Here is a 60,948-nt window from a genome sequence, read left to right as displayed (position 1 = left end):
ACAACGTTTGCATCTTCCACAATATAGCTACTGCTGATAGAACTGACATTACATAATGGTGCAACATGGAGAAAACAAGTTATGCACATGCAAAGATCCTGACCTAAATTAAGCTTTTCAGGTACAGTGAAGTCCCTTCAGTGCGGAGACAGTTAGGAAATGAAATACACAAAGTGCATTGGGCAGCCCTGTTCTTTTATCGGCTCGGATCCAAGTGTCCAGGTTTTACAAGGAGTATTTGTCTGCACAATCCATAAGTTCAGGCAATTCTTAAAGCAGGTAGATTCAACTTTGGATTCATTTTTGGAGTAAGTAGAGAGTGGAAATTGAGGTAAAACATTTTTCCAGTTTCTTTGTTCAATTCTAGATTTCAAACATATCTGGCATAAATACCTGAATGGAAAACACAGACAGCATGGCTAATAAGACTGAACACCTTCCTTCTTAGTGGCAAGGTGCCTCTACTTAAAACATTCAGCTTTCCTATGTAAAGGACTAAATCATTGCTGCATTTTCTAAATACAAAATAAGCCAGCCATAAATAGTAGTTCCTTAATATAAACATGGGGAAAAAAAAAGTGTTCAAACAAGTTACAGCACTAATATAACAGCTTATAACACAACTTTTATTAGAAAAGTTATACATAACAGCATCAACTATTTTCAAGAATATTAACCCTGAAAAGCAACAAAAAACAGACTAACAAAATGTGTAACAAGAAAAACTAATGACCTTTTCTATAATTAAACATTCAAGTTATCTACAATGTCTCTTTTTACAAAGGGGAAAAATCATGGTTTTACAGGCACATCATGTTGAAAATAAAGCTGCAATAACTATTTTATACAATTAACTTTCTCAAGATTTATTAAAACATGGTCATTATGTAGTCTCAATTTTTAAAACATTCACATAATTTTACACTTGATTATACACTGAAACTTCAGTCCCAAAAAAGAATAATTTCACAAAAGTGCCAACATTAAAACCAGAACTTTCAGTGTTAATTTTGCCCTAAAAAAAAAAGTTAAGACGTGTTTCCATAATCAACATATTCACATAATTTGTTGTGCTATCTGGTCCTAACAGTAAAGCTGCATTCTTTATAGTAAAACCAAATAGGACTTCTGCAAAGCTGTTAAATACATTTTGAACAGAGGAGTGTGCATTATTGGAAAACTGATACTAAAACCATAAATATATCTGAAGAGCCATTAGTACACTTTACGCAATATTAGTTTTATTAAATGGAACTATGCCTGCTTGTATGGTATATTTAGTTTGCTGCCATTTCAATATAGGTGGTGTCTAAATTAAGCATTTTTACAAAGGCAACTTGTCCAACTTCTCTTACGTTCATATCTTTGTTTAATAAAAAAGAATAAAAAAAGATCAGATAATTTACAATCTAGAAGTCTGTTTTTAAAAGTATGGACTTTGTACACAGCTCTACAACATTGATATTTTAAAATTTAAATGAAATTACTAAAATGTTTATTGCCTGCCTATTAACAGTAATTAGCCATTACCAGTAGTGGACCGCAGTGAAAGTGATAAGTAAAAAGGAATGTTTTGTCTTAAAACGTTCAATATGTGGTCTGTCCTTTCTGTAAGCAATAGGATCAATTAGAAGAAGTGTTTTCCAGAGACACCCGTTTCCCTTTAGCATCAAAAGGCTATGAGGTCCTACTGCAAAAAATTGCAGTGACAACAAGCCAATATATGAGGCACTACCATTCATACTGGCAGCTGTAACACCACCCATGGTACAAAGGAAGATACTGACAAAGATCTAGGGAAGGAAAAAAAATCACTAGTATGGAAAGCAGACTGACATTTTTGGACAAATTTGGCAAAATTTTTAATCAGACAATAGATTGGCCATTCAGGTTTACTTGTGCAGGTTAAAATATCATTGCTGAATAAAGCAAGTCAAATTATAGCAAGTCAATTTCCATTGTTACTCAATATGACATGCACCAATATTGCACACATCTGCTCTTAATCTTTAAAACAATCTTCATCTTTGGGTCCTTGAGTTGCTTGTCTTGCTTCTGCAATTGAAACTCAAGTCACCCACCCCAGCAGTGTCACTAAAATCAGAAGTGGTAAAATACAAAAACCAAAAAGAAAAAAGACTTTGTACAGACAATAAAATCCAAAATTTTCTAAATCTATAGGCCCTACACATGGGGCAATATGTACGCACTAGTGAAATTAACACTAGCTCTGCTGTATCTCACCACTCAAATAATATGGAATCTGGGACCAGGTGTTGCAATGATGTCACTGTAAGGCTCTTCCTGTGTCAGCTCTATAGCTTGTTGTTTTTTAAGTACCAAGAAACTGTAGAATTTTGCTGCTGCTTGTTTTCTATTTGTATTTCTGCACAGCTCCAGCAAACTGATAGATTCTGCTCCAGTCTTAGCAAGAGCTCTCTGGAAAACAAAACACAAACAGGAACACAAAGTTAGTCAATATGCCAAACAAAAGTAAAAGTTCTATATATACACCAAGAATGGCCAATGTTGACAAGTCATTCAAACAGTCAGAGATTTAGCAGCTTTAGCCTTGAGTGCATAGGCAACAACCAGTCTAGAATAATGGTTTCCAAGCTTTGAGGCTCCACCATTCAGTATTATGGGAAAAATAAGTCTCTATCCCAGTACTCAGTGGTTCTGAGGTGGTCTTTTTTACTGCAGATCTGAGTGCTACTTTTCTGCAGGAAGACAAATTAGGTTCACATGCAAGAACAAGGATTTTGTATCAAGAGAAGGAAAACAAAAGACAATTTCTTTTTCTTCTTGAAGGTGTATCAAGCAGTTCAAGCCTCAACTACTAGTACTATCAGACCACTGCGTACTAAATGACTGTGATCAAGGTTCCCTCTAAGGTGCGCACAGCCATGCACAACTGAGAGTGGCCGTGCAGTCTTTTCAAGGCTGCACACCAAAAGAGGCTGGGGTGGGGGGCTGGTGTGGGCTCCGCTGGCTCTGGGGAGTGCTCCGCTCCCCCGCATCAGGGCCGGGGAGCGGAGCACTTCCCTGGAGCCAGCGGAGCCCGTGCCAGCCTCCATCCCTGCCTTGCCTCACCTCGGGGAGGAGCCGCTGCCTGCCCCAGTGAGGCTCCGGAACACTGCTCCGCTCCCCTGCATTGCCTCAGGGAGCAAGGAGGCACGTGGTGTTAGGGCCGGGGAGGGGAGCAGTGTCCCGGAGCTGGTGGAGCCTCACCTCAGGACAGGCAATGGCTCCTCCCCGGAAGTAAGGCAAGGCAGGGATGGAGGCTGGCTCCGCCGGCTCCAGGGAAGTGCTTCACGCCCCGGGCCTGACGCAGGGGAGTGGAGCACTTCCCTGGAGCTGGGGAGCCCGCACCAGGCTCTAGCTGCCACCCCTGGCCCCTGCTTCCCAGCTCCAGCCTCTGGCTCCAGCCCCCAGTCCCCTTTGGTAAGTGTCCCACACCGGACCGAGGCGGCACGCTCATGGACCACTGCTTCTTAGGGGAAACGTTGCCTGTGATCCAACTGTTAAGTGTTACCACCATAACTATCAATGGATCAGAACCTATATTTCTATTATTTAAGAGGAACAGGAGTCAAATTTCAGACACAGACTTAGTAGCAAGGTTTGATTGTGCATGATCAAAGGTGACCAAACTAATCAACTATGCTTCCCAATGGCAGGGGAGAGGCTGTATTTAATCTCAGTCAACAAAACTCAGTCCATGCAGTCTTCCAAAATGGATCAGAAATTCTGCACTGAGAAGTCTGAATTCCTTGTGATCTTTCATCCGAACTTATAAAAGATACTTTACTTGCCTGTACAATAATTTTCCTAGTGCCTCATGTGGAGCCTGCATTTTGCTGGCCAGAGGTACAAACAGAACTGCTATACTTGACTCTAGATGAATCAGATTAATTGGCTCCAGATTCACACAGTATTATTAGCATTTTGCAAATATTACCATTTTTTGGATCAGGGAAATTATGATAGAGGTCTATAAAATCATTAAGAATATGGACAAAGTAAATAGGGAACTGCTGTTCAAGTCTGAAAAATACTAGAATTAGTGGGCACCCACTCTTATTAGCTGGAGAGGATTTTAAAACTAACCTGCATATAATTAACAAATTACCATAGGAGGCTGTAGAGGCAGATGGTATAACCAGGTTCAAAAAGCGGTCTAGACAACATTCATGGACCCATTAATACACAGGCTGGCAATGTTTTTGGGTTGAGTGCCAAAAACTATACATCCTCAACTTGGAAGATGTTGACATGCCAGGGGTAGATGTCAAGGGAGCTGCAAAGGGCCTGATCCTTGCTGTGGCAGCACATCCCCGATCCCTTCCCTGCTGTCTGCCCAGAGGCCCACATGCAGCCGCCACCAGCAATGAATGGGGGAGAGCAAGGCTCCTGTTTGGGAGCGATACACGTGGTTTCTCTTTCCTTCCCCATACTGTTGCTCTCGGGTCTGTCTTGCCAAAAAAGCTCCAGGCTTCTCCCATTCCTTTGTACTAGAGCTTGGGGGTGGGGGGAGGAATTGAGGGGAGCCAGGAAGGGAGGAAGGAGTGGCACTAAAACCTGGAGCAGGGCAGGGGACACCCAGGGGAAGCAGCTGCCCTTGTACTCAGGGGCTGGGGAAGGGAGGGCACAAAGCAGGACAGGGGAAGGCTCCTGCTGCCCTCACCACCACGTGCAGTGTGTGCGTGGCAGTTGGGATTGGGGCGCACACATCCCTCCTTGCCCCCCTTATGGGGGTACTGTACTAGGGACAGAGCCTGATGGGACATGCCTCCCACCTGCCCCCCCCTGCACACATGCTTCCCACTGCTGCATGAATAAGCAACGTCTCCTCCTCCCTCCCCAGCAGCAGCAGGGTAGGCATGGGGTGACAGTGCAGTAGGGCACGCAATGGCAACAGGCGGCAGGGAGAAGGCAGCTGCCAGGGCAGCACAGCGTAGGGGAAGAGCTGCTGGTGCTCGAGTGCTGCTGCTGCCACCACCATCGCTGCTACTCCCTCCTGTACTGCCCCCAGCCCAGGGCCTGTGGGGCCCTACTCAGCCAGCACTGCCCCTCAGGACTGTGGCAGATCTATTACTACCTGTACTGCCTCTGCACTGCTGCCATGTGCATGGGCAGCACTCATGCCACAGAAAGGGAGGGGGGGGAGAGAGAAGGTGTCCAGGGCAAAGCAGCACCTGCAGCAGGAGCTGGGCCCTCCCTAGCCCCATAAGCACTAACCCTACTACACGCCTCAGTGGCTGCAGTCCTGGGAGCCAGAGCTGCTGCTGCAGCTGGCACCTTCCACACAGGGAGCATGGAGGAAGAAGAGTAGGGGAGTACCAGATGTGATGCCCCTGGCCCCTTTCCCACTGTCAGCCCCGAGGTACATGTGCAGCTGCCACCACCACAGAGCCAGGCAAGGGTTGCAGACCTCAGTGCACCAGTTGCAGCCTCCCAGCTGCAGCCTCCCAGCTGCCCATCACATCCAATCCAGGCTCTGGGCAGCTGCTGCCTGCCACAGAGCCTGAGCTGCTTGGAGCAGGGCTTGCAGCCTCCCCATCGCTTGCTGTGAGCAGCCCGGCAGCAGCTGCCCACAGTTCAGGCCAGCCGTAGTGCACTGAACAAAATGGCCTTGCATGCTACGGGTTGCTGACTCCTTCATTTATACCTCAAATCTGGTCTGTTTGATAGCTATCCTCACAGGCACCTCTAAACCAGCGATGGTAGATGCCAGGGATAACAGGGTATATGGGGTAACAGGATATGACAGGGATAAAAATCACTTTAGATATATTTTGTTCATATGCTCCTCCCTCAAAAGCATCCACTCCTGCCAGTGAGGGAGAAGATACTGGGCTAGATGGACATTGGTCTGGCCCAGTATGGCACTAATTGTATTCTTATAAAGTGTATCATCATATATACCTGAAGACCATGAAGCATCTGCTGAGTTCTTTTATTCCATCTTCTTTCTTCTTGATCTTGATCACCCCCCGTACCATCTTCTTCCTGCAACCAACAAAAGAAAAAAGCCACATTCATTAGCTATGCGAAATGTAAATATCAAGCCTGTAGGTGCCTCAATGTGGAATCTGTATTTCTCAGCATCCCTACAGCACTGCTGTCCTCAAGGTAGTGAAGAATTTGTGAGGCTAAGATATTTCAACTTAGAGATTACATTAGAAGAAATATATGGATTTCTTATATTTCAAGGAAGATATCCTGCAGGTATTAAAAACTGACAAAAAAAGGCTATTGCTTGCTCTTACAGTTGCCAAGCTGGCACTCAAAGAATGACAAGAAATGGGAATCTGTCAAGTAAGCATTCCATAATCTAAGTGGGAAGTAAAGAATGGCTTTGGACGCACTGTGGAGTTTTTAGCATTGATCAATGCCCTTAACATTTTTGTAGGACCTTTCAGAGTGGGCTTTCCAAACATACGTGCTTATTCAGGATTTCTATTTTTATGACTCACAAAATGAGACATGGAGAAATACAGTTTCTTTAAGAGACAGAAGTCTTACAAGTGCCAAAACCAGAACAGAATCTCTGTCCAATTTCCAATTTTGGACTGCAGTTACAGAAGCATCCTGCCTCTTCTCATGGAAAAGAAGCTCAGCCGTCAAAAGTGAAGCTCTACATTCCAAAGAAGCACTTTGTACAATATGAGAAAAATGCTGGATTGCCTTGGGAGAGGCAGGAGAAGGTGACAGAAGAAAAAGAGACCAATTATAGACTGATACATGGGTGCACCTCTATTTAAAATTCTAGTGAAGAGCTTATATTCAGATTCATAAGACATAACTTGTGCTTCTGCTTGATAAAAGCTTGCTTTTACAAAGTTTAAATCTTAAAACCTTACGCCTTAAAAGAGAACAATAGACACAGCCGAACTCAAAATATACACAATGCAAGAAATGTTCTCCAGTTCTCAAACTATAAAGCTTATGCAATTAAGTTTGCACAAACTGTACAAATGAAGGTTAAAAAAAAAATTTAAAAAATGGACTTTTCAGTTTCAATTGCAATTTTCACGCACTGTTTCCATACTCTCTCAAGTGGACAAATATAACTCCATTTATTAGTGGTCTGAAACAGAAGAGAAAAAAGAGTTTAAAAACAGATTTAGCCTGCATTAGTTTTAAAGAGTTCAATTCCTACCTCTTCCTCCTCCTCCTCCTCCTTCTCTTTCTCCTTTTCCTTCTCCGGCAAGAGCTCCAGCTCTGGTATTAGCTGACATATGTTTTGAGGCTCTTCTGGAGGCATTTCTACTTGCGGCATTTCCAGCTGTGGCATTGGTTGAGGCTTTTGAAAATATATAAAGGAGATATCAAATTAAATGGGATTTGGGGATCTTTATATTTAATATAAACTTCAGTGACTTATACTTTTAGTATTGAAAGTCGATTAATAAAATGCTGTTTGGCACAGAACTAAAACAATCTAGCCTTCAATCATTTTCCAAAGATCCAAGTATTTTTGCTTTGCTCTCCATAAATCCCCTAAGATTCCATTAAGCCTCGAAATCAATAAAACAGAAGTAGATTTCCCAGCTTAGTACTTTAGATGAGTACAGGCCAACTTAGTTTGTGGCACACTTGCCAAAAAGCCCCATGCCCTTCCGTGTCCTATCGGCTGTTCTGCCTTCTGCTCCCTCCCTGATCTGCTACGTGCCACACACTGGTCATGCCACTTGTGCCACAAATGCTGCAGGCTAACCACTGCTGATTGTTATCAACCCATACTACTGATCATATTCCAAAACATAGTATTTCAGGCATTCACACATTGGCTTTAAAATCCTAGATGCACTGCAGCATTAAACTCCTGGTTAACTGACTGGGGAATGCCTCTCGGGTACATCAGAACCACCATGGCACCCTTTGTAAAACATGGGACAATTGATATTAGCCAACAGTAGTTTCCAAAAGTGCGAGTGGATTTAGGAGTTAATGTACCAATTTTAAAAACTCAGAATTCTCTTCCCCCCCCAAAGTCTCCTCATCCCTGAACTACAGTGACACACTCATTTTCTCAGTCTTGCCCCATGAAACTTGCCATCATGGCTTCACGCCACTACAGATTCAAATAGGAGACAGTAACAGTACACTAGCTGTTAGAGCTCATGAAAGTGAAATTTGTGATCAATTCCTCTGGTTTGAAGAGGATCTAGAATCTAGGTCTTCCACTTCCAAAACTAGTGCTCTAACTACTAAGCCATCATAAGATGTGGGCAACACCACTACCTTCTGCTATTCTTTGAAAGAAGAGAGCAAACTATATCCAAAAGATCAAATTAAGTATGTGAGAGGAAAAGCAAGCTTTGGGCTCTGCCCGATTTGCTCTTCAGATATTTCCTGGACAAAGCAGAGCTAAAACAACCCACCAAACCCTCTTTATATCCAAACAGGGGCATACCAGTCCTATGTCTGCAGGTATTTGGTTTTACTTTAGCTTACTTCATAAGCATGTAGTCATTAGAGAAGCCTCTCTCATGGAATGAGTCCAAACATCTTTCATTTAAAAGATAAGAGCTTGTCTGTTTAGCATAGTAACAGCTTTTCCCTTAACAGAAGAGTGTTTGCACATTATTTCCCATGATGAAAAGGCTTCACAATTTCCTGAGTAACAGATTTTATCTTCTGCAGATTGTTTCCTGAATAAACTAGGCTTTTTGCCATTTCATTTTTAAGGGAAAGAAGGTGTTGGTTTTACTGAACATTTTGAAAAATGTTACCCAAGCCAGTTCAAAACAAAGTGATACAAACACCACTCATCTTTCCTCTTTCACTATGCAATAGGACCAGGATATTCCCATCAAAAGATACCATTCATTTCTAAGTAAGGAGAGCCATGCATGGGATGATGCATGCTCTTTTGGGGGGGACACGTTTAAAAACAGCCACCTGTGGAACAAACAGGGGCACTGTAACCCGACTCACAGGTAACACAGGTTCTGGTTCCACTTGCTGAGCCTTGCGCTTCACTCCTGTTTGTGGTGGTGGGGGTGGCATTACAGATTCATCCAAATTTGTTCTGCTGCCTTCCATCACAGATTCTTGTAGGCGGCTTGGCTCTTCCAAGATAGGCTCATCTATGAATTATGACAAGTTAAAAAAAGGTTTTTATAGATATTTTGATCTTCCTGGGGTATAAAAAATGATCACACTGTTGTTTCTAAAGCCTAAGCAGACTGGAGCTCAGCAGCACATTTACAATTTACAACAGCTAGGTCCAAATTTTCAATTGTAGTGTTTGCACTGACTTAATTAAAAAAGAGTCAACGTATGCATGTTGACCAGCCCTTAGAATCCATTTAGTTCACTGGACACAGTTGGATCAAACTGAACTTCTGTTTTTAGAGAAACAGATTCTAACAGAAAATGATTATTGACTGTGTAACAGGCTACACAGTAATTCCAGGACCCAGTGCTTCACAACTTTGTTCTTGTTTTAGCAGTTTAATGTAAAGCACAACGCCAAGTGAAAAATTAATCTCTTTGAAACAAAGTGCATGTTTAATGAATCACAAACCAATGACATCCCGTTGTTGCTGCTGCTGCTGCTGTTGCTGTTCTTCTCTGGGTACCTCTGGATTTTCAAAATCTTTAAGGAACTCATCCAGGTTATCAGCTTCTCCACCTTTCCTTCTCTTTCTAAGGTCTTCAGGTACAAGAGGCGTTAGACACCGAGTAAAAAGCTGTAAGAAAACAAGTTAAATCACTACTGTAGATCATTCTCCGATGCTGCAACTACCAGCTTATTTTTAAATCGTAATTATTATTATTATTATTTTTTTTTTTTTTTTTTTAAGAGATGGAGTTACTTATGAGACTCTCCCCTCCAGTCTTTCTTTAAAGAAGAGCTTGTCAAAGATTTAATCTGCGATTGAAATGCAATGAAATACATTTTGGGTTTTTTTGCTTTTTTAATGCCTGGGCAACTAAGTAGTTTGTTTTCAGTCATGGCAAGCTCTCAAAAATACATAATTGACCAGATGCTGTTATTGCATCATGTTGTTCACTATAGAGAGTATTCATTTAATTGACTTTAGTCTTCCATTATGGTATTTCATGTTTTAAGATAATCTTTCATAAGTACTGGTTACCTTCAATAATCTATTGTTCCACAAAGGCTGAGCAGGCAGAGAGAAAAGCTTTTCAACTCCCCCAGTTTCTTTCCACATCATCAGTTTCTTGGTGGGAGGTGCCAAGTCCAAAGTGGTGACAATATCAGAATAGTCACTTAATTGGGCTCGGATAGTCTTGCTATCCAGCTCCTTCACACTGTCTACGATCAATTTTCTCTTCCTCTTTGCTTTAGTTTCCTTGACTGTTGAGACAAGAGAAATAAAAGATTCAGGCTCAAAATCCCAGTTACTACATCAGACTTTAAAAAAAACAGATAAAAAAAAAATCTTACAAGTTCCCATATTTTGTTTTAAAATAGAAATTGAAGGGATTCTTATTCAGGAAAAGGCAGTAAATCATTGTTATTATTTATAAGCAAAGTAAAATATACAAACAGTGCTTTGAAACTGAAATCTACTGCCATTTGATTTTTAATGATTCACACACTGAAAGCAAACATAAGTGAATAGTTCCATTGATTACTCATGGACTTTACTATAAGCTATACTCCTGTTCGGTGTGATTAGGAAATCTGAAGTATTTTGTTACTAACTAAACTAGTAGAGAATAATATCAATGTTTTTCAAGGATTATCTGAACAAAAAAATCCATAGAGATGGTTTTTAAATTCATAACAGTGTTGTGTATACTGTAAACAGTTTTCTCCTACATATAAATTATAATATTCTTATTTTATTTTATTTAGGTTATCTTGGTTCGAGACATCAAGCTGGTAATATTTCCAACATGTAATTAATAGCATTTGTACAAGCAGACAAATTTATGTTCTTTTTTAACAAGGGACTGAGCAAGGACAAGATGGTCCAACTATTGCAATCCACTACATGGTACTGTACTGCATATTTTCCAAGGAATGCAGCAGATAAAAGTTATTGGAGATTAAGACAATTTCACATTCTGAAGGGAAAGCACGACTAAGTTAAACTAAGTTAGTGGTATCACAAGCAGACTCATTTCCATTCTACTGAGCCAAGATTTTCGTAGTTAAGATCTCAGATATTTCAAGCAAAGGGCTTCCAAGTGGCTTACTCACCAGTGATGTCAATTGGCTCCAAAGCAAAAGCTTCCTCTTCATTTGGAACCAGTGTTGTTTGATCCGTCATAGTAGGTAATGGTTCTACTGGATCTACTGAATCTGGGCTGTCTGGTCCACCCACTACAAAATAAAAGCAGGAATTACATGCATCGGATTGTAAATTGGAACATTTAGATCCTCGAGCCCTCCACCTCATCTCCAAACAAAATCAAAAGGCTCACCTCAGAATTTTTTACACCATGAGCACAAATGCTTTACTACGAAACAACATTCCGAGTAATCTTGAACTAGAAGTAGTCCTAGATTAAAACACTTACTTGATACATTATCATCATCATCCATATCATCATGGGCAGGCTGTTCTGGCATCATTACTCCACCTTCTGAGAGAGCAGGTGGATCATCAAAGATACCGCCATCATTATTACTGAGAAGTTTATCATCTGAAATAGTGATGTAAGAGAATCAATTACAAATATAGATTAACAAAACTCTGGTAACGCTTATAAAATCTGTATCATTTATACTTATGCTGTTAAACCTACAGTTTGTATATGCTTTACATAGTTTTTATGCTTCAAAAAATAAAGGAAGAGACTGTTGGGATATTTTACAAAACGTGAACTCTGGCAGAGCTTTTAATTAATAAACAGTATTAAGACAAATTATCTGTCACAAATTTATGTCAGCTTTATTAGTCCTCTCATTCTTATTATTCAATCACTTATAATCTTTGTATGGTACATAAAAAGTTTAAGTCCAGTGTGGAAAGGTTTCACAGCAATTGTGAATTTGAGGGAAGGAAAGGTTCAGTAATATTCCCAACATATAAATTAAAATCACTGCTAAGCATCCAAGAGGGCTTACATGTGCCAGGAGAATCACATACTAGCTTCTCTTTCAAACTATACATGAACATAATGGAGTATTTTGAATATGAGAAGTGACATTTATCCAGATCTCTTTAAAAAGAGAGTCAGTGCTTACCTTAGGGTATTAACGAGGTTACAGTAGCACCCAGGGGCCATGGGTCCATTTTACTAAACATGATGCAAATGTTCAAAAAAAGCCCGCACCCCAAAAATTCTTATAATTCAAGTACAAGTCAAGGCAATATAGAATAAAAACAAGTTACTACACTATGACAAACATACCCAATATTCCTCCATCATTCCCTTCTCCAAAGTTGTCATCCTTGTATTGGTCTTCATATTCTAGGTGGTTAGCTTTCTCATTAAGATGACTAGTGCTCTGCTCAGGTTCCAGCAAGAGATTGGAAGCACCAGTACTCACTAACATGTCATCTTCAAATGCACTACCTTCTCTCATCATCTCACGATCATCCATTCCAAAGTCACCTGTAAAAACATTTATTATTATTGTTATAGATGAAGAGATTATTTTATCTACCTAGGAATAACTATCCAAATGTTTAGCTTTACACATTCAGTCCTATTATTGCAATTTATCATCATGTAGGTCAATTCTACAAGTGTTTCTATTCACACAAATGAATTGTTCGTACTGCCTCTTAGTCTTTTCTAATTTACCTACTACTTTAAGTGACTTTTCAGTTAGTCTACCTCTACATTCTCTTCATATTTAGTTCTTATTTATAGAAGCAGCTTCCTCCTTTCTCTTCTGAACAGTCATTTTTCTCATGCAGAATATATATTCTAAATATCTCACTTAAGTTGGCTTCACTACAGCATCAATATATTTAAAATGCAACCAGGTCCTCTGTCTTGGAAGAGGTTTTCATATTAGAACTTCCTCGCACCAAATGTGTTTAATGAAAAAGGGAAAGAACAATATTACAGAGGTCTACCAATTCTATGAGTAGGCTACTGATTACTACTAACAGAGCTCTATTAAACTCTGCACAGAATTCATTTTTGGATATTTTTCCAAATATATTATTTTTCCTGTTTTGATTCAGTTAAGACACTTTATAATTATACACCAACAGACAAGTTTCAGTTAGTTACATACACCATTATAATTGTTCAGCTGCCTAAGTATTTCTCAGCCACTGCTTCATGGTTTCATAGTTGGTAGGGTCGGAACGGACCTACGCAGATCATCTAGTCCGACCTCCTTCCATGTGTACGAAAGGATGCTGGGGTCAAATGACCCCAGCTAGGTGGCTGTCTGGCCTCCTTCTGAAGACCCCCAGGGTAGGGGCGAGAACCACTTGCACATCCTAGCTGCCCTGACTGTGAAGTAGTGCCTCCTGATATCTAGCCTGAATCTACTCTCAGTCATCTTATGGACGCTGTTCCTTGTTATCCCCGGTATACCTGGGGGAACAGGGACTCTCCCATTGCCTGCTGGTCCCCCTTGGCAAGTTTATAGACGGCCACCAAATCCCCTCTCAGCTTTCTCTTGTGGAGGCTGAGCAGGTTCAGGTCCCATAGCCTGTCCTAGTAGGGCCTGCCCTGCTGCCCTCTAATTATGTGACTGGCCCTCCTCTGGACCCTCTTGATGCTGTCCACATCTCTCCTGAAGTGCAGCACCCAGAACTGGATGCAGTACTCCAACTGAGGCCTGACTAATGTCGCATGCAGGTGGAGGATCACCTCCTTGGACCTGCTCGTGATGCATCTATGGATGCCTGACAAAGTGCGGTTAGCCTTCCTGACCACGTCCTCACATTGGCGGCCCATGTTCATCCTGGAATCAACAGCCATTCCAAGATCCTTCTCTGCCTCTGTGCTGACGAGAACGGAGTTCCCCAGCCTGTAGGTATGCTGCTGGTTCTTCCTCCCCAGGTGCAACACCTTGCACTTGTCCATATTGAAACCCATCCTATTTTCATCCGCCCACCTCTGTAACCTGTCGAGATCTAGTTGTAGCCTATCCCTCTCTTCTAGCATGCTCACTTCTCCCCACATCTTAGTGTCACCTGCAAACTTGAACAAGGTGCTTTTCACCCCGTCGTCCACATCACCAATGAAGATATTGAACAGTGCGGGCCCGAGGACCGAGCCCTGGGGAACTCCACTGCTCACATCTCTCCCGGTGGAAAATGACCCATTCACCACCACCCTTTGGGTGCAGTCCTCCAGCCAATTTGCGACCCACCCGACTGTGTAGGCATCAACACCACACACCCCTAATTTTTTAATGAGGATGGGGTGAGAGACAGTGTTGAAGGACTTCCTAAAGTCCAGAAAGACTACATCCACTGCGACACCCGCATCCAAGGCTTTTAAGACCTGGTCATAGAACGCCATCAGGTTGGTCTGACAGGACCAGCCTCTAATGAACCCATGTTGATTGCTAATTAATATATTTTTAATACCAAGAAGTTATTAATGCAATGAAAATAGATAGAAAAACACAGTTGTTAATAGTTTGGATAGTCATGCTTAAATAGCAAAGGGAATATAAGCAATATTAAATAATCATTAATCCTTCAAATGAATACTGCTACTACTATAAAGACAGTTGCATCTTTTTTGGCTGTTAGGTAAGATTTTTATTAAAAAAACCTTCTCCAATAAAGTCAAGTGAAAGTTTAACATTCTCTCCCATAGGAATATTTGACTAATATTTAGCTAGCAATATTTCATGTGCAGTTATCACAGAATTAACTTCAACTGTTCAGTTAGAAGTAGGGCTGCAACAATATTTGTAAAATTTAATTTTAGCACAAGAGCTAGTGAAAACTTAGCTTCACGCACTATTAAACAGAAAAGCATTTACCAAAGTCATTATCTTGAAGGATGCTGATATTTCCCACTTCTTCTCTCATTGTAATTTCTTCAACTCTACTCTGGTTCAAACTGAACTGCTGGGCCACATCAATATCGCTTAAATAAAACAGAAGATATAATTTCAAAGTTGTCTATTACAGATAAACTACAATGCTTTAAAATCAGCAGACATTCTTTTATGAGGTCTGTTTCTATCAATATATGTTGTACATTTGTACAAATGCATTAGTTTAACATTTAAAATAAAAGATAGGCTCAGTATGACTGAACCACATACAACTTTAGGATTTTCCATGAGTGCTACCTTAAACTGTAATCAGTGTCCAGAGAAGAACAAATAAACAAACAAGAAAGAGCTGTCAGCATCACAAAAGAGATCTTCAATTCAGGAATAAATCAGCAATACCCAAAGTTAGCTTCAAAAAAAGATTTACGAGATTCAGCAATTTAATATATTCAGCAAGCTTTAGTATGCAGCTATGAACTTAAGTTACATTTTTAGAAAATATTAAGTATTTTTTTTAATGGAATTAATTTTTTAAGTTAAAAGCATGTCAAGTTTAAACTAACTGTAAACTAAGAAGATAGTGGCAAAGCAATTTACATTCAAGGACAGGGGTTGGCAACCCCTGGCATGATGCTAGAGCATGGCACAAGGCTGTTTTGCTGGGCACACCACAGCCAGCTTGGGCTCTGGGCAGCCGCAACCAATTACAGAGCCTGGGCTGCTCACAGCAGGCAGCCAGGATGCTGCAAGCAGCCTGGATTCCATGGCTGGCAGCAGCTGCCCAGAGGCCAGGCCGGCTGCAGCCAGGAGGCTTTAAACAAGCATGCCAGGCTCTGTGGCAACAGTGGTTGCACACATGCTTCAGGGCGCAGGGTGGGGAAGGGGCTAGGGCAGTGCAACCCCAACCCCTCCTCCACCACACACCCAGAGAAGTGCATGCAACTGCCACCACAGAGCCTGGCCAGAGCTCTGGAGCCAGGCACAACTGTTTGCAGCCTCCTGGCAGCTGCAGCATGTGGCAGGCAGGCTGTCAACAGATATGCCAGGCTCCACAGCCCTGGCACAAGCCCCATGCCAGCAGCAACTGCAGTGCACCTCAGGGAGGCAGGGCAGGGACAGGCCAAGGAAGTGCAACCCTGACACCCACCCCTGCCATCTGCCCAGAGGCATGAGTGCACCTGCCACTGGCAAAGAAGATTGCACCCCTCACAGTCTGCCCCTGGCACACCAAATAAAGGTGTGGGTCAGGGTTGGGGTGTTTTTGGCACTCCAGCCAAAAATGTTGCTGACCCCTGTTCTAGGACTTCCAATACAGAATAATCTAGGCCAAAAAAATACCCCAATGTAAATATTTTAAAAGAGGTAACCCACAATTTCCAAATTGGATACTTAATTTGTCATCATGTCCGTTATAAAAAGTTTTGATACTGAGTGATTAAGAATTGAAAACGGCCATCAACTAAAAGATAGCATTAGTTTTGTGTGCCTTGACAGTTCCGAAAGTAATTTCCTTCCTACAGAAGAAAACTTATGCTCAAAGATATACACGTTAAGTATATATCACATCTTCACCATATTTCCTTGCAAAATATTTTTTTCTTCTATCACAATTAAACAGTAGTTTAGATTCAAGTAATTATAAAAATGCGACTGCTTGTCTACGTATTTGAATTCTAGCACATCCCAGGTTAGAATATTAGAATTTGAATCAACTGCCACATGAAATGCTTAGTCTTTAAGTCCTGGTATTCTTTAAAAGGTTAATTATTAAATTTATTAAATTATTCAAGCAAATAAATAAGGGAAAGTAAGCTTACTCTAGATCAGGCAGTGGCTGGTCAAAATCATGAAATTCCTCAGGTAAGGTGATAGCATTGTACGCAGCCTCTCTATTTTCCTCAGGCAGATCAACAACACCTGAAAAGGATCCCACTCAGTAAGTTCCTGTATCTACACCAATGCTGGATTTTAGCAAACTTTGTGTTGACCTCTGCGCAACAGTATTTCCACCATCCTCACTGGTTTCAACAGGCAGGAAGTCAAGTCAACATTCAGTGCTTCTGAGCATGCTAATTAAGGTACAGATCTACAAGAGTATTAGGTGCGTTAAAAGGTCAAAATCTAGATCTTTAAAACACCCTGGTCAGCTGCTGTATAATGCCATAAGTACTAAGGCTGTGTGAAATAGCACTGTTCTGATTTGACTTCTGTTTCAACGGAAGTATTTTACTTCAAGTTTCATTTAGTTTCAAAAGCACTGTTACTTTAATTTTGTCAAAATTGTTTTGTTGTTTTGACACTGTTTCAATGGTTCGCCCATAGGTTATGAGGAAACAAAATGCAGCAGGCAGGCAGATCGGGGGCTTGCCCGCACCCCCGGGAGGGCTGCCGGGGCTCTGCGCTGCAGATCTGCCTGCCAGATGAAAGAAGCCGGGTGCTGCTGCTGCCTGGGACTGGCACTGGCAAAATGGGTGCTGCTGCCAGTCCCAGGTGGTAGCACCCAGCTCCTCTCATCCAGCAGGCATATCAGGGGCTTGCCTGCACACCCGGAGGGCTGTGGGAACTGCGCCGGAGCCCTCCTGGGCGTGTGGGCCCTGATCTGCCTGCGAGATGACAGACCAGCGCTGGGCACAGCTCACACCCAGTGCCAGGAAGATTGCTGCTGCCACTGGCCCCAGGCAGCAGCACCCAGCTCCTGTCACCTGGCAGGCAGATTGGGGGCATGCAGCCCCAGGGGGACTCCGGCACAGCCCCTGCAGCCCTCTCGGAGGTGCTGGCAGGCCCCAATCTGCATGCTGGCTGACATGAGCTGGATACTGCCATGTGGGGCCAGGGGAGATCAGCTCGTGCAGGGACCACCAGCCCCAATCCCAGGATGGGGGAGGGTCCCCACATGAGCTGATCTGCCCTGGACCCTGCACCCTCCTCAAACCCAGCTCCAGTACAGGGCTGGGGCAGATAAGCTTGTATGGGGACCCGCTGCCCTGATCCCCGTACCTGAGCTGGCTTGAGGAGTGTGTGGGACCTGGGGCAGATCAGCTCGTGCAGGGACCCTCCCCCACCCCAGGATTGGGGTGGTGGGTCCCTGCACAAGCTGATCTGCCCTGGCCCCACTGGCCCTAGGCAGCAGCACCTGGTTCCTGTCAGCTAGGAGGCAGACTGGGGGCCCGCCAGCACCCCCAGGAGGGCTGTGGGGGCTGTGCAGAGTCCCCCCGGGGCTGCGTGCCCCTGATCTGCCTGATGGATGACAGGTGCTGCCGGCTGGGACTGGCACTGAAGTCAGTAAGCCTGGCTTTGAAACTCTAAATGTTTCGAAATTTTCCAAACTTTGAGTTTCCTTGTTTTGTTTTGAAGTTGTTTCAAAGGCTTTTGTTTCGTTTGATTTTGCTGTTGTTTCGAGCTTGAAAACGCAAGAAGTGGGAGTGGCACAGAAAGGGTGGGTGCTAGGCCCATCAGTGCCAACATTCCCAAGATGTTCCTCTTCTCCAACCTAGTCCATGCGACCTGTTTTTCTGCAGTCTACTGCTGCCTTAGCCCTCTCTCCTGCCACTGAATTCATTGTTGGTAACAGTAAGTGATGATGGCAACCAGCCATGAGAGTAAAGAGCAGCTGGAGTAGGAAGTCACAAGACAGGACTGGGGTATCAGCAGGTGGCTTGGACACTGCAGAGTTTTGCTACTGGAGTGGCGCGAAAAGGAACAGCTGCTGGTTTGGAAGTGACAGCCCCAATGCGCCTTTCAGACAGTCCAACAGCTGATCTTGTGCCAGCCCGCTAGTTCCAATTCCCTGCAATGCTTCTCCCAATGAGCATAATTTTTATACCACCAGAGAGGCATCAACTATGCAGTATCATTACATGTCCACCTCACCTGGTGTGTTGTCTGTATTGACAACAGCTGAAGCCATAGGGCATAATTTGACTGATGGAATGCAGGAAAGGAAGAAGCATTTTAGCAAATTTTGGCTCAGCACAAATCATAGCCACCCAAATGCAAGACAGCATTTAAGGTGAACTGTTCATTTCCCCACAATAGAGGCAACTTAAAGCCACACTAAAAAGAACCAAGCATTTCTCATGGTGCTCTTATCAGAATGACACAGGATGGCATGCCCGCTTATTAAAAGCACTATTTATAGTAACATAACTTTTGGAGGGGAGCATTTAGGTAAAGCCAAGTACCTGGACGAAAAGCCATCTTGATCTTAATGAAGGCTTCATTACAGTCTGCAAGAAGATATTTAGCTTTTCTGTGGTAAATTCTAACAACTCCCAATAAAAGATGTCCTGAAGTTCGAAGTGCCATTTTCACCTGAAAATATATTACAATCAGTAAGTAAGAACAGATGTATACAATTTACAAACATTAATTTTACTGGGCAAAAAACCTCATTGAAAGTCAGCCATACTGGAGTTTTCTATGATGGATACTAAGCACATTTAAAATCATTGTAGGATAGCTTGCAAGGCACAGTATAGAGAGATGTGCATTATTTCCAAAATAGCTGATATGAAGTGTTCTACACTTTCAAAAAGAATCTCAAAATTGCTAAAAATAGTAGCAAAGGGTGCTGACAGATTGGGGAAGGGAGGTAGTACACTTTATCGAAAGCAAGCAGCACATTAGTTTGACCAAGCTCCGCAGCATCTGTATAGATCAGGTGTTTTGGCAGGGTGCTTTTATCTAATAATGGATTGAATCAGCCTTAGAAGTGGCAAAAAAGAAGTGCCCGATTTAGAGAGACAATGAGCGAGCTGGGTCCAACTAATGTGATGCCACTTCTGGGCATGTGCAGGGCTCAGTGCACGGGCATGAGGAGTCTGAAGTAAAGCACGGGGGGGGGGGGGGGGGGGGGGGGGGGGTTATGTTTGTAAGTAGCCAAATATTTTTATTATCTACTTAATATAGCATGCACTCTTCAAAATGCTTAAAAAAAAAAAATAAACAGCCTGCATTCCACTTAAGGTTTATAACATATGGCAATATTATCCTGTATTAACAGGATTGGAGCAAATGCTTTTTCTTTAATTTTAGTTCATTTAGTGAAGGCTTCATTTGAAGTGTCCAGGTCATTTTCAAGTAAGTTAGCAAACAGTACACAGTCAAATGCAGCTGTAATGAAGGAAAGGTTCACAGAATTGAAAACATGATGTGGAACAACATTAGACTAAAACAGGGGTGTCCAATTTGGATTGTGGACCCATGTCATTCAGCTTGTAAGTCTGGAAATTTGGTGGTGGGATGAATAGTAGCAGCCTCAACTGAAAACAGAAATCTCCCAGAGCTGCACCGCTCATCCTGCAGCTTAGATTCTAACCCTGTGGAGAGTCCTACGGGCTGGATCTGGAGTACATAGCTGTGGGGCCAGAAATCTGGAAGTAGGCAGTGGCAGCTGCCCTGGGCTCTAGGAGCTCTGGTAGCCCTGCAGGCAAGTGACATGGCTCCATGCTCTGAATCCAGCCCACAGGGCTGGCATCCATGAGCTAAAATAAATGTTATTTGGATTTTAAGCAAATAAGCCTTTCACTAAACTTATATGACTCAACACCAAAAAATGACTGACTGTCAGAAAAGCTGAGAGCAATAATCAGGACAAGTGATTCAAGGACTGGATTCTACAAATGCCTTGTATATACAAGTACACTCCTCTGTCTTAAACACTCTCTCAGTGCTACTTTTACACTTAATCAGGCACCTTATACAGTGTGGGGAAAGCATGAATTTCATAATACATGATCCAGGAAAAACTCTCCACCCAAGTGTCTTTTAGGCTGAAGGCAGCTTGAGTACTAAGGGATAAGTGGAACTATTTCCCAAGATGAATATGTGAAAACATCCTAATTAAAAAAAAAAAAAAACCAAAAACAACCAAGTTACAGAAACTTAGGTTTCTATTATGCACAATAATAAAAGCTGTCCTAAACCTCCACAAGTCTTACAAGAATCTTACTTAAAAAAAAAAAAAATAGATTACAAATGTCTGGTTCCTCAAGGCTTACAGCAAACCTTATCAGCACCAAGGTACAAGAAGCACAAGACTCTAGTGACCCCGTAACTGCTTCCTTTGAATTGGTTGTTTTCTGACATTTTCAGGAACTCTTGCAAGCAAAGAATCAGTCACTTCTGTAAAGTACCACGCAGATATGCAGTGCCATTATATCTATTATGTGTTTGTATTCAGAGCTTTTATAAGGTTCATATTGGCTGCAACGAAACAGTCAAGAACATCTATCCCAGCTGGAGACAGCATTATAGCTATTATAATACTAAGCAGAGAAGCAAGCTTCAGGGCCTTTTGAAAAAAAATCATTTTTCCTTTAAGGCATTCAAGTGTCTGTACAGTGACATGTTTTTATATTTGTACGTGTTCTGACATGAAGATGGAGACAAGGTGAATGCACAAGGGCTGAAAAGCTTTCCCTCTGATATGTAGGTATTCAGCAAGAAGAAAACATTCTGTTCTCTCTCAGAGTTGACATACTTTGTCATTTGGCATGTTTCGCACTTGCTCTGCTAGCTGTACTTTAATATTAGGCAAAGCAGCCAAGGCCACAAAAAAGCAAGGCTCCTATATCACAATGTAGGACCTATCTTGAAGGAAGAGAATTTTACTTACTTGCTATTAATAATAATACATTGCTACTACATATATTCATTGACCCTTTTTAATACGAGAAGGAATCTACTTTGTAGTTACCCTACAAAGCGGAGGCAAGTATTTTTCAGGTACAATCTGTTTCAATAGTTTTCAACGAGGACAGTGAGAAATGGTCAACCATTAGCATGTAGCTGCGTTTTTCCCTTTTGCTCTTCCACTTAAAACATTTCAGCTGCATAAGCAGTACATTAAGATAATTCACAGATGTTAAACCCTGCTTTGGTTAAAGTGTATTAAAGCTGGCCATACCTTGAAAAACCCTAACAAAATTGAGTGACAAGCCCAAGCCTCTCTTTACAGCAGAACGATTCATGTATTATTTCATACTTAAAACATGTCTTTCCATTACCAACATCTTAAAAGAATTGCACAGGTTAAGCAATCAGAATATTAACTTGATTTTCAGTCATGCTTGGTCTTTGTTTCCAAAGAACCAGCAACATCATCAATAGCATTGTAAAACAGTTACCTTAGGTGAAATGATACTTTCCACACTGCTTTCTAGATTACACTCGAATACATGAGCTTTAGTTAGTTTTTTATCCCAATGGGCCGCTAGCCAGATTTTAGCCAGCGGCCCACGCTTGCTCAGTACAAAATGGGCGTAGAACATTGTCCCAGCTGCCTACAAGACAAGATATGAACCTGCAAAGAAAAAAAAAAAAATGTGATGTGGCAATATTTCATACCAGAAATTGGTCTCAACTCTACATGACCCTTTTCTTTTCCACAAACCAAAGAAAGTAAAATGACACTGTATAAGCAGAACAGAAAATATTTAAGAGGCTTCTTCTTTGCATCTCTTATGTCTGCAAGAATTGTCTTTATGATTTTCGAGTGTTGCTATTTTTCACTGGAGGCTGCCAAAGAGCCCTAATCCTTGAAGAACTTGGATTTCCATCTGCTTCCATTGCTTAAGTTGGCATCATCTTTGACCACAAATGGTGCTCTCTCTTAATACACCCAGGTCTGTAATTCTACCAAGGATCTGTTTACCAACACCACCGAACTCTACTGCTGTAGAAATCCTCATCCATTCTTCCACTTTTTTTCACTTCAGCTACCTTAGCCTTGTAGCAGCTCTTACGGTCTACCTCTTTATACTCTGACACACAGACTACTGCTGACCCAGCTTTTCACAGATGGAAAGCAGGGCCATAGCCTCATTTCAGAATCCATGTAATGACTTATTTAAGAACAGAACTAGAACTCTCCATACATTCAACACGTGTGTGTAAACCTTCAGGGGGAAGGCATGTTCAATTCTCATCCTTTAATCAAGGACAGAGGTTCTCAGGACTATGGACCGCGAGCTCTATTCAGGTGGTACGCAGAAGGGTTGCGGAACAAATGGAGAATATCTGAACTTGTAAGGTAAGACTACTGTTATTAAAATATGGTTGCTGTGCTTTGATCTGTAGAACAGAAAAAGTTTAAGTGGCCCGCCAAGACCCTCAGCAATCGTCAAGTGGTCCACAAAAAAAAGTTTGAGAACCACTGGTCTAGAATACAGGTTTCCCTTGCTTTATGCGGGTTCTGTATGTGGAAATTTGCTCTTACGCAATGACCCTTTTTATACCAAAAAAATCGTTATATGCAAGGTAAATTCACTCTTATTAGACTGGTGGGGTAGAAGCCTGCAGTCGGCTACTTTGTACAGTGCATTGTGGGAGTGACACGCACCAAAATAGTCTCCTACGTGGATCTGTGCTCCTTGCTTGTTGTCTGCAACATGCATTTCTTCAGTTGCCACCCCCATTATGGTAACATTCACCACCACCCTGTGCTTGTGTACTGTTTGCTGTTGGTGAGTACCAGAACTCGTAAAAGTGGTAGAAATGGGTCTGGGGATCAAGACAGCCAAGGTCTTGGAACATATCCCTATTTGTTACATTGCAAAGTGGGTTCCCTTAACTCAAATTCGCATAATGCACCATTTTCCAGGAACACACATGCAACACAAAGCACGGGAAACCTGTACTGATTTTTTTTTTTTGTTCAGGAACAGCTTTCCTACTGCTAATGCAAAAACCTAGTCCTAACAACTGGGAACAAAAGAAAAAATATGATATCTGGTCCCCTACATAAACAGTTTATTAGGTAGATTTTTGACTGCAGTTGAACCACAAACTTAGGAGAAACCCTTACGCACCCAATTAAATAAGTACCTTGAGAAGGCAGAAAACAAAACAAAACAAAAAAATAGGCATGTCCCCTCTAGCTGTACCTATTACCAGACAATAGGAAATGAGCCAACGCAGAGTAGGTTACCATCTTCAAGAGATAGATCAAGCACCCTTTCTTTCTTCTTCTCCATCTCACTTCAGCAGCAGAGACCCAGCTTTTGCCTCTACTACTCCTAACCAAAGCACTTTCCCCAGCAGGCATGGCCAAGTGACATTAGAACCAGGGCAGTTTAATTCAATACCTCCTGAATGAGTTCAACCAAAAGAGCATCAGGCTCCAGTAACTGACAATGATGTCCCATTGGCAACTTTCTGAAATGTGGTAGAATGTAAGATGCAGACTAGCTGTGATCCTAGACCAAACTTCAACTTCAGTGGCTTTGCAAAACTTGAACATGCACTACCTTTCACTATGTATTTACTCAAGAACCATGATCTCTCAGTTTGACCGTTAATGTAATTAAGCTTATACTAATCTGAATGTGTTTTGTTACTTACTGTATTATGGTAGTACTCAAGAACACTAGCTCAGGGTTAAGATTAAGGGCTTCACAAACAATCAAAAATAGTTCCTGTCCAAGAATTACTATCTACGCATCAGAAAAAGAGGCGCAGATGGATGCAAAGAAGCAACATCTCAGCTCAAAAACTGCCTATCCATAATCAGACACCAGGGGAAACAAAGATCCTAAGAAGGTAATAAGGTAGCTTTGTGAATGCTTAAGGAACTCGTTCAAGAGTGAAGGAGCTGCATAGGAAATAAAACATATGGAATTTACTTGAAAATTCAACAAGTGGAAAATGTAATCTAGTATTATTAATTGATTGGAGGCTGGTGTCAGCTCCTCAATATTGACTAAATGAAGAATGATAGAATAGGATATGGCCTTAAAGGGAAAAAAAAAAAAAAAAAGGAACAAGCAGCAAATTTGATGTGATGAAAGGAGAGCCAATGGAAAGATGCAAAACGATAAGCTAAAAAAGCAGCCTTTGAAGTGGCATTCTAATGAATTCAAGCAAAACAAAGCTAATTACCAAGAATGAAAAGAAGAATGTTGCAGTACTCAAGAGTAGTGCAAGAGTGATATTGTAGCTGTAATGGTCTAGAAGTTATGAGGGAGACATGGATTTTTAAGAGCGATATCTTTTATTGGATCAACTGTGTAGTTGGGATAAAGTTAGACAAGCTTTCAAATGCAAGACCTGACGAAGTGTCTTGCATTCAAAACTTTATCTACAGTTTGTCCAGTAAGAGATATCACCCTAAGAAATTCCTGTCTCTCGCAGTAATCAAGAGGCAAGATGAAAGTCTTGAGTTTAAGCTGTGTCAATGGACAGGAAAAGCTGCATCTTACAAGTGCTATGTAAAAAGCATAACATGGATAGGAGGACCTAGAGAAGCCTATGTTGAAAATTATACCAAGATGAGGATCCTGCATGACTGATGCTTTCCATAGTGTTAAGTAAGGAGAAAGGGGTTAACAGTGGAAAGGATGGAGTAAGAATCACGTTGAGCCTGAATAGAAGGGTAAACACCTGCAAGGGCAGTCTGACACTTTTGCATGAGCTCCAATTAGATTGTCTTGGAGCAATTTGATTAATCGAGCCTGCTGGTGCATCTTATGCATTCAGTGTCCCCACGCTTCAAATGGCAGTGGGGGAGCTTTAACTAAAGCATATCAAACAAGCCTTAGTTAAATTGCTCCTGCCTGAAATGCAGGACACTTAATACACAAGACACTGCAGGCGTTTTAATTAGAGCAGCTCCTGAGAACCACTCTAATTAAAATGCTCCCCTGCCCCTGAGCATGTGTATAGGTGCCCCAAAATTCTAGTTTGGACAGACACAGCTGGACCTAGAGGACATTCAAGTCTTTAACATGGAAGTGGTATTTACAATCTATTTGAGAATGACATTAGCTACAAAGAAAATTGCAGAGGACAAAGGACAAGGCACTGGAAAGTTGAGACCTGGATATGGAAGAGCCTCTTAAAAGCACAGCAAAGGAGTTATTTTATCAAAAAGGCAACCAGGCCATCAACTGAAGGAGCAAAAAGTAAATCATTCATCAGCTATGGGTTTTGGTGAAAGGGCTTTAGGGATTTAAAAAAATTGGTGGTTTGCTTGGTATTTAACCCAATGGTGCCCATAACCGTTAAGAATGGAGAAAAATCAGAGTGACCAGGTAACAAATCCTCTAGTATTACTCTTCTTTCACAACCTTCTAAATTTAGTTGCAAGAAACTGTACTGTTATTCCTGTAGTTTGGCATAATTATTCAGTTTGACACTTTCACAATGAGTTCAAATATATATCTTGAGATTCATGAAGAAACATTTCAGACTTAAGAAACATAAGCTTGAAAATATGCTGAAAGGCCCCCATGTAAACATGAAAACCATTATATAGACCAATATGAAACAGATACAAATATCACTTTTTTGGTTGAGTGCATGTACTAGCACAGTTATGCTACCCATACTATCTTTTGAAGATATTACTGTATTCTTCCTAAAAGCTTCTAGAAGGAGATTTACAAAAGGAAGTAGGGTTCTTAAGGAACTCAGCTGCCAATGTAAGAGGTAACAGCCTGCCAATTAAAGCTTTCACTTTTTTCCCCTTCTGCTCCAAGGAGTATGAACATTTGGGTGTAAAACACTTTCCCTAGTGCAGTTAAATAATATGGAGGAAGGGAATTTGTATCTTACCTATATCTACACCTCAATTTATTAAAGAATAAATAGAAACTGGGAGCCTCTTGCATTTTTTGTGAGGATGATCCAGGAAACAGAAATTACAAGTGGTTGCTGTGCACTGATATTTCTCAATGCAGGGTTATGGATAAAGCCTAAAATTCAGTAGCAGTATTAGTGAAGAGATTAAGTTACTTGTTCAGTGTTCTGAAAAGCTTCAGAAGAAATAAAAATGAAGAAGTAATTGGCTTGTGGCAGAGGTTAGCCATTTCTCTCCACACACTAATGAAGTACTGCCAAAAGTTATACACAGGTGGAAAAAACTAGTGACACTACCAGACTAAAAATAATTTAAGAGATGTACACGTTAAGCACTTGGATTAAAACAAAAAGAATTAAAGCTCAACATAACTTGTAGTGCTTACTTTTTGCATTTCTGTCTGCTTGATCTAATATAAAAGTCAATATCATTTAAATATTCTCATGCGCTTTCCCCACTACAGCAGTGCCTGAATTATGTCAACTATATGAAAACACCAACTTAAACATTCTCTTTTGTAGCTGTTATCACTTTTTAACTCTTTGGGCTGGAGCTCTCACTAGGGTCTTAGGGATGGGCACCGCTGTTTCAAGATTCCTTGTAGCATGTCCCAATAGTCATTGACATCTCTTTGTGTCCTCTTTCAAATGCTTTTCTCTTCAGAGAATTTGTTTACTTGTTTCTTTTTTCCTTTAGTTTTATTTTGGATAACTTCTCACCAAAGGGAAAGGAACAGAGATTTTTTTTGGCACAGTCCAAGACTGGGTTGACTGCTAAAGGTAGAAGAAAGTCTGGAGAGGCAGGTTGCTCCTTAACTGTACATAGTGCACAGTGAATTGCTCTTGCAGCTAACAGTATTGAGTGTTACAACAGAAGCTGAATGGGGACCCGATTACTTTCAAGAAACCACCTAGAATTATACCCATGGAAGCAACAGCTCATTCGTTGCATGTGGGAACAAGTAAATCAGAACTGAGAATTCAACCATTATGTTATGGGGTCCAACAGCATTGTGGGGCAACACCACCCTCTCTACTGCAGATTATGGTAGGTTCAAATCTTGGCCTTGCCATGCTGCACATTTTGAAAAAGGGACATCAAGTTAATTTAAGCAAGTTAAAATTAGTTCTAAATGCTACAGTTGTTATGAAGTCCCCTACTTTTGTGGTCTGACAACTACCTATTCTTATTTTCATTTAGGTTGTATTTCCTACACTACAGTGGAAAAAACAAATGGGAAATGCCTATATACACAGTGCAGTCAAAAAGCAAACTAAAACTGAGGGTAGTGGAGAGAGAGACACAGAGATACAACTAGTATGGCAACTCCTGATCAGACCCCTGGTACATCTGGTCCAGGCACCCTGTCTCAGAGAGCTGGAACCAAAGGCTATTAAGCAAAGAACAAGAAACTTTGTACCATGAAAGGATCATCTCAGTTCCATACAAGTGAAGATTTAAACCGCCATACATAGTTTCATGGTTGGTAGGGCCAGAAGGGACCTGAGCAGATCATCAAGTCTGACCCCCTCCCATGGGCAGGAAAGAATGCTGAGGTCAAATGACCCCAGCAAGGTGTCTATCTAGCCTCCTTTTAAAGACCCCCAGGGTAGGAGCGAGCACCACTTCCCTTGGAAGTTCGTTCCAGATCCTAGCCACCCTGACTGTGAAGCAGTGTTTCCTGAAGTAGTGTCTCACACGAGATGTTCTATACTGCCTAACATTTGTTAAATGTCATCTATTACTTCTGGTCATGCTTCTTACCTGCATTCCATCATACTTTGAATACCAGTAAGATTTTAGCCTCAGTAGCATTGAGCAGTAGCATTTTTAAGTTTAATCAGCCATTGTAAGAAAAACAGTATTTAGCTTTATCAGTTTTGAATTTGCTACCTGTTAATGCCTTTGGATAGTTCCTTGTTCTTTTTAAGACTGAGAACAGAAGTTCCTGATTGACCTTCACTACGTGTTAGATTGTGATTTTAAAAATGCACACTCTCATTTGTCACTTGAAGTTAACAATTCCTACCTTCCCGGTCCTCCAGTTATTCCATATTACACATTTCACATATTCTATGTTTCACTCACCGCCCCTTAATTTGCATTATTCTTTTTGTGATACTAACTAGTGTTGCATGATATTCCGGATGAAAGCATAACTACTAATTCATATAAAGAACTTTTGCATTACCCTCTATCCTGCTATTTGTTAACCCTAATGTCCTGCTTGCCTTTTTTAAGCCATGGTACAATTCAGCACAATTACCATGGCTACAGTGAGAAATAAGGGCATTTCCTGAGCTGATATAATTAAATTTAGAACACTGAAAAGCATAGGGCTAGTTATTCTTCCCACACCCCCTTCACTCCTGTCTGTAGTAGTTGGGTTTTAACAATACTGATTCATCCAGCTAACTTGATTAGGTACCTCAAGTTGCTCACAACCATCTCTATATTTAAGTAACCTAAGTAAACATTATCTACAAATTCTACTAGTATAAGACTGATGCTGTAGCTGTGATGGCGACCTGAAGAACGCCTTGCATCTGACATGCCACAAGAACAGCTCACTCTCTCCAACCTCAAACCCCAGGCTTTCAAAAACAGTTGTGTGCAGATTCAGGTGTTCACCTATAAAAAGCTTGTTGGAGAATCAAACGCTCGGCTGTTTGCAGACAAGACAAACATATTTTGAGACAAGCATGATCTAATGTGACAGATTTCCACTGAAATTAACTAAAATTATCTGATGCAACTGCATCTGCCGGTACCTTTCAAGTTTTTAGTTTTACACAGGACTGGCAAAGACCTCAAGTCACAAAGTTCATCCCCTTGCTACTGCAAGTAGCAGTGTCCTATAAATCACTTTCATAAAATGATCAAGCTTTAACTCCAAACTGTTTTTTCTTCCTCCTTCCAGACACCATTATTAGGCTGTTCCAGAAATTTACTGTTCTGATGGTTAGAAAGTTTCTCCTAATTTCCAGCCCAAATTAATTCCCACACAGTATTTACCCATTTGTTCTTGGGCCAACACTGTCCTTTTACCTTAAATAGCTTGTATTCCTCTCAGTTTACTCCAATGCATTTATAACAATCAATGATATCCTCTCTGGACATGTTCAGACAAGTGCACACATGCGTTTCCTGGGGGATAAATAGCCCATGTGCGCTGCCTGTTTTTTGGGGGTTTTTTTAATTAAAAAAAAATACTGGGATTTCCCAGGATCTGATTTTGGGCCTGCACTAAGAACTTTTTCACATGTACTGCGTGCCTCAATAACCTTTGAGGTGCCACAAAGCACACACGTGCACTCATCTGGATGCACCCTGTATTCTTTCTGCCATGAGTTGCTCTCAACCTCTTTAGATTCAAGGCAACCTTCAGACTTAAGGCACCCCTGTGAAAATGTCAGCTCTTAATTTTCACTCAATTTTTGAGTGCAGAAAAATAAAAGAACTATTCAGAAAAGCACAACGGGTCAGAATGTTTTTAACACTACAGATTCTTCTTTGAAACCTCCAAGTTTATCTTGTGGATCACATTTACATGCCTAACAGTGCTAATACTGCACAGCACACCCTCACAGTAGCCTGGAAAGTATCACAGGACAGCTCAAGATGTCTCTAGGCATCCTGATTTCAGTTGCCTCTTAAAAGATAAGCTTTTCTTTCCTTTGATCATCCTGCTCTGCACACGCTCCATTCCATATCTTATAAATATGGGTAATCAGAATTGTACACAGTATCTCAGATGACATCTCAACTTTGTACAATGGCATCGATATTTCTCTCTCATGAAAATACCTCATTTGGTACCTTCTTGGTTTGCATTTGCTTTTTTCAATGCTGCATCATACAGACAGCTCAGTCATTCTGTGTGATCTATCCTAGTTTAGCCGGTGAACTATCCTAGCTTTCTTCTTAACTTTACCTTACAGCACACTTTTTATAACCTGGAAACCAGAAATAACCTTGCACTTTGTATTATTACATTTCCTTCTGTTACAGTTCCTTCTACTTGGCCTTTTCTCAAGGCCATCCAATTCTTTCTACGTGATATCTCAATCTAAGTTTGTAATGACAATGCTATCAACTTTTGTTAACTCAACAAAATTTCATCAACATGCTCCTATTTTGTGCGTCAAGATCACTAATAAAAACCTTAAGCTAGAACAACCTCAAGCCTGATCTTCAAGGAATGGTAACCATCCTTGAGTCCAATACTTCTTTCCAGGAAGCTCCTCATCCCCTCCCCATTAGTCAGGTTCATACTCCCCTTACCACTTTTATCAATCCCCATCTTTCACAGTTTAACTACTAACATACCATGTGGCACCATACCACATGCTTTCACTAAATCTGAACTGATAAGATGTATTGCTTTTCCATTGTTTAAGCAATCATTTATCTTATCAAAAAGACGTCACAGTAGTCTAGTCCAATCTCTCTTTGGTAGCCCCATACCGCATTTTATCTTACTTGCCAATTATTTTAATTTCTGTAGGTATCTTCAGAATCTCCTGAAGCCTTGCATACTATTGGGGTCAGACTAACAAACCAGTATTCCCCAAATCACGTTCTCCCTTGTTGCTTGTATATAGCCCCTACATTCATTATTCTTCTGCCACCAGATAGCACCCCAGACTTAAATTTATTTAAATTTATCAAAAAATACTGCTATTGGATTTGCCAATTCAAATGGCAGTTCTTTTGGAATTGAAGGACGGAGATTATCCGTGCGCTATGTTCTACAAGTTTTATTTCTACCTTGGCTACAACAGCTTCAGGTCCTATACCCAAATACCTATTTGACATTCTGCCTTTGAACTGACACTCAATATCGTCGTCCTTATTGAAAACTAAAGCAAAATTCAGTGTTAGGGTCATATGTTCATCCTTATTAATCTCTACACCAAATCATGTTTGAACTAAAAGCTAAGTAACAAGCCAAACTATTGAAGATCCACTTCCACATGTGCCAATATATTACAGCCCATTTACAGATGCTTCCTCAGCCTGACAACGGGTGTTTGTCCCCCAAAGCTTGCTAAAAAGTTTTTCCATTGAGTTAAGTTGGTCTAATAAAAGACACATTTACCCCAAGAACCTTGTCCGCTCATGCCCTTAGACCAACATGGTTACAACCGACACCCCTGCATATATTACTTGAAACTTCTGTATGTTACTGAATAGCTAAAAATATTTCAACATATTACTCCTCACTTAGCAGCACAATTCCCCTATTCCTGCAGGGATCCAAAAAGCACATCGTACAATCTGCATTCCTCACGTTAAGCCTTACTAAAAAAAAAAACAACAAAAGGGCAGAAATATTAGTTAAGTCACCAGACTATTTACAGAAACCCTTTGCCTTACAACTCAAGGGTTTCCAGGAAGAGATTTCGAGCTAAGCAGCAAGCAATAACTGTGAAGGCAAAACCTCATTTCTGTGACAATTGAGATCCGGGTGCTGGGCCTCACCCCTTTTAAGGCACTTTCTCCGAGGCTTTTAAACGCCAATTTCAATTTTTCTTCACTGGCCACCCGGACAGCCGACGTCCTACTCGTTATGACTTACTGTTTACGTTACAGCACATGAAGCACCTTTTAAAACATTTCACAGTGTGACCGTAAGCCCCCCCACCCGCGGGCGTGCAAGGAGCCTCCCCGAGGATAGCCAGCTGCGCCCACCGGCCGAGCGCAAGCAGACGAAAGAAGCTGCCCAAACCTTGCATTTCTCCTCCCCCCCAGTATTAAAATCCAAGCTAGGTTCACGGTGGTGGAGAGCCGCATTCCTCCCAATCTCACCCTGCTTCCCCCCTGCAGTGGAGAGAAGCCCCTGCTGCCCACAGCCCGGCCCGCTTCCAGCAGCAGATTTCCAGGAGCCGAAAGCGGGCGGGCTCCGACCCGGCGGAGAGACAACGCGTCCCTTCTCCCGGCCGGCGTCCCCCCGCCGCGCCCGGGCCTAGGCCTAGGCCTCCGCGCCCCGCCCGCTCCGCCCCGCCCCGTCCCGCCGCGGCCCCGGCGGCGCCAGCCCCTTACCCGGGATCCCGCTGGGCGGCAGCGGGGCAGGCGGAGCCGGAGGCGGCGGCGGGGGAGGCCGGGCTGGGTAACGGCTCCGCTCCTCCCCGAGCCGAGCCACTCGCTCACTCAAACAAACAAGATGGCGGCCGCGGCCCTTCCTGCCGCCCAAACCCGCCGTTCAAATCGGCAGGATGTTTACTGTTAAAATGCCCCCTCCCCGCGGCGGCCGCGACCCAACGGCGCATGCGCGAAAACCGCTCGTCCAATGGGACGAGGGAAAGCGTTAAAAAAAAGTGAGGGAACTGCGCATGCGTAAGACTTCTGTCCGCGGAGCACGGGCAAGGAAAGGGGCGGGGCTTAAAACGAGGCGGGCTAGCCTATGAGTGACAACGAGGCTGGGGAGGGACGGAGCTAGTAAGGCTTGGCAGAGGGGACTGCGCATGCGTAGGTCCCTAGCCGGGCGGCGTGGTTAAAATGGCCCCTTGGGGGTGGTGCTCCGTGCGGGCGGAGATAGCGTAGTTGCCATGGCGGTGTGCGGCGAGCTGTGCTTTGTGGCCCGCAGACTTTTGCGCAATGTTGCCAGAGTCGCTCTGCTGCCCCCGGGGCGGTGCTGGCCTTAAAGTGCGCGAGGTTGACACGCAGCAGGCCTTAGCGCGGGTGCCCTTGCCACTAGACCTGCCGACCCTCCAGGATTGCCCTGCACACTCCGGGGATTAGGTGTGAAAAAGAAGTAAAAAAAATAAGAAAAAATTACCTGGAGACTCTGGAGATCAGTGATAGGATTCATTCATTCAAATAAATACTAAATGTTGAATCTGATGTATACAGTAGTCCAGCGGGGTTTTAAAATGTGGTAGTAATAGTAGTAATGTGCACTGGCCTTTCTGATGGCGAGTCATTAATGTTGTTGCATGATGTGACCAAACCTCCCGGAATAGAGTTGAACAATTGGCAGCCCTGCTTGCCACACCTGTGCCCTGTGAGGGGCAAACTGAGGGGCAGGAAGGCAGCGCCCAGCTCCACCCGTCTCCCTGCCGCAGAGTTTGGGAGGGTCTCCATGCACCGCCTGCCAAAAGCACCGCCAACACCGCCGTCAGCACCTGCAGGCGGTTGCAGCTCATCATCCCCCTGCTGCTGACACCGCTGGCGGCCTCTGCAGGTGGTTAGTGACCGCTGGTCTGCGCTCGCCACTCCCACACTGCTGACACTGCGGTGGCTGCCTGCAGGTGCTCCTCGGTCACAGCCGCCATGCCGCTGCCATGGACACTGCCGCCTGTGGGCAGTCGCCATGCACTCCCAGCCTCTGGGGGCACGCGGCACTCATGTCTGTGACTCCCACTGCTCCTGCCCTGCCTGGGGTGTGGAGCAGGTCTGCTGCCCGTCCCTCTCGCTGTCAGGTTCACTGGGTCAGGCACGTCTCCTGTAACACTGACATGCTTGAGCCCCCCTGAAGTTAGGGGCTGCAGTGGAGCTGCAGCAGCTGGGAGCTCGGCTGAGGGTAGCTGCTGTCTGGGCTGACCCTGCAGCAAGCACGCAGCTCTGCACTGCCTGCTCCCATTGGCACTTGTACTTGCTGGCTTGAGGCGACTTGGTCATGGCCGCGCTACACTGCAAAGTGCAGTGGTGTCTGTGGTGACTGGTGAAGGCCTTGCGCCCCCACTCAGGGTCAGAATGATGGCAATATTTGGGGTCAGGAGGGACTTGAACCTCATGGTCAATTTGGTATGGGGCAGGGGGGAGGTTGCCTTCCTCTGGGGCAGTGGTTCTCAAACTTTTTTTCACAGACCACTTGAAAATTGCTGAGGGTCGCGGCAGACCACTTAATAAACTTCATTTTGTTCTACAAATCAAAGCAAACAACTCATATTTTAATATCAGTAGTCTTACCTTTCGAATGCAATGGATATGCCTGTTTTTTTGAGCAACGTTCTGGGAAGTTGGGTGTAATGTTGGTCAGCTTTAGCTTTAGGTCACCTTTCTGCAGACCACCTGAATGGAGCTCGTGGACCAGTGGTGGTCCACGGACCACAGTTTGAGAACCTCTGCTCTTGGGTATGGCCTCTGTGGCAGGATGCCACCTCTGTCGCTCCCCAAAAACTCTGCTATGTAACAATTTGGTTAACAGTCCCTGCAGAGGGAAGACTCCCATGGACTCCTTAGGTAACCCTGAGTTGTAACCTGAACTGGATACATCCTGAGGGAGAGGGGAAACCTGCTCCCCCTGCCTACGTGACTGGCATCACACACCTGGGTGAGGGGCTTATGCTCCCTATTGTTCTAATGCCAACTTGGCTGGGAGGGGGCTAGAGACCCTGCCAGTCTACCTGGCAACCAGTGATGCATTTCAAATTGTCTGGCTGGCAGCCAACAGGTGCTGGTCTCCATTGGACCAGGTAAATGAGGTCATAAGGCCTATATAAGTTAAGGACTGCCCAAGGGGAGGTGTAGTAGCCATGATGAAAACTCAGAGAGAGAAAAGCTGGAGGGTTCAGAGGAGGGCCACCCGCTTGGTGAGAGAGCAGCAAGACAGGCCCTACGAGGAGAGACTGAAGGACCTGAACCTGTTCAGCCTCAACAAGAGGAGGCTGAGGGGGGACCTGGTGGCTGCCTACAAGCTCATCGGGGGGGATCAACAGCAAATGGGTAGAGCCCTTTTCTCCCCAGCACCACCTGGGGTGACGAGGAACAATGGTCATAAACTGATGGAGAATAGGTTTAGGTTAGAGATCAGAAGGCAATTTTTTACAGTTAGGGTGGCCAAAATCTGGAACCAACTTCCCAGAGAAGTGGTCCTCGCCCCTACCTTGGGCAAATTCAAGAGGAGGTTGGACGATCACCTGCCTGGGGTCTTGTGAACCCAGCATTCATTCCTGCCTGTGGCAGGGGGTCAGGCTAGATGATCTGTTCAGGTCCCTCCTGTGCCTAGCTACTATGAAACTATGGACCATCTGAAACTTGCTCTCTCTTGAAACTCATGATCAATGAACTGCCTGCCTTCAGAGGGAATCTCCACCTGCCCCTGAATGATACTTGTGAGTAAACTACCTGAGATGTAACTAGATATATAGCTTTCAGTAACTCAGATTAATGCGTTTGCCTCATTATGCGTGATCAAAGGCTACCCAGCCACCCTGTTTGCTCTATGGGATTTCTCTGATAGTGCTCAACCCTATACCCTATTCCAGACCTACTCCTTGTAACCAATAAAGTTCCCCTTTGTACCTAGCATGGGAGACTTATTAGGAGTGGGTCTAGATTATGCCTTGGGGTCCCCTTGGTTCAGCTGATTAAGGGAGACCACTATTTGTGCTTCAGACTGAGGGAAGCACCCCAAGTTCTTAAAGTGGGTCCAGTACCCTCAAGGGCTACAAGGCCTGTGTTTCCCAGGGGGCACAGAGCCAGGATCAGCTCAGACCCTGGGTGGTGGCGGTGTTACCCCCAGGCTAGCAGGTGTGCTCCAGGAAGAGAGTCGGCCAGACTTGAGGCGCACCCAGGGAGGCACTTGGAGCCTGGAAGGTGGCCGGGTGCAGTGAGGTGGGTGGCTCAGCACAGAAGCACCCCCTACTGGCCTGCCACAGCCTCTAAGAGGGATCTCTTCACTGTATTTCAGAGAACATTTCAGAGAAGCAGGACGTTGGCTGCTGGCATTCCCCTGCTTTACCTGTGGCAAGTTAGGGTGTTAGGTCTGTGTTGTGTTGGGGCTGATGGTAGGCTTATGTAGAGTTTAGCTTATAGTTTTTATGGGATGTTTATGATCGTGCCTCAGGCAGGGGTTGGATTAGATGACCCCCAGAGGTCCCTTCCAGCCCTGCATCTTTGATTTCATTAATCTTTTTTGGCTCAAGTCTCCCTCCATAACTTGTGAATACAGCATCCTTCCATCCCCCAGTTTTGAAAACTCCAGTATTTACTACAGAGCTGGATGCAGGCATGGATGAACCACGTGGTTGCCCAGGGCCCAGACAGAAAATGGTAATTTTAATCATTATTATTATCATTATCTATGGCGAAGGGGGGATGATAGTAAAAGTTCGCCCATGACCACCAAGAGTCTAGTATGGTGCTGACAGTACTCACTTCCTTCAGAGGGATCAGGCAGGGGGGAGCCTGACCCTGGTTTTATCTGCTTTTCTTCTCACTCTTGGAACCTAATCCTGCCCTTACTTGCTTATCTCCTCACACCTGACTTATGTCCTCATACTTCTTGCTTCACTCGTCACAGGATCTCCTGGCACCCTGGTTAGGAATTGCTGTTCTAGGGGAAATAGACCACTAGGGAAGTTGTGGACTCTCCATCACTGGAGGTGTTCAGGAATAGATTGGACAATCACTGATCCAGGATGATCAAGGTGTAGCTAATAGCCATGCCTATGTTCTACTATGGGTATTTTGTACTTCTGTGCTTTGCTAGTTGCTACATGGGGCTGGTAGGGAACCCCCCTTCTCTCCTCCACCCCTTCTGCTACATATTGAGGCGGGGGTTGCCTGCCTCAGAGGCATTGCGTGTTGGCTGCAGCCAAGACTTCTGACTGGGGTGTGCCAGTGCTCCTGCTGGGACTTGAACTTAGAGGTTCCTGGCTAGAGGATCTTGCCCCTCCATTCAGGGTCAGACTAATCACCACATTTGGGGTCAGGTGGAAATTTGCTGATGGTAGTTTTAAATCAGTTAGATTACAGTCAATTAGATATAACATCTATAATCTTAAATGGTTAGATTATGGATTGTATAGAATCATTTGGAAAGGGATGATCCTGCCTCAGGCAGGGGGATGGACTAGATGGCCTATGGAGGCCCTTTGTCATGATTTCTATGAAAGAAAAGAATTCTGTTATTAGCTGACAAGCCAAGAATTCAACCCCCTTTCTTCAGGTTTATTTAGCTATGAATGCAGTAAACTGATTTCATCTGCCTGAAATAGCGTTTCTCTAGCAGAAATAAAATATCCCGTTTTACAGCTGCTTTCTTAAGGCAGTTGAATTATCTGGCCTTCCTTCCAAAGTTCACAGTTTGTTCTAATTCTCTGAAACACTACAGGTATTTCTGCCTTTCCTCAGGGAAACTGAAAACACTCTTGGGTTTGGCACCTACATATCCTGTGCTTTTAGTCTGCATGACATAATTTGGTTTTGAAACAACATAAGTTGGGAAGTTTGGAAATAGAATGTCCACAGCAACCACCAGTGATATCACAAAGAGAGGATTATGATTCCAGGTGGAATATAAACAGCAGCAGCAGATGACAAGTAAACAAAGAATCTTTTTCCATGTTAAATGCCCTTAATATTTTTAAAGAGGAAAGAAAAGAAATACCAAAAAGAGGAAAGTATATTTCTCTCTGACTCTGAAATAGTTTTTTCTGTGAGGCAGCAGCAAGACTTTGAAACCATGACCGCACAAAAGTCAAACATATTGGATCAAGCATAAAAGAAAATGCAGTAAATCGTCTTTGGCCTAACGAGACCTTAAAAATACACGCGGTATGAAAACTCCCTTAGACAACGTTTTACATTTTTTTAATAGATCAGCAGTCTATAAACAAGCTGGAGAACTGAAACACCAAGAAACTGTGCTCACTGTTAAGAGTTCCAAGAGTAATTTAGCAAATCTATCATATTGGAGGACAATCTATCTTAGGAGATGATAACATAGACATATGTAAACTATGCAGTCTTAGGTTTCTGATTCCTTTTCCTCAGACTCAGTTTTCAGTTGTTAGCATTCATTTTCCTTAATAGTGTCTCGTTAGAATCTTTATTCAAAGAAAACATTGATTCGCCTTATGCCCCACATGGAGCTTTGCTGAGTCTAGTAATGTTGCCAGGATGCCTTCTGTCAGAAAATGTCTGCTGTAACACCACATCTCCATTTTTGGGGTTTTTTTTCCCTAATATGGCCCATGCATCAGGAGGGGAAGCATCCAGGTTAGAACCCCTGGAACTAGAAATTCAAGGTTTTGTCTACACTGGGAATACTTTGCTGATACAGGTAGTCCTCAGACACAATTGGTTCCTGAAAACCGCATCTTTAGTCAAAAAGTTGTAACTCAGAACTGAAAGCAATATTATAAATGAGGGATTGGTTCCTGAATCAAGACCCGATACCCTATTTTCATAAAAAATTACCCAGAATTTTGTACTCAATCAATTATAGATGAGTAATATAACTACATAATGTATTTATATTGTAAATAGCAATCATATTGATTCAGAAGGACTTCTTTAAGGTGATTTTCCTGGACTTTTTGAAGGGCTCTTGGCAGGGGTCTTCTAAGGAGTCTTGGCTGCAGGTTTTTCTGGAGTCTTGTCTGCTTTCTTAAAGAAAGTATCCAAGGAAGTTTCTGCAGGGAATTGGGCGACGCAGCGAACTTGTTCACTGGTGTGGCGTGGCATTGGATCAAGCATCGTAACATCGAAACTGACATCAGGGTGTCAATTTATAAACGTTGCAAGCACCTTTTGTTGTAACTCGAAATGTCGTAAGTCAAAGACTGCCTGTACAGCAAGACGCTCGCTGTAGTGTGGGTGCAGTGATATCAGCAAAGCAACACTTCAAGCCAATATAGCTTGAACTCTACTTACCAGTCACAAGTTAAACTACCACTGAAAACACAGGTTTCAGTTTGTTTTTGCTATAACAGCATCTACACAAGGGGTTTCTGCCAGCAGAGCAGTGTCAGTTAGGGATCTTGCTTTTCAGATCTCTGACAGCTACACCAGCAGAAATCTGTAGAGTAGACCTGGCTAGGCCACATCTGTGTTAGAAAGTTTGATGGCAGATTTTTATCAGAATTCATATATAGCACCTAAATGGTGTTGTAGGTATGCTGTCACTTTGTGTCCTTACAGTGCACTTAGTTTAGTGTGGACACCTGCCAACTTACATTAACATTTTATGGACTATACCAGGCTTGAGTTCCAGCAAAACTGCCACCATATACTCAGAGATGGATCTAGTGATAGTACAGTGGCATGGTTGCACCCCACCTTTGACTGTGGACTACATGCCTAAATTGATGCTTTGCCCAGAGTCCCTGCTTTCAAGCAACTCTGGAGCCTTCTGCTCTTCACTCTTCCCTCGTCTTCTCTCCTCCCTTTTCTCCCCTTCCTTCATATAACAAATTATTAAAGCTTTCATATATTCTGAATATTGTCCACCTCTCAGTCTTACACACGAATCTAAAATAATTATACTCCTTGTCTTACTTCATTTGGGTAGACCTGTGCTAAGTTCTGGCAACAGCAGTTCTTATAAAAGAAATCTTACAAATCAGGTCTAGGTTGCTTGAAATTAACTTGTCCTTAACATTTCTTGGTCAGTTGAAATCATGAGGCCATTAAGGAAATGATTAATGCTTTCCTGATGTTTCTGCATAGCCAGTTTCACATTTTTCAGGTTTTTAATGTCTGTTTTTTCTATGTTTATTAATAGCTTTTAGCTATGAAGGATGTGGGCACACCTTGCTGAATGCAAATAGGAAAGTACAGCTCAAATCCTAAATGGTTTACTATTTAAATTTAATTTACTTTATATCTAAATGGTCTGAATTGGTTTCTCTTGTGTTCCCTACTGGCTATCAAGATCAGCTTATTCTGTAGGTTTCTTCTCCAGCTGAGTCTTGTCCATAGTTTCAGTTTAATTTAGGGTTACTTAGTTTAGACAAGACATTCAGAATGATGCCTTGCAGCTGCATCTCATGAGACTGAGTCTCTCTACCAAAGTTAAATAAGAAAGCCTCTTTGCACAGCACGAGTCTGAAGTTAATTGCATAGGATAAAAAAAATGTTAGATTTAAACTCTTACTGAGATTTTAAAATGCAGTGACTTTCTGCAGTGATAAAGCCAATCGGTTGAGCATTCCATGTAAGTGTGAAATCTCTTCTGAAGATTGCTAAACTAAAACACAATAAACAAGAAGTCACTGAACAGAAGTGCAGTGCAAAATAGCTGATCTTTTATGCATCAATCAAGCTACTAAGAGGAACATAAATTAACTCTTCTTTTTTAAACAACAAATAGTGTATACACATTAAAAACATGTTAGAAACATAATGTTTAAGCGCACTTGACTTCAGTTACCATGATCACTATGCAGTATCAAATAACTTTTAAAATCTTTTTTTTTTTTTTATCATATCATTCATGTTGGGTTTTTTTGGTGTTTCTACTTAACTATACTGGAGTGACCTGCACAACTGACCTGAAGATGAAAATGTAAACTGATCTTCTGCTTCTGTTACCCTGTAAATATCACTGAACAAGAAAAGAAATATGCCATATGATGTGTATGCTGTATCTAGTAGTTTCCTAAATTTCAGCTGCTCTGTCGCTTACATCATATAGTATACTCCCTGGATAGAGCTTGCAGTTGGTTATGGGGTGCTTATTCAGTGACACTAGGATCAGATATCACATTTGACCCTAGAACAAAAAAGTCCTGGGATTAGCATGTACACACTTTACCCTTCCAGGCAGGGCTTAGTGACTGTCTGAATGCATTGCTACTTTTCTATCATTGTTCAGAATCTGAAATAACTGTTCAGATGCACTTCTCAACGTTCCAAGACAAACTATTAGCACTTTTTATCCTGTGAACCTTTTTTGGGGATGTGGACGTCTGAACAACTGCACTCTGCTCCTTGATAAAATGGTTTCTCCCGAGACAAATGAAACATCTATTTGTAACCTGACCGAACAAAACTGAGGCCAGAAGCTTTTTTTCATTTCCACTTTCTGTTCAAATGCATCATCCGGTCAGAATTTTAAATGCTGGGGCATTTACTTAGTTCAAGTAAATAGTTCTTTGTCAATAGACAGATACAGTCCACATGCAAAGTAAAACTCATTTTGAATAAAAAATAATTGAGGTAATTATGTTTCTATTTTGGACAGCCAAACTTGAGATTCAGTTAGCTTTTGATCTCCCTCTAATCTTTGTGTCCCCGTGTACACTGCTTTTTGTGCAGAAATGTAAAGAATCAAGAACTACAAACTAGAGATGGCATAGCCTCCATCAAACTGCACGTGAGATGTTGGAGAAGGGAGGAAAGGGTGGTCAGTGCTTGAATCACATATATACCACATAAGCCAGAGGTATCAAACTCACCTGACCCCCTAGACCTGATCTGGATTGGGGGCTCCTCAGGGGCTAGATCTGGACCTGGTAGTGGGGCATTTGGCCTTTAGGAGCTATGGGGATTAACACAGCTGTTGCTTGCCCTGACACCAACATACATCCCCAATGAGTCTCCGTTCCGAGGATTTTGATAGTGTCTCACCCCCACTCACATTACCCCTGAATTTCCAGCCCCTCTAGAAGCCCTGGGAGCCAGATAACACAGCTCCACAGACTATATGCTTGAGACCTCTGATATAACATAAGGATAACTTCTGCTAGTTGTAATTTCATGACAGTTTGTGATGGTAGATTCAAGCAGGCTGTATGTCTCAAAAGGGCATCTTTATTACATACAGACACAGATGCTTGATCCTTTATTCCTGACAGCAAAAGGAAGTGGTGCATATACTCTCCAGCTTGTACATTGTAAATTTTGCAGATTCCAAGGAATTACAATCTCTGATAGGGAGTTAACATGTAACAAATGACAAAGAAATACAGTGTCAAGCTGTAGAATTCATTGTCATCAGAGGCTGCTGAATAAAATATTGTGACATTTTAAGAGGTATTATTATTTTCATGGCACTTAACAACATTTATAGCTGCAAAATTTGAGATACTCAAGTTTATCAGAGTTTATGCTCTAATGTGGTAGGCTGCACCAGTACTGTAACTGAGAGGGGCAACCAGGACAGCAGTACCACCTTTGCATGAAGGGAGTGTGCATAAATAGCTTCCCTGCCACTGCTCAGGGATCAGAACTGCCCTGCTGTTCCCCCTGGGCTCCATAATTCAATGAGTCTCTCTCCCCAATCTAACTTTTTTTTAATTTTTAGTGTGTGTGATCCTTGTGACTGTCAGGAATAACTTCTCACCTCACCCAAGCATAGTGCAACACCAAACAACTAGTTATGTGCATAGTGGCTGTACCCTGCTTCACTGAAGCAGAGCAGGATCAGAGATATCAGGGAGCTGACTGTGGCTTCCCATTTTTCTGCCTTGTTTCAAGTATAGGCTATTCTAATTAGTACCAGCTGAGTAGGGTTCTATAGGGAGGATGTGCAAAATGGGAATAATTTAAGGAATTGCACTGTAGTCACTTCCTCTTCCTTATCCCTATTGTGTCCCATTGCCAGTAGCAGCAGGCAGAGAGCCATAAGAGCAGACTTTACATCTGTTGGGGACTTCCCTACATGCTGGGGGGTATTCCCGGCAAGAGAATTTCTAAATACTTCTGCCCGAGTGTCACAAAAGGTAAGAACTGGGGTAGGAAGTCTGCCCTTGTATGCGACTTGAGGCTGGGGAGAATTCCTCAGGTCAGAGTTTACTGTTAATTTAGGTTGCTCCATCTCCATCAGCAAAGGACAGTAGCTACTGCCCTCTGCTGATGGAGAAGATGGAGCAACCTGGATCAATAGTCAGCTCTGACCTGGCAAATCATGTATTTTTATACACACTGAGCTGTTTCTGCCTATAGCATTTCAAAGCACGCTCAACTTTCTTATAATTAAAAGTATTGATAGTGTTGGAGTGATGATGTAGCCATGATAGTCCAAGAAATGTGTGAGAGGCAAGGGTGTTTGTGCCTGACCATGTTTTATAGGGCCAACTGCATGGCAGAAATAGATTTGGACAAGCTTTTGAATGCAATGCATTTTTTTCAGGTCTGTTTTGATCTTCTTTAGGTCTGAAGAAGAATTCACTGCATTCGAAAGCTTGTTTGTCCAGTAAAAGATATTACCCGCAAATGTCCTTGCCTCTTGCAAAATAAAAGTATTATTTTTCTGACCCTGGAGAAGTAATATGAGAAAAGCAAATTGAATCTAAATCTAGTATTCACATACTGGCCTTTTGTACTGTAAATTCTTAACAACCTGGTCTTTTAGAGCGATCTCTTCCCACAATCCTTAGTCAAGATTTAAGAAGCTACAGTTATTCAAGATCAAAAATGTGAGAACTTCCTCTCTTTCTTTCCAGAAGACATTTCATTTCCAGTAAGCTTAAATATACCTTATATCAGCTGTAACTTTTAAGTCTCTGGAAAAAGATCATTCTTTGTATTATGCTTTTTGACAAGTCTCTGATGTACGGTATACCCAAGATACTGTTGCTCTAATGTATTTTAGTATGAAACAGTTCTGTGCTAATGTATATATCATAAAATTGAAGGCACAATTCTTTATATGTACATCAGAGCCTTGTCAGCTGGATGATATATCAAGTATTGATATTACACTTGCCTTGGGAATAATTCTGTACTAACATATTTTATCAGAGTGGTGATATTTGCTGTACACAGAATCAGAAAGATGTGCAGTGCTGAGGTGTATGAAAAGTATCCATTATTGATAATACATCTTAGTCTAAACATATTCTCAAGCTAAAATGCCTGCTAGATTTATAGTACTACTTATTCACCATATCTCATCATCATATATTTCTCTGAACATGTATTAAAATATCCACAAAACTAAAAGCATTTACATGATTAGGTAGAGAAAGCCATACATTTCCATTACTATTTAAATTTATTTTTCCAAAAGGAATGGGGAGTATATAAATTCCTTATTTTAACCATACTGATGAGTCAACAAAGCTGGAATAAATTGGACTTTGTAAGAAGCTGCAATTCATTTTGCTCAAGGAAAAGAGAACCAAGGGATGATGACTGTTTGGGTCACTGTTTTTCTAGTGTACAGTGGGTCAAGCTGTACATTATTTTTTCATCAAAGTCTCAAGGCTCAGTCAGTACAGTAGGGGAAAATTGTTAGTAACTATCAGCAAAGCAATTTGGAACTGAATTGGTATTTCAGGAATTAATAGTTGTTTACCTTTCTAATTTCGAATTACTTTTGATTGAATTGTCATTGATAACTTTTGATTAGTATAAAGCAGGACTGGGCAATTGAGAAGGAATTTTATTGAGGTTCTATAATTCTATATGGATAACAAAATACACTAAATGGTATAGAAGTAGACATATTTTGTAGTGGATTGTGTTAGATTACTTTCAATGAATAAGTACGGCTAAGGTGTCAAAGATGTTAATATAATCCTGATACTATATAGCTTTATACAGAGGAGTGTGGTTTTGGGTTCTGAATCCAGAGACCTCAGCATTCTTGGTCCTGTACCAAACAAACTAGATAATTCTTGTCCAAGTTGGGAAGTGTATCGATTCTGATACAGAATAAAAGAACCACAAATAAAAGCTTGAAGCATTCCAAGATACAAATTGTGTGATTATGGAAAACAATCTTGATCTAAACCTATAAATGCCCCTTTCAAAAAAAGGATATCAGTTTCTCCTATTTTGTCAAACATCTTTCTTAGCAGGGAAAGAGTTAGATCTGTTGTTGAATTCTGAGTAGCCCCTACAAGTGGTTAATGACTTTTCCTGATTTTCACAGAAAAAAACTTTCCAAGAGGGAGAAGGGAGAGAGAACAATGTAAAGAAATACAGCTGTTAGTGATATTCTTAGGATATAACTCACAAACTTAGTGGTCCATGGGTTAAAAAGTCAGCTGTGGCAGTGCTCACTCTGGATTGATCTGGGACAGCATACAGCCTGTATGCTCAGATCCCTTTCATTCCCCAGAATCTCAGGTTAAGGAGACTTGGATGTTGTGAATTTGTTGTGTGGGGGAGACAGAGAGAAAAAGAGAGAATATAGCATGGATTGGAAAGGAACAGCTAAAGAAAGAAAGGAATTCATATATCAGCCTTTTAGTTCCTCACTCATTGGAGAATCGTATTGGTTCCAAGGTCTCTCAATGTCTCTGTAGTAAAGGAGAATCTTCCACAGGCTCATTCCACCACTGCCACTTCCCAAAGCATCTATTTATAAGGATCTTAGAAGAGGCTAATGCACAAAACTAACTATCTTTTAGTTCTATTGTTGAATTGTTGGAAGAGGGCCAACGTGGTGGCCTTCTTCAAGAAAGAGAGGAAAGACGACCTGGGAAACTATAGGCCAATCAGTTTGCCCTCAATCCCTGGTAAGATTTTGGAAAAAATGATCAAAGAAACTGTTCTTGACAGGCCACCAGCAGGCAACATTCTGAGGGATAGCCAACGCCGGTTTGTTGCAGGGAGGTCTTGCTTGACCAATCTCATTTCCTTCTATGATCAGGTGAAGTATCACCTGGACAAGAGGGAAGAGGTTGATGTCATATATTTGGACTTTTAAAAAAGCCTTTGACCTGGTGTCCCATGATGTCCTCGTGGAAAAATTGGGAAACTGCAGCCTCGACTACTCCATAGTCCAATGGCTGGAGAGCTGGCTCCGAGGTTGGACCCAGAGAGGGGTAGTTGATGGAACTGAATCAACATGGCACTTGGTGACTGCTGGTGTCCCCCAAGGCTCTGTTCTTGGACCTGTACTTTTTAATGTCTTCATTAACGATCTGGACACAGGTGTCAAACACAGACTGGCCAAGTTTGCTGATGACACCAAACTTTGGGGAAGAATCTCCGCATGTGAGGATAAGCTGGTGATCCAGGCCAACCTTGATAGGCTTGCAGGTGGGCAGATGAAAACCTGATTGTGACAGGGGTAAGCACTGGCCTGCCCCCTGTCTACGGGTCAGCCACTTGCCTCACTCATCTGCCACGCCTTGATGTAATAATATTGATGTGATAATTAGGCGGGAGGCTGCCCATTATACACCCCGATATTGGGAGGGCTATCTGTGGCTTTGTTCCACCCTTACACTGTGGCTCAAGCCTCACAGATGGCATCTCAGGCAGCCAACTCAACTGTCCCCTTTGCCCATTAGCTATGGCCTCTTGCCTGGGACCTTCGGCTTCCCTTTAAGCCCTGGCCCTGTCTCAGGCCAGTCAGGGCCCTGAGCTTCTCTGCTCTACATGGGTATCCCTCACGGTGGGCCCCTGGCCTTTTTGAGCCCTGTTTGGATCCTGGCCCCAGCATTGACCAGTCGGGTCCCTCAGGTTAGGTCTAAGCCTCTTGCCTGCACTCAGGAATCGGGGTCCCTATTCCTAGCTCAGGCGCTTCACAAAGCGTGCTTAGCCCTGTGGGTCACTCACTCCAGCAGATTCAGGTGCCTCAAGAAGCTTACGTGGCCTCCCCTGGATTAGATGGATCATATAACCCACCCAAAGGTGAGGGCTGGGGTTAAGGCACCCCTACCCACCTTTCACCAGAGTGGTAACTGGCCTGGCATTTTCCTGGGGTTTCTGCACCACTGGGAGCCCCACCAGAACAACCACTACCAGCAGGGTGCAGTTTTAGGTCATACCCAAGACCAAAGCTGCCTGCTCCTACCTGCAAGGTGTTCCCATACAGCAGCTCAGCCAGGCAATGTTTCTTGCCTGGCTCCCAGCAGCAAACTGCTCTTGTTTATATAGGCGGCCAGGGTTCTAAAATGGCTGCCATAATCAAACACCTACTGGCCGCTTGATCTAGCCCTTAAAGTGGCAGGGACCACTGGTGCCCCTCCACACTAATGGCATTCAATATGGAGAAATGCAAGGTGCTTCACCTTGCGAATAAAAAAAGCGCATCACTCTTATAGGCCTGGCAATGCTACGCTTGCTAGCACCATGGCTGAAAGGGACTTGGGAGTCATGATTGACTACAAGATGAATATAAGCCACCAATGCAATACCACAGCTGGCAAAGCAAACAAAACTCTGGCTTGCATCTACCGATGCATCTTAAGCAAGACCCAGGATGTCATCCTTCCGCTGTACTTGGCATTGGTGAGGCTGCAGCTGGAGTACTGCATCCAGTTCTGGGCTCCACAATTTAAGAAGGTTGTGGAGAAGCTTAAAAAAGAGACCAGAGAAGAGCCACGCACATGATCAGAGGGCAATAGAACAGGCCTTATGAGGAGAGGCTGAAAGCTATGGGGCTCTTCAGCCTGGAGAAGCAAAGGCTCAAGGCTGACTTGGTGGCAGCCTATAAGTACATAAGAGGTGTGCATCAGGATCTGGGGAACACCTGTTCACCAGAGCACCCCAGGGGATTACAAGGTCCAATGGTCATAAACTTCTACAAGACTGTTTTAGGCTGGACATAAGGGAAAACGTCTTTACTGTCCGAGCCCCAAAGGCCTCGAACAAACTCCCTCCAGAGGTGATGCAAGCACCTACACTTGCAAGAAACATTTGGATGCTTGTCTTGCTGGGATCCTTTGACCCTACCTGACTTCCTGTCCCTTGGGCAGGGGGCTGGACCCGATGATCTTACAAGGTCCCTTCCAGCCTAATGACTATGAAATCTATGAAATAAGTACAGCTGATTTCTGACACACTGAAATCTAAAAATAATTGATTTCTGGCTTCATTCTACTTTTGTTCTCAAGTCATATCAACATAGTCTTTGGTTCATATCAGTAGTCCTTTTTATTTATATTAACCCAGTTTTAATGTCTCCCTCTCATACCTTTTTCTGTCAACATTCAATTATATAGAATACTGTAACATTTTTATTAACATTCACACTGTAAAAAAGGCCTGCCCCAGAGGTGGCCATAATACCCCGGGGTGGCTACTAGGCCCCCGTTTTACCCTGTCTGTTAAGCATCCTGCCCTTCTGCTCATCTGCCATGCCTTGATGCTAACATGGATTTAGAAATGAGAGGCTGCTCCAGGGATCCCAGGCCAGATCTTATCCACTCACGAGCTAGGTTCTGATTGCTCATTGCCTTAAGAGCAATTTTGTGGCCTCCTCATCTCCCCTTTTAGCTATGCCCACACCTTGCAGATGTTACCAATCAATCAAATATTATCATTAAGTCCAGTGGGACCTTGGCCCTGATCTACCTCACTCTCTCTTAGTCTCTCTCTGGGCCCTTGGCTCTCTTACCCCTTCTCTGTCCTGCTCCCAGGCTCTGGCCTTACTCAGACGTCTTTCTAGCCTTACTCTGTCCTGTTTCTGAGTTTCAGCCTTACACCCAGGCCTCTGGCCCTGCTCCTGGGCCTATTGGGACCTTCTCATCCCCACAGTCCTCCCTAACCACCAGATGTTGGGATCCTGTTATACACACATCTTCCAACAATTGAGTTCACAGCTGAAGTCAGTCCACTAGATTCTAATTGCTATAATAATTGATGAATTACTCCTTGGCAAGTTTTAATATTTTGGTCCATACCTCACCTGACTTAAGTCCATGCAGATTTTTTGATGAAAAAGGAGCTATACATATTTATATCAAAATAAAGTCTAGTCCATTGTGTGTTAAATCTATTCCATTATATTCTATAAATAATACCTTTTTTACCATCTGGATTTAGCTTTAAATTCGCCTTGGCAAGTAATATTTAAAAATATATAAGCATTCTTAGGTAAACTCTGGCCCCATTGAAGTCAAAGACAAAACTCAAATGAAAATTAATTAGAAACATGCTATGGGCAACTGGGTATTTAAAATGATTTCATAGATTCATAGCTTATTAGGGGCTGGAAGGGACCTTGCAGATCATCAAGTCCAGCCCCACCCCCGTCTCCCCTGCTCTAGGCAGGAAGACAACTGGGGTTAGATGACCCCAGCGAGGTAACTGTCTAGTCTCCTCTTGAAAACATCCAGGGTAGGTGACTGCACCACCTCTGGAGGGATTTTATTCCACAGTCTGGACACCCTGACTGTAAAGGAGTTTTTCCTGGTATTAAGCCTGAAGCAGCCTTCTAGCAGTTTGTATCCATCAGTCTTGGTCTTCCCTGGGGGTGCCCTAGTGAACAGTTGTTCATCAAGCTCCAGATGCACTCCTCTGATAAAGTGGTAAGATTTAATTAATCTATGTCTTATATTGCATTTACTTTATTGTATTGCAATATTTTTATCTTGATTATAACAGATGTTCTTGTATGAAGCATCAAAATGCTGCTATGATATCAATGCGATTTATATTCCAGATATAATGTAAAATAAAGGTCTTGATTACTTGTAGTAACCTTCTATTACAAGAGTCTTGTTTGGTCTCTAGGTTTTCTTAAGGTGCTTACTTTCTTAATAATAATTAAAAAAAATGAAATACACACACACAAATATGAACTATGCATGTATCTTTTACAATAAGTAAAAAGGGAGAAAGAGAAAGATGGAGAGATAGAAGAACAAAAAATAAATGTGCAAGGACTAATATTTTGATTACCACAATCATCCACATTCCACTACACTTTTCAAAACAGTTAAGCTTGTTAAACTTGACACTCACCATAGATGCCAGCTATACCATCTCACTGTACCAGGTTTTGGCTTTTGGAGATGTCCTACTCTTCTAATGCAGTAATATAATCCTGTGTGTCACCAGTAAGGCCCACTGTAAGAGTCAAGTTTAAGGATTCAGTTTGACTTCCTTAGGGATGTACCCAAAAACATACATTTTTGCTAAAATTATCAGTGCTGTGTTCAAAATCATGTTAACCCTAATTATATTTTCTTTCCAAAAGGAATTGATAATAGGGCATGACCAAAATATATGACTAAGTATTGCCTGCCTGCAGTGCATTGCATATGTAGCACGTATCTACTGCTAAATAAAAATATTTAATTTTTTTTAGAGGAAGCCCAGTGCAGACAAAAATGATCTTTTGTTGTAGATGATGAGGTCTAAGATCATTATCAATGTTCAAATATTGTGAATTTCTGATTTCCACTGGGATTCTGTCATCTGGATACCTAGGGCTTCATTCAAATTCAGTTTATTTCAGATATGTTTTATGACATTATATATTTGTAAAGTGATGGCACAGAATGGAGAAGAGAAGCAGATTGCAAGGCAAAAAACAATATATTTGGAGTGTTAGCTATACCTAAGGTCTCAGGTCCAAACTGATTTTCTAATTCTTGTTACAATCATGTAGCCCGAATGTGCCCTGATCCCAATCACAAGGGAGTGCTGAGAGGTGAGGGTGCTATGGGAGGGTATTGCCATCACTGACACGTGGTTCCATCCTTCCTCCATAGAGTTAGACTCTAGACAGGCTCTTAACTATTTACAATATTTATTAACATATAATATACTGTGAGGATTCAAAAGGTACTCACCTGGGGCTCAACCCCGACCAGGAACACAAACCTCGCCGGATCGAGATCTCCACGCTGCAGTGGGAGCTCCCCATCCACCCCTACCCGCCTTTACCACCTCAGCCGGTGAAGCGGATTGGGGCCAATCCACAGCTGGGGCAATATCCAGTGGCCAGGAGCAGAGCAAGAAAAGGAAGGGAAGCCAACAGTTGAGGAGAGGAGAGAGGAACCAGGGAGCCCAGGATGGGAGCAAAATGCTCCGAGGTCATGGCAAGTGTCGGGCCGGATGCTGAAGATTTGGCAACGACCCCGTTACGGGGTTGAAGAGGAGGGGAAGGCAGATTCCTTTCCCCAAACAGTCAATTCAGTTCTTTTTCCTGTTTTTCTTTTACTTCGGATTTTTTTTTGTTTATTCGAATGGTGGAGCCTTTGCCACCGAGCGAGCCTGGAGTGGCTTCGGCAAGAAGGCGACTCTAGCCGGCACCAAAAAAAACATCCCAGAAAAAGGGGAAAAGCTCCGCTCTACCTGAGGATCCCCACCGCCGGACCCACAGGTAGGTGAGCTGAGTCAGGCCAGAGGAGGCTAGGGAAGACCTTCCCTTCTACAATTCAGCCGTCATCAGGAGCTCCCTACACTTGTTAAGTGGTCACGCGCTGCCAATTAAGCCGGGCATGGCCACAAGCAGCAAAGGACGTGGGGAGAGCCTGGAGCTGGGCGAAGCCTCCAACGAGCCCTGAGGTGGTACCACGAGCCCAGTTCCCCTGGGGATTGAACTGCTCAGCAGCCCCAGAGGAAAAAAGGAAAAAGACAAAATATAGAAAAAAAAAAAAAAAGACAAGGAAAAAAAATTGTCTCTGACTAGTCCTTTCGGCCACTCCCTCCCCAAGGCTTCAGGAGCTGGGTGGAGCTTGGTGGTCGGTCTAGGTGGAGGTGGGTAGTCACCACCTCCCTCTCATCAAAGTCATGGCAGGTGAGAAGAGAGAGCACTGGACCCCACCTAGACTAACTAGAAATGGGCTGCAGCCTCCCTGAGGGGGTTGGTGGATGTCATCAGGATGTAAAAATGCATGTCTATACCTGGTGGCTACCTGACAACTTGGTGCACTGGCCTGGAAATTTGACAAGGGCCAAGAAGAAATAGGAAGGATGGAAGTCCCCATGGCGGCAGGTGCAGCCGGCATGGACCCAGTCCAGCAGATACTACATCTAATGGGACAAATTCTCCAGCATCAGCTGCAGCAATTGACACAGCAGCTGGCCTTGGAAAAAAACTGGATCTAGCAACAGGCATTGCAACAGTGGAACATGGTGGAGCTAAGGATCCCGAAGATGACAGTACACAATGATCCTGAGGTATTTCTCAAAAGCTTCGAGCGGGCGGTCCTGGTGGCCGGATTGGAGAAATCGCGGTGGGTTGGGAACCTCGGGGTGCTGTTGATAGGGAAAGCACAAGCGACCTACGGATCCATGTCGTGTGAGGAACCCAGGGACTATGATAAGGTTAAGAAGGAGATTTTATATAGACTGGACATCAACCCTGATACTTACCGCCAAGCTTGTAGGGCCCGGAAGCAATGGGAAGCAAAGGATCCATGGACGTTGTTACAGCAGCTGGCTGACCTGCCTTCCAAGTGGCTGAAACCCGTAGAGAGCTCAAAAAGTGAAATTTCTGCTAGAGTAATTTCTGAATGATCTAGATGAAGAAAGCCAGAGGTGGACCCGTTGTCACAGGACAGGGTCATCAGCAGAAGCATTGCAGCTAGCTGAGAATTTTTTTAGAGCCCGAGGGGAGAGGCCACAGGACCAAGGCCCAAGAGTGGCGGGACATTTGAGACCTCACAACCCTGCCAAACCGGGGAACCAGGAGGCCCAGGAAAACCAGAAGACTGGCAGCGCTGGGGTGATTTGCTTCCAGTGTGGAAAGGTGGGACACACATCCCAGGATTGTGCTTATGTATCCCGGGCCCTCACTCAAACAACACATTCGCCATTTGCAGAACTGAGTGGAGCGTCTGGCCCGGCCGATTTGGCAGGTACCGAATCTATGACTGTAGTGTGGGAAGAGGCGCATCAGGAGGCCCTAGGTTCTACCCGATGGTCGACACCTGGGTGGGTGGTGAGAGGTTGGAGGCCATTATCTACATGGGCTGTTCCCACACCTTTGTCAAAAGCAAGCTGGCTCCCTCCACTTATATCCAGAAGGCCACCCCCGTAAGGATGACTTGTATGCATGGGCACAGTACCTTTTACCCCCGAAAGTTCTATCAAGTCACGGTACTGAACACCATCCGAGAAATGCCGGTCAGGTTGGCACGGGACCTACCATAACCCATGATTCTGGGGCGGGACTGGCGGGAAATTTACTAAGTTCTCAACGTGACAAGGAGGAGCGATGAGGGTGAGGTTGGTCTGGCTGGAGATCTCACTGAAGACCTGGATCTCGAACAGCTTGTGAGCAGTCACGCTTTCCAGATCCCTCAGGAGGAGGAGCGAGAATTCCAGGCCATACGAGAAGCTGAGCTGGTGAAGGTGGAAGAAGAAATAGTGGACCCGGGTCGCTATATGCACCTGCCCTGATTTGAGGTTAGAAATGGGCTGTTGTATCAGGTAAAGCAAGGTTTACCGGGGGGGTGGGAAAGGGGGCGGAAATAACTCAGCTACTGATCCCCACTCAGTTTAGACTTCCCCTCCTGAAGCTAGCACATGAAGACACCTGGGGTACCATAAAACAGAAGCCAGATTGACCAGATGGTGTTTCTGGGTCGGGTTGTATGAGCAGGTAGAGAAGTTTTGTTTGGGCCTATCCAGCTTGCCAAAGAGTGAGTGGCCAGCATGAGCCCCATTGCAACCCATGCTGATAGTCGAGGTCCTCTTTTCGCGGATCGCAATGGACATAGTAGGCCCCCTTTCGAAGAGCTCAGCAGGCCACCAATACCTGCTTGTCATCATAGACTACACGACCAGGTTCCCATGCAGTCGGTCACAGGGCCCCGGGTAGTGGAGGAACTTATGAAATGGATCACCTGGGTAGGCATCCCGAAAGACATTGTCACCAACCAGGGGTCTAATTTTATGTTGGGCGTCATACGCAGTATATGTAGGTTGTTGTGGATCAAACATCTCCGCACAACCATTTACCATCCACAGACTAATGGGGTAGTAGAGAGGTTTAACCAAACTTTGAAGAATATGTTGAGGCGGTGCATACAGTCAGGGCCCCGGCGGTGGGACCTGATGGTCCCGTTGTTGTTGTTTGCAACACAAGAGGCCCCTCAGTCATTGCTAGGGTGCGCCCCATTCGACCTGGTGTATGGGCACCAGCCCAGGGACTTATTAGACCTGGTCAAGGAAGGGTGGGACGCTGGACAGAGAGAGGAGCTAGACACTTCCGGATAGGTACAGAACATGCGGCAGCACCTACAGAGGGCAGGGGAGTTAGCACGCGAGTGCCTGAGAGCAGCCCAGCGAATGCAGGTCTGCATACGACAAAAGGGCTCAGGAGAGGATCACCTGGGCTGGCCAGAAGGTCTTAGTGATACTCCCTGACACTGAGAACAAGCTCACGAGAAGTTGGCAGGGGCCTTTCGAGGTGACCCACCAAGTAGGCCCCATAGACTACAAAATGTATAAGCCAGGGTCCCAAAGAGAGAGGCAAATTTATCATGTCAACTTGCATAAAGAATGGAGAGAGCAGGAAAGCCTATTAATTACCCCTTCTATGCCAGAGGATGAGTTCAGCCAAGAGTTAGGCCCTAGGGTAGAGTTAGGGGCTGGCGACTCAGTTGTCCCAGTTGGACCCCAACTTGACCCTAAGCAACGGTGCCAGGTGAGGGCTTTGGTGAAGGAGTTGCACGACGTCTTCAGTGAAAACCCTGGGTGCACAAAGAGGATAACCCACAGCATGGTCATGCCCCCAGGGAAAATCGTCAGGGAAAAATGGAGAAGGAATCCCCAATATCAGTATGAGGCCATCCATGCAGAACTCACTAGGATGTTGGAGCAGGGCATAATCCAAGAATCACGTAGCCCTTGACGAAGCCCCATAGTGGCAGTTACCAAGCCCGATGGGTCCATGCAACTGTGTATAGATTTTAGGAAAGTGAACTTCATTTCCCAATTTGATGCTTTCCCTATGCCTCAAATCAGCGAGATCCTTGAGAGGGTGGGGCAAGCCTGCTTCATTTCCACCCTGGATCTAGCAAAGGCGTTCTGGCAGGTGCTGTTACGAAGGGAAGATGGGGCCAAAACAGCCTTTGGCACCCTGTGGGGTTTATACAAGTTTAAGAGAATGCTCTTCAGATTGCGCGGAGCACCTGCTGCCTTTCAATGGCTGGTTGATTGGATACTGGCTCCACACCAACAGTACGCGGCCACCTATATAGGTGACATCATAATTTACACTCAGGGATGGGAAGAACACCTAAAGGCAGTAAGAGCAGTGCTGCAGGAATTACGCCAAGCGGGACTGACAGCTAATCCAAAAAAGTGCATCCTGGGTAAGGCAGAGACCAAGTATCTGGGGTTTTTGGTAGGGCGAGGGCAAGTCTGGCCCTTAGCAGATAAGGTTGAAGCCTTGTACCAGTTCAAGCAGCCATAAAACCACAGGCAGTTGAGGACCTTCCTGGGGTTAGTGGGATATTACAGGCAATTTACACCTAAGTTCGCCGATATCACCGCTCCCTTCACCAACCTGTTGCAAGGAAGGAAGGGAGGCTCTCTCTCATTGGACACAAAGAGTACTCCTGCATTTGAACAAACCAAGAGGGCCCTCTGCCATGTAGTATTAGAAGCAGTATTAGAGACCCCAAACTTCGAAATGTCTTTTATCCTGCATATGGACGCTTCGGAACGTGCGCTAGGGGCTGTGCTGTCCCAAGAAGTCAAGGGAGCCTCCCAGCCCGTGGCCTATGCCAGCGGAAAGCTGAACCCACAAGAAAGAAGGTACACCACAATCAAGCGGGAGTGCCTCGCCATAAAGTGGGGCATTGAATACTTTTGGTACTATTTACTCGGGTGGGAATTCACCCTCGTCATTGATCACGCCCCCTTAAGGTGGCTGAGAACTAAGCAAATGGACAATGCCTGCGTTACCCGATGCGCTCTGGCTTTGCAGCCCTTCAGTTTTAAGATCATTTATAAGTCAGGAAAGACTAACCTGGTTGCCAACATTTTTTCAAGACGCCGTGAGGATAAAGATGAATTGGAACCCACAGCAACAAGGGCAGACCCTGTCGGATTAAAGCCTCAGGAAGTAAGTGCGCCTAATGGCAAGTTAAGGAGGGAGGTATGTGAGGATTCGAAAGGTACTCACCTGGGGCTCAACCCCGACCAGGAACACAAACCTTGCCAGGTCGAGATCTCCACACTGAGGTGGGAGCTCCCTTCTGCCCCATCCTGCCCATCTTTACCACCTCAGCAGGTGAAGCAGATTGGAGCCAATCCGCAGTCAGAGCAATATCTGGTGGCCAGGAGCACAGCAAAAAAAGGAAGGGAAGCCGATGGGAAAGGAGAGAAGAGAGGAACCAGGGAGCCCAGGACCGGAGAAAAATGCCCCAAGGCCATGATAAGCCTCGGGCCAGATGCTGAAGATGTGGCAACGACCCTGTTATGGGGTTGAAGAGGAGGGGAAGGAGGAATCCCTTCCCCAAACAGTCAATTCAATTTTTTTTTCTGTTTTTCTCTTTTTCTTCAGGTTTTTTTTCCATTTATTTGAACGGTGGAGCCTTTGCCGCCGAGTGCTGAGCGAGCCTGGAGCAGCTTCAGCAAGAAGAAGGCTCCGGCTGGCACAAAAAAAAAAAAATCTTGGAAAAAAAAAGAAGGAAAAACTCCACTCTACCTGAGGATCCCCACTGCTGGACCCAGGGGTAGGGGAGCTGAGTCGGGCCAGAGTGAGGAGGATGGGGAAGACTGTCAATTCAGCCATCATCAGGAGCTCCCTACACTTGTTAAATGGTTGCATGCCGCCAATTAAGCCGGGCATGGCCGCAATCAGCAAAGAGCACAGGGAGAGCCCAGAGCTGGGCGAAGCCTCCAACGAGCTCTGACGTGGTACCAGGAGCCCAGTTCCTCTTGGGATCGAACTGACAGAGGAAAAAAGGCAAAACGAAAAACATAGACATAAAAAAAAAAAATGAGAAGGAAAAAAACTGTCTGTAGGTGGAGGCGGGTAGTCACCACCTTTCTCTCATCAGTATTTCTTAAACATCAAAGTCATGGCAGGAGAGAAGAGAGAGAACTGGACCCCACTTAAACTGACTAGAAACAGGCTGCAACCTCCCTGAGGGGGTTGGTGGATGTCATCAGGATGTAAAAACAGATGTCTGTACCTGGTGGTTACCCGATATATACATAAACATAAAACTAAATATTATATACATATATTTACACAGTGACCATTAACCAATAACCAAGGTCAAACCCTAAATAACACTGTGGGAAAATTACTTCAAACCATTATCTCCAGGAAAAACAATATATACACAATAAACCTACAGCTTCCCCACCCCACAGTGGGGAACCCATACTCAATTAAAAGGTTATGCAAAGTATAACAGGGGAAATGTACAAACAAACAGTCCCTCTTTCTTTAATGCAGGAGGATAGGCATCAACGGACCCCAACCCAGTTAAGGGACCTAGCAATTAGGGTGCCCGAAACGGAAGCGTTTCGTTTTGACCAGCGTTTCAACGTTTGAACACAACAATGTTTCATTTTAACTTTTGTTTTGAGTTGAAAATGGCTGTTCCATTTTGTTCCATTGAAACGTTTTGCCGTTGCGACCCTGTTTTGACGTTTCGCCCATTAGATATGATGGGGAAGGTCAAAACAGGCTATAACTTTGTCATCTGGATAGATTTGGATGAAACTTGCAGAAATTGTAGCCCCTTCTGAGGGCATGATGCATGCCAAGTTTCAAGAAGATTGGTGCAGGGGGTTCAGAGAAACTGTACCCCAAAATTGTGAGAACAAAACTCAGGTCATGTGTGTGTTAAGCTACAGTGGGGCCAAAACTGCAGAGATGCTAGCCCCTGCTGAGGCCACAAAACCTGCCACATTTCAAGGAGATAAGTCCAGGGAGTTTGGAGAAACTGCACCCCAAAATCCTGAAAGCAAAACTTGTGTCACGCGTATGTGTTAAGACACAGTGGGGTCAAAACTGCAGGCTTGCTAGCCCCTGCTGAGGCCACAAAGCCTGCTTAGTTTCAAGGAGATCGGTGCAGGGGACTTGAGAAAACTGCACCCCACAATCTTGAAAGCAAAATTCATGTCATGTGTATGTGTTAAGCCACAGCAGGGTCAAAACTGCAGGCTTGCTAGCCCCTGGTTTCAAGAAGATTGATGCAGGGGGCTTGGGAAGAACTGCACCCCAAATTCTTGAAAGCAAAGCTCATGTCATATGTATGTGTTAAGCCACAGTGGGGTCAAAACTACAGGGGTGGTAGCCCCTGGTGAGGCCACAAAGCCTGCCAAATTTCAAGATGATAGGTGCAGGGGTTTGGGGGGAACTGCTCCTCAAGCTGTGGACAAGCAAAACTTGTGACATGGGTGCTTGTGCAACTGTCTGTCTTGGGGCACTGGAGTGGGGGGGTGGGGGGGCAGGGGGCCGACTACTGCAGGCCTGGCTGCTACGCTACTGTGTTACCAGTTACCAATTAATCATGATTCACTCAGGGACCAGCTCAATACACAGTACCTAGCTACTACATAATGACTTAACGAGCATGGATTAACACCTACAAAACAACAACTAAGGAGAGGAAATAATCAATACAGACAATCAACTGCCCCAAGACAGACACAGTCATTTCAACAAGCATCCATGTCACGAGTTTTGTCTGTGAGTAGCTAGGGGTGCAGGGCCCCAGAACCCCTGCACCGATCTCCTCGACAGCTGGCAGACTTAGTGGCTGCAGCAGGGGCTACCATCCCTACACCCTTCACCTTGCTGTGTCTTAATACACACAGTGTCACCCATGTCATGAGTTTTGCTTGTCCACAGCTTGAGGTACAGTTTCCCACCAACCCCTGTACTTATCTTCTTGAAACTTGGCAGGCTTCGTGGCCTCAGCAGGGGCTAGCATCCCTGTAGTTTTGACCTTGCTGTGGCTTAACACATACACGACACAAGTTTGGCTCTCACGATTTTGGGGTGCAGTTTCTCCAAACCCCCTGCACCTATCTTCTTAAAGCTTGGCATACTTTATTCCCTCAGAAGGGGCTACCATTTCTGCAAGTTTTATCCAAATCTGGCCAGAAATGACAAAGTTATAGGCTGTATTGACCTTCCCCATTATAGCCTATGGGTGAAACGGCGAAACAGCGTTGAAACGGCGAAACATTTCGACTTGCCTCATTTCGTTTTGAGGCTGTTTCAACCATATCTGTTTCGTTTTGATTTTGCTGTTTTGACCTTGAAACAGGTTGAAACAGTGTCGAAACAAAACTGGTGGTGAAATTTTGCACAGCCCTACTAGCAATCAAAGAAACCAACAAGGTGCTTTTCAGAAGTTACCCTGTCCTATAATAGCACTATTTACCCATCACAACAAAACAATTTCAGCAGTATCAACACAATACAACATCACATTACTACATTTTAATTACAAAATATAAGGTGCAACATAAATAATCTCAATAACATCTATTCCTTAATATAGCCCCTGACCCATGGCAGGAGATAGTCTTTCTTTCAATGGGGTCGCTGTGGGGGCGTGGAAGAGACTGCTCACCCCACCCCTTCTCTGGGGTTTACCCCCACCTCAAACATTTTCCCTTGTGGGACCCAAGGGCCCAATGACTCGCGTTTCCTCAGGTGGCAGTGGTCAGGGCGCAACTTGATGGGGTCTCCTCTGTGCAACTGCTGGAGTGCCTCTTCAGGCCTCTCGTCCACCGCTGGGCTCCTCCCCACCCTGTGCCCCACTCTGGGCACTGAGGGCTCGGCTCCTCTCAACTGCTGCACCACCGCTGCTGGCTTCTGGGTGCTGGGCCTCACACCGCAGCACTACTATTTCCCCATGCCCTGGCTTTGCCACCGAGGGCTCTTTTAGCAAAGGCCAGGCCCTTCAGGATGATCCGGCTGTCTGGCCTCTGCTGCTTCCTGGCTCTGCTTCTCCATGCACTGCCCTGAGTGGCATCCTGGTCCTCCAGGGTTGCAGGCTCAAGCTGCCGCTTGTGACTTCCCCCAGAGCCTGAGCTCTGTGTGCCTAATTGCGTACCGTGATGGGGCCAAGTAGTCTCACACTGCTCCCAGGGCTGGGTCTCCATGCACCGTCCCTGTGCACCGCCAACAGCCCAAGCAGTCTCACACCGCTCCCAAGGCTGCTCCTCCAGTAGCGGCTTCAGGAGCCTTGGGCCTATTGCCCCCTGGGGAAGAACTCCCCAGCTTTTCTTGCTTCACTCTTCTTAAGTCCCTTGCTGTATCTCCCCTCATGCCTGGCACGCTGCTCTTTATATACTCTCCAGGGCTCCGCCCCTGAAGTCTTCTGGGCCTGACAGTGTTGCAGTCTGTAGTCAGGTCCGTAGAGCTCTTCTCCCCCTCCCCTCAGGAAAGGGGTGTGACTCCACTTCTCTTGCTGCCTCCTGATTGGTGGATGGGCTCCACCAATCACACAGCAGACTCTTGAGCCTGGGACTCAACCCAAGCTCCAAAAGGAAAGCCTGCTACAATCACATTTATTGCCATTCAGTTATTTCCAGAAGGTCAAATTCATCACAGAACTCAGAAAAGGATTTAATATGATGTACTACTACTAGGTGTTCTGTATGCATAATACCTTTGTAAATCCATTTTCTCCACATCAGTTTGTGAGACCCATACTTCATAAAAGGATTGTCCAAACTAGAGGTCTGCACCTCCACTGTGAAAGTTGGAACCCACCACCAAGTCCCTGCCTCAACTCCTACCAAAGCTTAAAAAAAATCTCTCTCAGAACCTCCCCAAAGGTGCGCACCCTCTGCTTTCCAGCTTGACTCTTCAGGAGATATGGAGTAGATTTAAAAGTACCAGCCAAATTTCTTTAGGTAATTTTATGTTGCTTCTACTGTTCCTACAGCCTGTGATGCTGGTTGGTATTATCACTAGTTTCCATTTGATCAGAATAGTAGATTTTATGCTGAAAGAATCCTTTTGTATGCAAATAGTAGACTTCACTATTCGTTCAGGTATGCTTGTTTTATGCTGGCATTATTTCATTGAAGTGATAGTAAAACTGGTGTTCAGGCAAAATTAAGACCCATTATTTCATTTTGGAAGTATAGTGTCTGCAATGTAGTAGTGGTTCAGGTCCAGGTTAAATGCATATAGGAAAGCTTATCTAGC

General features: G+C 43.8%; 1 protein-coding gene across 1 annotated transcript; it reads right to left on the bottom strand.

Annotated features, from left to right (window-relative positions):
• Nucleotides 1-605: 605 nt before the first annotated feature.
• Nucleotides 606-32,693, bottom strand: RAD21 (RAD21 cohesin complex component). Its single transcript, XM_014603873.3, has 14 exons — nt 32,541-32,693; nt 22,045-22,220; nt 19,099-19,228; nt 16,735-16,834; nt 14,900-15,006; nt 12,346-12,549; nt 11,509-11,634; nt 11,189-11,311; nt 10,113-10,336; nt 9,539-9,704; nt 8,947-9,098; nt 7,166-7,309; nt 5,929-6,012; nt 606-2,439 (listed from the first exon to the last, which is right to left on the bottom strand). Exons 2-14 carry the CDS (start codon nt 22,186-22,188, stop codon nt 2,248-2,250), a joined length of 1,896 nt encoding a protein of 631 aa, XP_014459359.1. The 5' UTR covers nt 22,189-22,220; nt 32,541-32,693; the 3' UTR covers nt 606-2,247.
• Between the last annotated feature and the right edge of the window lie 28,255 nt (nt 32,694-60,948).

The sequence above is a fragment of the Alligator mississippiensis genome, chromosome 3, assembly GCF_030867095.1.
Source record: "Alligator mississippiensis isolate rAllMis1 chromosome 3, rAllMis1, whole genome shotgun sequence".
In the NCBI taxonomy this organism is placed as follows: Eukaryota; Metazoa; Chordata; order Crocodylia; family Alligatoridae; genus Alligator; species Alligator mississippiensis.
Note: the sequence above shows the minus strand (reverse complement) of the source record. Positions and strands in the feature narration are given on the sequence as shown.

Coding starts and splice junctions, on each gene's coding strand:
- RAD21 (XM_014603873.3), bottom strand. CDS start 22,188: ATGTTCTACGCCCATTTTGTACTGAGCAAGCGTGGGCCGCTGGCTAAA. Junction 16,835..19,098: donor CAAGATGGCTTTTCGTCCAG/GTACTTGGCTTT, acceptor GATCCTTTTCAG/GTGTTGTTGATCTGCCTGAG. Junction 9,099..9,538: donor GCAACAACGGGATGTCATTG/GTTTGTGATTCA, acceptor CATAATTCATAG/ATGAGCCTATCTTGGAAGAG.